Source organism: Myotis lucifugus, unplaced genomic scaffold, assembly GCF_000147115.1.
Source record: "Myotis lucifugus unplaced genomic scaffold, Myoluc2.0 scaffold_39, whole genome shotgun sequence".
Classification (NCBI taxonomy): domain Eukaryota; kingdom Metazoa; phylum Chordata; class Mammalia; order Chiroptera; family Vespertilionidae; genus Myotis; species Myotis lucifugus.
The window spans coordinates 2,312,613-2,375,718 of record NW_005871087.1 but is presented as its reverse complement, the minus strand read 5'-3'; the positions used below and the strand labels follow the sequence as shown (position 1 = coordinate 2,375,718).

General features: G+C 38.8%; 1 pseudogene; it reads right to left on the bottom strand.

Moving 5' to 3' along the window:
* Nucleotides 1-12,854: 12,854 nt before the first annotated feature.
* LOC102420642 lies at nucleotides 12,855-13,478 on the bottom strand (annotated as a pseudogene).
* Nucleotides 13,479-63,106: the final 49,628 nt, after the last annotated feature.

Sequence of the window (63,106 nt, the reverse complement as noted above, 5' to 3'; positions counted from 1 at the left end):
GTGAGGCAAGTGCCGGGGTTAGGGAAGGCCAGGGGTAGGTCAATGGGGAAAAAAAAGAAGACATATGTACTACTATTTGTAATATCTTAAACAATAAATAAATAAATAATTTTTTTAAAAAAATATATTTTATTGATTTTTTATAGAGAGGAAGGGAAGAGGGATAGAGATTTAGAAACATCGATGAGAGAGAAACATCGATCAGCTGCCTCCTGCACACTCCCTACTGGAGATGTGCCTGCAACCAAGGTACGTGCCCTTGACCGGAATCGAACCTGGGACCCTTCAGTCTGCAGGCCGACGCTCTATCCACTGAAACAATAAATAAATAAATAATTTTTTTAAAAAAGAGTGATGCACAGATCTTTTCTTGAACAATTGAAGAGATAATCTTTTGGATTCCTTCCAACTTTGAGTTTCTATGTCACTGAACAAGATAGCAAAATCTTGGTAGCAAAAATTGTGGTAGTAAAAATTGAATATATAAACATCTTATAGCCCTAAAAAGGGGATAATAAATCAGAGAAAAGAGTTATAAAATTATTTATTTATTTACTGACTTCTTACTGAAGAAATTTCAGGACTGATGCAATATAGAAGGGCATAGAGTCCTGAGGAAGGATGGCATCTAAAACAAGAAAACCTGAATAAGGATTTTCTCTCTCCACTTATAAGTTTGAGGTTGGAGTAGACAGACATCAGTAGACTATAAGGCAAGATGACAATCACATTCTTATATGATTTGAGGAGGAATTTAAAGAAATAATGATGTAAATTTCCTACTACATAATAGTTTTAAAGTAAATGTTAGTTTTCAAATCTGCTAATTTGTAAAGACCTTTGGGCAGAAAGGTTCTATTTTAAATAATAAAGCAAAACTATAAATACAATGAGGAAGTGTACAGTATCGTTTCTTTTATAAATCAGTTCTATCGGAATAGCTTTAGTTAAAACTAGAAATGATATGCAGTAGGAACTTGAGACTATGTCAAATGAAAAATATGTGACTATTTTCAATAGCTTGCAAAATACAGCAAGCTCAGTCTATCATACTCTCTTAGCGTCTCAATGATGAAAAACCTACTTAGCTTCTTCACCTGGTTTAGAGTTGAAATCTACCAGTTGACTCAGGTAATTAAGACTTCCAATGTTTGCTAAGAAAAAAGGCCTACTGTACTTCTGCTCTTGACATTCCAACCAGTAATGATTTGGCTTTTTCTAAGTTTCAAGAAAAACAATTTTTATTTTAATGCATACATTTGGAAAACTCAGAAAAATATGCCTGAGCTAAAGCATAAGTACAGGAAAATGTAACAAAGTTTTATTTTCCAGTTTTCCCAGAAATACAAAATAAAAAAACAAACCTCATCAAGTAAGCAAGCAATCAAACAAACAAGTTTTTTTTTAAAAAAGTAATATAACTGGAGAAAGCAAAATTCAAGTTTCCCATAGTCTAATTCTAAGATTTTATTGCCAATACTGTTCCTGAAATTTTAATACAATACTTTTTGTTTTGAACAATCCTGAATTAACCAAAGAAAAGGAGATACTCCATTTGCTACTGCTGTATAAGAAAATCACCCCAGAACTTAGTAGACTTAGTAGCTTAAAACAGTAACAATCACTTATTTTGATTATGAATCCACACTATTGATAGGGCTTTGTGGGATCACATGGCATTGTCTAGGAGAACTTGAATGGAGGGTGGAGAATGTGAAGAAGCTGGGGAGTGGAGTGCAGATAGTAGAGTACTAAACTTTACATAAAGGGAAAAGCCAACAGTATTCACCGGGTGAAAGAGGATGAGTAGTCATTGGGAGCACAGGCTTTCTAGTCAGAGAGACTTAGGTTCAACTTCCAGCCCTAGTGGCAATGTGATGTTGAATGAAACTCTCTGAGCCTCAGTCTTCTCATCTATAAAATGGGATGACAACATTTCCTATATTGAGCAAAGTAAGCATGTGCACACACCATTAACACCATGCCATTTATTGCAGCAGTGGAATATCAGAGCACATAGCCCTCAGTGCAGAGGCCCTGGTTGGATGCCCCATGGTGAGTGCTCCACTGAAAGGACTCTGTCCCTACAGTGCTCTGCATGTCAACAGAGCAGGGGCATGTGTCGGGAAGATGACCTAGTTAGAAAGGAGGAGCCAAAAGAGCTCACCCTCTGTTTGTTATGATGAGCCAGTTCCATGTTAAGCTACTGAATAACAGACAGAAACAGGAGTCCCAGGTCCTCTATATTTGTCTCCATTCAACCTACTTCACAAGATTGCTGTAAAGATGAATGTAAAATGTTCAGCAGAGCACCTGACATGTGTTAAACTCTCAATAAATGTTAACTATTATTGCATTATTATTGGGTTCCTCCTACTTTCTTAGGGATCCTCCTTCAAATAGAAAGTGATGGGATTCATAGAAGAAATGCTCTCTATAACCATGTTATTGTTGTAAACATTATGTGAACGTATTTTTGTTCTGAGGGCTGTATTAATGATTGGTAAAATCAGCAGCCATTTATCCTCCTGGATCTGTGGACTATTTGGGGGTCAGCAGAGAGGGAGCAGGCAGATCTAGGTTGGGCTCAACTTAGCTCTACACCATATGTTTCTAACCCCTTTCTGGAAGTAACAGTAAGCCATGGCATGCTCATCTCAGGGTGATGAAGATGCAATGGGAAACAAGCAGAAATGTACAAGAACTCGAGTTTTAGACTCAACACTGGCACACTGTCACTTCCACAATATTCTAGTGGGCTAAGCAAATATGCCATTTGGCCATATCTGAAGTCATCAGGAGGAAAAATAAACTTCACCTCTTTAGGAAAAAGAAATACAAAGTCACAGAGGGAATAGATGAGTCCATTATTGCAATCTACCACAATGATAGACTTGGAAGATTAGTTTGTAAGCCACAAAAGGGTAGATAGGTTATAAGAGATCTTTGTGCAACTTCTAAAAAGATCAGAGAGCATGGAACCCAAAGCCCCTTGCCCTGCCTGCACTGGGTTGAATAGTGCCCCCCCCCCCCCCCCCAAAAAAAAAATCATGTCCACCTGGAACCTATGATTGTCACCTTATTTGGAAATAGGGTTTTTGCAGATGTAATTGTTGAGATGAAGTCATGTCAGATTCGTGTGGGTCCTAATCCAATGGCTGGTATTCTTATACAAGGGAAATGTGGGCATCATTACACACACAAAGGAGAATGGCATGTGAAGGCACAGGGGACAAAGCAGGGGGAAGACAGCAGCAGAGATTGGAGTGATGTGTCCAAAAGCCAAGGGACTCCAATGACTGCTGGCAACCACTAGGAGCTAGAGCAGCCGTGGGCAAACTATGGTCCGTTTGAAATGAATAAAACTAAAAAAAAAAAAGACCGTACCCTTTTATGTAATGATGTTTACTTTGAATTTATATTAGTTCACACAAACACTCCATCCATGCTTTTGTTCCGGCCCTCCGGTCCAGTTTAAGAACCCATTGTGGCCCTCGAGTCAAAAAGTTTGCCCACCCCTGAGCTAGAGGCATGGAACATTCTCACTCAGAATCTACAGAAGAAACCAACCCTCCCAACACCTTGATTCCATTTCAGAGTTCTAGATTCCATACCTGGGCTTAAATAACAGAAATGTATTCTCTCACAGAAAAGCTTGCTGCCTCCTGTCTTTGCTGAGTAATTTTGGGCTCTATAGAAGGCCAGGCAGTAGATTGATCCGAGAAGAGCTCATTTCCATAATATCCCAAGATCACACTTCCTCAGAGCCAATAAAATAAAGCAATCAACATTTCTCATAGACACACATACCTCTTTCATCAATAATTCCAGGGAGAATCAAGTGCGGTGCTGATGTCTTCAACTTATAGTGAATCTTAAACTTCGTCTCAAATTACTTCCAAGAGATTTGGCCCATAATTCTGGGTTGGAAGTCTGTTTCCAACATCCCTACTGTCAAGTTTTAATTACTTCCTGCGGGGGATCCTTCTCTTCTTAGTCCCCGAGATTATTCAGAAGAGAGACATCTGCTTGCTGCTAAACTGAAACGCTACTTCCAGCTACAAAGATTTTTTTCTTCCTTTTAAAAAGTTCCCTCCAACTAGTGAAGAATAAAGTCTGTTTTCTTCTAGAGGAAAAAAAGGCACCTGCTTTGCTATCGGAACTATAAAAGCCTCTTACCTATCTTCACTAATCCCCAAGAGGACTCTCCTTGCTATTTTCTTAGAAAACGGGGGGTTTAACCTACATATAATGGCCAAGGTTAATTAATTAAACCCCACCACCAGATTTCCCTGAAAAGCTGACAAAATGGTATCTTTCACAACCTGGATCAGTTAAAGAAGTAAAGTGATGGACTAATGCAACAGAATAGCTAATTAAACTGGAAATACACTAACTACTTCTACCCTAACGTTGCATGCAGACATGACAAAGTTCTAAATAGCTATGCACAGGCAATTAGGAAACAGAACACTATATAAAATGTTCATTATTTCAAAGTATAATTACTGCAAGAAAATTAGAGGAGGAGAGGTGGGCACAGGACAGTCCTAAAGCTGGAATCCACAGAGCATGGGGGGAAGGGACTATCGGTGTTGGAAATGGCTTTGACATTTCCTGGCTGGTAACCGTGGGCAATTCATTGAAAATCCAGTGCCTCAGTTTCCTTATATAAAGCCCTTAGCACACTATCTGCACAAACACTCAAAAATTAATAGTTGCTGTTATTCCATGTGTTCTGTTGTCTTTTCTTTCCTGCCATGGGGATGGAAATCTTTTGCTGTCCACTAGGTGGAGAAAGCAAGCCTTTTACAGTAATTGAATTAAGGCCAAATCGTCCTGACCTAAATAAATACAGACATTTAAGGGGAGAATTCTCTTTTTCTTCTTCTCCTTCAGAACTTCAGACAGCATGAACAGGGAATCCGGGGAGATGTTTGGGAAACTTTTGTGCAGTTCACATGAAAGTGTTTGATTGTTGAGAGCGCTCCCGCCCTGAGGCACTAGAATCCACTCAGGGAGGGTCCTAGGCAAATTATGAAGTTCACAAAGCCAGCTTTCCCACACTTTCTCGGCCTCCATGCCCTAATCTCTTCTCGCATGCATGTCAAACAGGAACCTGCCCAGTATTTTCTTTCTTTCTGAGGTATTATATAGCTGCTGATTCCCAGGGGCGTTTGCATTTGAAAATGAACTCCCTGGATAAATTGCCTTTCTTTAATCTGCAATAAAGTAGTAAGAAGAACCCCTTAGACCTACATCATAGAGTTCTTGTGAGGATCATTTAGTTGATACACGTGCAATCACTTGGGAACTCAAATTTTATACAAATAAAAATGTCTATTTGGATGGAAGATATAAATTTCATTCTTTAGGGAAAAAAGATGAGAAGGCCAAAAGACTCTTGAGGAAGAATCCAGGTTGCAAGGGCGGAGGTGATATAAAAGGACATGGTTGAAGCTTTGCTGTTAAACAGCTCTAGGTGTGGGTGGTAAGAGGAGAGGGGTCTGTGTTTATGGAGTTGTGCATGCATTTCAAACAAAATGTTCCTGAAGATGAATCCATATCACCACTATGTTTCTGCCCAGTGACATTCTAGGTAAAGCTATTACAGCTCTTTCCAGCGTAAGTTCAGGTAGCTCCAAGCTCCATATTTCCTTGCCTTATGCTACCTTTCTTTCTCACCTTGTTGGCAAAGTCTCTTTTTATTTGCTTTCATACTTATTTTTATCCTCCTATCATTGACCCTTCAGGGGCCTAAATATAACATGTAAGTGTAAATTCCATATTTTTCCTTACAAAAGTTTCTGATTCTCAATTTAAAGTATCAATTTGCAATTACTCTGTTCCATGTGCATAAGACATTTGGATGTGATATTATATGTCTTCTAAAGGGCTTTCTTTCTCTGTTGACTCTGAGACAAAGACTTGAGTGCAAGCAGTTTACCTGGAAGTACAAGTAACATGGGTAGGTGTGGAGCAAAGAGATGCAGTGAGAAAATAATGGGATATTATAAAGCTGGCTTCCCCAAGGACAACTAGAACTTCATCCTGTAGAGAAACTCTGGGAATGACGCAAAATACTATTTTTTTTCTAGAGATAATCAAGATTATTGTAAATTTATATTGTGGAAAAGCACAAGTCCCTACAATAGCTAAAATAATCTTGACAAAGAAGGATAAAGTGGGAGGAATCACTCTGACTAATGCTAAGGCTTATGGTACAGCTACAGTAATCAAGAGTGTGTGGTATTCTTGGAGGGACAGAGACATAGATCAATAAAACAGAATAGAGGACCCATAAACAGAAACAAACAAAAATGCCCAACTGATTTTTAGACAAAAGCAAAAGAGAAATTAACTGGAAGGGGACGAATTGCCTTTTCAATAAATGGCACAGAAACAACCAGACATTGACAGGCAAGAGGAAGAGAGAGAGAGAGAGAGAGAGAGAGAGATCATGAACTTAAAGGCAAAATGTAACACTATAAATAGTTAGGAAAATCAAAATCTTTCCTCTATTTTATGTTGTGTAACTAAAGTATGTCACCTCTGTAACATAACAACATTTTATTTAATTCCATTATTTTGGAGAGTTATAGCTAAGAGTGCAGACTGTGAAGTTCAAGTACTTGGGTTTGCATCATAGCTTTTCTACTCATCACTCTGTGACTCTGAGCATATTCCATAAATCCTCTATCCTTCTGATTGTGTCTTATTTATTTATTTTTTCAGCTGTGAATGGGAATAATAATAACAGCCTCTATGTCAAAGGGAAGTCAGAAGGATTAAGTCAGTTAGCATGGAAGCCTGTAGAATAGTACACTAAACACCATAAGAACTCTGCAAGTATTAGCTGTTTCCTCATATTTAATTTTGAATATTTACATACATTATTCATTACGAGGGTGTTTTCCAAACCCATTGTCAAAGGCCTATTGATTGAAAGAAATAAGAACCTTGCCTTTTGATCACTTGCATACACAGAGAGGTGATGTAACATAGTTGGATGCTTTTTCTTTTCTTCTTTTTTAAGGGAAGCTGTTTCCAATCTTATTTTGCCAATGAAATAACATATTTGGGTTATTAAAAGAAGACAATAGACACCCATATGAGATCTCAGCTTCATACAAAGATTGCAAATGGTTTGGAACAGCAATCAAAGTGAAGGTATAAAATGAGGGGAAGATTAAATATAGATGAGGGAATTATGCACTAGAATGAAAACAGTGCCAACAACAATGATGCTTCAAAATACAGATTCCCCCCTCCCCCCAATGTTAGAATTAATTTCTAGAGCTTATAATGCAAGACCCGTGGGCCCCAAATTAAATATTATTTTCCTGGTTTTGAGAAAACCTGTTCTTTTCAATATTCACTAAAATGTATGAGAAAATGTAATATATTCTTATCATATGGTCACTTTCAAATGTCTGTTCTGTCAATGCATTTAGGGGTTTTATTTCATATTTTCTTTGGCATCTATCCAGTCAAAATGTGTGCCTTGATTTCATGCATATTCTGAAAGTTAAATCCAGTTTCTATTTGTATTTTGCATAACCAACCTAATTCTTAATCCTTGGTGGTTTTTTTTTTTTACATTTGCATGGTATTTCTAAAATGCTAATCAATTTCAAAATTATCTGTGAATCTTCCTTCTAAAACTTTTGTTCTACTTACCTATACTGTTATCATTGCTAGGTAAAAACAAGACCATTTGGCCCTAACCGGTTTGGCTCAGTGGATAGAGCGTTGGCCTGCAGACTGCAAGGTCCCAGGTTCGATTCCGGTCAAGGGCATGTACCTTGGTTGCAAGCACATCCCCAGTGGGGGGTGTGAAGGAGGCAGCTGATCGATGTTTCTCTCTCATCGATGTTTCTAAGTCTATATCCCTCTCCCTTCCTCTCTGTAAAAAATCAATAAAAAAAGACCATTTGTCTGTTTATTGTTGTTGTTTGTTCTGTATGTGAATTACTTTGGTTTCTTTCAAACATTTTAGAATTGGCATTATGTTAACAGAAATTGACTATTTTCTTGAGTCTTACTCCTATTATAATCCCCAAACTAAACTAGATTATCTGTTGTCAATTTGGTACCACCACATATAATGCCTAGGCTAGGCATATTACATGTAGTGTTTCATTTTATTCTCACAAACAGCTTGACAATTTAGATACTACAGTTATCCCTGTTTTAAAAAAAAATCATTTTTAGGTACTATTTTGAAATCCCATCCTGGTGCTATTATTGGTGGAGTTTAAAGAGACCTTCTATAAAGGATAGAAATGTCCCTCCAGGTTGGTCTGCTCCAGTGAGCTGTGGAGCAGACCAACCTGGAGGGACATTTCTTAATTCCATTCCAGGAGTGGGGCTGATGGGAGCCCCTTTACAAAACTTGGGACAAAGAGAGCAACAGGATATCAGGGATACTTAGAGAAAGAGGAGGGCGGAAATGAGAGGGGACCCAAGATCATTTGTTAGTATCATTTATGAAAATCAGTGCCAATTACTATAGAACTTCTTTCCGAAAGAAAGAAAATAAAAACTACTAGAGGTAAGGTGTTATGAAAAAATACTTTTTGTAATGTTCAAATTCCCTCTTTCTTAAAACTTCTCTAATATTTCACCTCTCTCTACCTCAAACTTTATCGAATCTTTGCTTATTATCACCCTCTTCCCACTCGTCCCTCTAGTGAATAAATTTTCTTTTTTCTTCTAAAGTTAAATCAATGCTCTTGTTTTCATTGTATCGGGTACCTACTTTTTCTTTCTCTTATATTTAATGTTTTGTTTTTAACCTATAATTTATTCCATTCTCTTCCACAATAGAAAGACTATTTCCTTAACCCCTCTCAATGTCATCCCATAATCCTCAGCTAAGAGATAATTTCTGTTACTATTTAGGCATCCTCATTTGACAATTATTTATTGATCACCATTTTCCAGACACTGTCCTTGGCACTAGAAATGCAGAGACAAAGACACAACCGTACTGCCGTCTTATCTGCAGTTTTGCTTTTCATGATTTCAGTTACCTATGATCAACCAAGTTCTGAAAGTATTAAATAGAAAATTATAGAAATAAACAATTCATGATTTCTAAATTGAGTACCCTTATAAGTAGCATAATAAAATATTGCACTGCCCTACTCCATCCTGCCCAGAACATGAATCATATCTTTGTCCGGCGTCTCCATGCTGTACACACTCCCCACCCTTTAGGCACTTAGGAGCCACCTTGGTTATTAGATTGACTGTCACCGTATTGCAGTGCGTGTGCTCAAGTAACCCTTATTTTACTTATAATGGCCCCAAAGTGCAAGAGTAGTAATGCTGGCAATTTGAATTTGCCAAAAAGAAGTTGTAAAATGCTTCTTTTAATTGAAAGATATGTGTGCATGGGGGGAAAAAAACCCTAACAGTATATATTGGGTTCGGTACTCTGTGCTTTAAGACATCCAATGGGTGACATGGAACTATCTCCCATGGATAAAGAGGGATGACTCTATAAATTTTAAAAAATGAATGGGATAATATTAGAAAGTGATAAATGCTTTGAATAATCAAGGTAATGTCATGATGAATGACAGGCAGAGTGGTAGAGTTACTTTAGATGAGATGGTTGGGGAAAGGTCTTCTCAGGAGATGACAATACCTGCGTGATGAGAAGGAGTCAGTCGTGTGGCTATCTGGAGGAAGAATGCTCCAAGCAAAACATGTCCATATACATATACAGAAACATGTCTATACACACACACACACACACACACACACACACACAAACACAAACACGTATACCCGCATATACATATACACATATACAAATAGAAAGATATAACTTTTCATTTTGACCTTTAGTTTCCAGCATTACCTATTAAAGGACTTCCTTTTCAGTGTCCATTGCCTGGGTACTGTGTTTCTATGTTAATTTAAGACAGAGACAAGTCTGGCTAATATCATCTTCTAACTTGTCTGAAATTATGTTGTTCTAGGGGAGCCTATGGGAGTTGGGGTAATGCATGTCCCTGGCCAGCCTGCAAATGTCCCTGAGCATTCTAGACAAGGTCATATAGGAAATATAATATCCCCCCTCCCTGAGCATTCTAGACAAGGTCATATAGGAAATATAATATCCCCCCTGACCCCCAAATTTACAATCTCTTGCCAACTTCATTCTTCCCCAACCCCTCACTAACATGCAAACTTTTATTATGGGGTAGGAACATAGAGGCCTTTAAGAGAAAAATCAACCGGACATTCTAAAGTTGCTCTTAATGCTGTTATCCCTGGACGAGTCCCTTCTGGTCTACCTTTTTGAGCCTTTGCATGTTGTGCTATGTGCCCTAGAAGCACTGAAAGATGCAAGCTGTTTCATCAGCTTGGCAGGAACAGTATTCCTTGGATCTTCCACCTCCTGTCCAGCTCCAATAGATCTGGTGTTATTTTAAAGAGCATTGGTTTTACCTTTCAACCAAGAGAAAGGTGAGGTCAATTATTCTAAGACAAAAAAAAGTGTTGCAAGAAAATGCAGGAGACCAGGGCATCAGTTGCCAAGAAATATGAACTAAAATAGCTTGAACTTTTGATCTCTGCCTGCTGATTAAGCTGAAAGCCCAAAATAGACTCTTTTAATGCCATCTGTGACCTCTTCAATCTCTTAGCTTTTTTCTTTTATTCAGGCCATGCTACTCAAATTTTCTCTTTGAATGTCGCTAGTGACAAATGACCTTTCAGTTAACAATGTCCAATGGTCATTTAACAATCTCATCTTCAACCTTTCAGCGATATTTGATGTTGCCAACCACCCTTAGCTACTTGCAGTTCTGCGTCTCCTCCCACAGCAAAAGGGATTGTTCTGTATGTCTTTTATCTCCCAGGATCCTTTTTTTTGAGTCTCACTCACTGTCTTCTACTATAACACCCCATTAATTTGATGGTGCTTTTTTTCTATCCGTGTCTCACCATTAGTGACGTCAAGTATCACTTCAATGAGAAGGTCTCCAAAGTCTAAATCTATAAACTTAACCACTCTAAAGACTGAGCTCTTGCCTGGCCAGTGTGCCTCAGTGGTTGAGCGTCTACCTAGGAACCAGGAACTCATGGTTCAATTCCCAATCAGGGCACATGCCAAGATTGCGGGGATTGGTACCAGGTGTGGGGTGGGCAGAAGGCAGCCAACCAATGATTCTCTCTCATCATTAATATTTCTATCTCTCAGTCCCTCTTCCTTCCTCTCTGAAATCGATAAAAATATATTAAGAAAAGACTGAGCTCTTAATTTCCTCCAAGATATTTCTGCTGGCAGCATGTATTGTCAGCAAACAGCATTCCCAAACAATACTTGCTTATTTAGAGTACGGGAATGTTATGGACTGAATTATGCCCTTCACCCTTCCCACCCTCCAAATTCATATATTGAAACTCTAATGCCAAGGACCTAAGAATATGACTATATTTGGAGATAGGGCCTTTAAAGAGGTAACTAAGTTAAAATGAGGTGGTTAGGGTGAATCTTAATTGAGTCTGATTTGTGTCTTTATACGAAGAGATTAGGACACACACAGAAAGAGAGACACCAAGGATGGGTATGCACAGGGAGAGGCCAAGTGAGGACACAGCAAAATGTTGCCATCTGCAGACCAAGGAGAGAACCTTCAGAAAAATACCAAACTTGCCAACACCTTGACCTTAGACTTCCAGACTCCAGGATTATGAGAAATAAATATTTGTTGTTTAAGCCACCCATTGTGTGGTATTTTTAAATGGCAGCCCTAGCAAAGTAATACCGGGTTTAAAAAGAAAAGTGATATGTGTAATTTAACAAATAGATCTGATGCTCCTCTTTGTGTAGAAAAGTCATTCTAAAATGAAGGCAATTTTGCTCCCCTTCGGGGACATTGGGTAATGCCTGGAGATATTTTGCTTGTCACATTTCTGGGGGGTGGGGGGGAGGGAGGGCACGAAAGAGGGTGGAGTTACCTACTGACATATAGTGAGTAGAAGGTATGGACGGTGCTAAATATTCTACAATGTATGGAACATTTCCCTTCCCCCATAACAAAGAATTATCCAACCCAAGATGTCAATAGTGCTGAGGTTGAACAATCCTGCTGTAATGGCATGAATTTGCCTAACAGGTTTGTGATTTGGGGATGAGGCGCTTTAACATTTTTCTTGGTGGTTGAGCCTGCAAAGTCATAGCTGCAATAGCTCATTATCTTGTGCCAGACACTTTGAGCAGTTAGCTAGACGATGCTTTCACTAATGATCTCCATCAGGCCAGCTGGCCCTACCTGTGATGAACATTCTGGACCGGGGAACACTTTACTTTACAATTAGCAGAATGGAAACATTTCCGAGGTTTGGTTTTCACAAAACACAGAAGGCAGAAACTAATTCCATATGTCAGCTATATCTCCCTTTAAAGATAAAGCAACAGACAGACCCATTCTTTTTGCCCACAATGTACTGGACATGAATTTATTTAAACTAATTTATTTTTTTTTTAATTTAAAAAAATTCTTTATTTCTGCTCCTTCCGTACACCTTCTTGCTCAGGAAACAGTCTTACATACACATCTGAAATAACGTGCTGTCATACACTCTGTTTAAAGGCAAAGCACCACGGGTAAAACTGGTCAGGTGTCCAGAGTTTGAAGCTGATGGGATCTTACTTCCTGGTTTTACACTCATTTCTGAAAGTCAGAAATGTCATCTCCAAAATAATGTTCAGATGGTTGTAAAAAAAATAATCACTCTACTCAGTGTTATAGTTGTAGAAATGGAGTATATTTTCTTTAAAATTAAAAACCGAGAAGAAAATGCCACTTAACATCATTGGTATGTCAGTGTAGGTCAGCAGGAAAACACACCGTATAAGCTTGTCTCTTTGATACCAAGAAGATCTTGTGATCCGAGCTTTAATATGTTTCCATGTTTCCTACTAGATGCTTCTTTTCTGCTGCTTTTCATTCTTTTCCATATTTCATATCAGAGGTTTGGTTCAGCCTTTAAAACTTCATTAACTGGAACAAATCCAGTGTCCACAGATTTCTTCTCAAAAGGCACGCTAACCCATCAGATAGCCTGGCAATTTCATTCTCATGGATACTCTAGCCAGGAAAGAAACTCAATAGGACACAGAAGAACCCAATGAATAGAAGAAGAAATCTATGGAGTTTTGGAATGTTTGGAGCATTGGATCGGTCTAGGATTATGAAACCTAAACCTCCATTGTAAACAGGAAGCCGGATGCGAGTCCTTCCATAATATACTGGTATTGTCCATTTACCCTGTAGGCCATGTTCACCAGTCATAGAGCCAACACTTGGAGGTTCAACAATAACATCATAAAGTAAGACACCACCACCAGAGCATACACTGTCATGGCCGAGGGCATGTGCACGTAGGCCAGCTTCTTCAGCTTCAGGTTGGGGGCATTTCTGTTCTAAGAATGGGACTGGGTACAAAGTCTCCATGTTGGTGGTGGCAAGAGGAGCTCTCCATCTCAAGACCCATATGCCACCCAGAAAACTAAACCAATTTATTATTAAAGCAAATTTAAATATGCTCTATTTAGTGACTCGGGTTAGTAAAGCTAAGTTCAAACAGGTTTTTTAAGACAATGACTATGCAGTCACTTGAAGACAGCCCAGCACCAGTCAACACTGAAGCTGCCATGTCTTATCCGTTTCCAGTTTACCAAATTGGATTGTAACTGGGGTCATGGAAGCTGTTTTGCCATCCCCTCTCTGGAAGGCAGCGTAACAAAGTGTAAACCCTAAAACGCTTGAGGCTGGGGATGACCACTCACTGATTTAGTAGTGGGGATGAGGGCTATCAGGGATGCTTGCTCCAGGCTCCATTTTTATTCCTACAGTTATGATACTGTTTTAAGAAGGTGAGGATTTAAAGGTTATAATTAAGAAAGATTGTTCTAAATTTGAAGTTGGTAGAAAGATGTGAGATAATATGATTTACTATTTTCTGAGAAATAATTGGTATTCCAAATAAAATATTGAGAACACATTTGACAAATCTTCAGTTATACCACCTTAAAAAAAGATACTCAACTACTAAAATTAAAAATGAAACACATAATTTACATCATCTTGGACACTACTATTGTTTTTATAGAAGTAAAAAGGATGATAAATACTATGAACAACTGTATGTCCTGACCATTGTTTTGAGACACTTTTCCAAAAACCTGGTAAAATCTTACAGCGAAATACTACAAATATTCCTGATTTTGGTGGAATAGTGCAATGTCAGGTAGAGACAATTCTTTGGTCTTCCTTTTGCTCCACAAGGGATATTTTATTGAGATTATTTATCATTCAAGAAACTGAAAGAAAGCTTTCTTAGATTACTTTGAAAGGTTTTTGCAGCACTCCCAACCCCAAAACAAAGACAATTATGTTGGTGTATAAGAATGTGCATCTGAAATCTGAAAAAGCCACTCTTGCTACACTCTAGTGACTTTAGCCCTTGCCAAATTACCTTCAGGGTTGACTAAATGTCAATTTGTCAGCCCTTGGTTTAGGACCCAGCCCTACAAAACCACTGCCTGCTCCAATTCTTTCTCCACAACTAAACCTAATTATGTCATCCCCACACTTCCATCTTCCCTACTTTAGACACTATAGTAGATTTACATTATTCTTTGGCTAAGGAAACTTAATATGTTCTATAAGCCTGAAAACAGTGAGAAAGAAAAGTAAATATTTCTTGAGTGAATAAATAAATGAATAAAAAGCATCTAGAGTTTAGCAATATGTTTTGAAGTTGGAGCTTTGTGTTATTATTTTGCAAGAACCAACATCCAACTGGGAGACCATTGTAATTTAGTTGCATTTATGAGCCATTGTGATGATTTGGGGCCAGAATGAGCATGCAATTTTTTTAATGCTTGGGAGCAAACAAGAAAGATGGAGAAGACCTGGCTGGATTGATCCATCAGAATTCTGCAGTGTAGGATTAAAAAAAAAATTGTCCTTTGGGATCACAGCATCTCATAGCAATGGAAGACTCAGTGAATGCTATAAACACGGTAATTACCGTTGGCCTCCTATTCCTGACTTTGACTTGGTTAGGCTTACTTAGTTTATTTCAGTGATGAGAGATCTTGCAGATCAGTAACTCTGCTTGTCCTGTGCTTCTTCCTCTCATCAAAGTGCTTGCCTAAATCATAACTTTAAGATTCACAATTCATCGAGATGATGCTGTGAGTGCATCATAAACTGGGAAGATTAGATTTTGTGTATCTTTAGCTCCACAAATCATCATTTATGAATTTCACTATTGGATGCAGAGTGATAAGAGAAATATGAGGAAATATGGGGACCATGGTGAGATAATCTCATTTGAATTAGACAAATGAGGCCCTGCTGGAAAAGAATACCCAGTGTTTCTGGACAAATTTATGAAGTCAAAACAAAAAATAATTACAGTGCAGAAATAGCTGGTGCTGGATGAACCTGCTTCATTCCTAATGTTGGTTGGCAGCTCTTCATCCTGATTATTCCATCTGGAGATAATTGTGTGATATCATCCATAAAATTAAATCATAAATCAACCCAACTAGTGAACAGGCCAGCAAGCTGCTGAGAAAGTCACATGTAGGGGAGGTGAGACTTCTCATCTTAATAAGAAATATGGGAATGAAATTAAGAGAAGACAACATGTAGAGGGTGACCCTTGGCATGTCCACAGGCTCACTTGCTGACAGCTGTCACCGCAGTCTTTGCCTCAATAGTATCAGGACAGCCAACATGTTACCTGCATTATCCACTCAATGATAAGAAGAGAATGTCTGTCATGAAAGGCACCGTGCATTGCTTTTTAAGGATTTCTGGTTTAAGTTGCAGATGTCCAAAATGAAAGCACTGATTTTCTTCCTGGATGAAATATTAACAGTGATAGAAAGTCCATAAATGCACTAAAAGTCTTATACAAGAGCATTTGGTCAAACATTTTCTCTAGACTTAGTTTTTTAATATTCAAAGAGAGCACTGGGGTCTTTGACTTTGCTAGTAAGTGAGCTGTAGTCAAATTTGTAGGTTTTATTTGGTAAAGGTTTTTCAGAGGACAAGGTATTTTTTTTAAATGGCTGAGACAAATCAAAGCAAGCATAACATTTTGTGACATGTGAAAATTATATGAAATTCAAATTGCTTTCACCCTACAAGGGCAGAAGGTATGGTTTTAAAGCAGTTGATTATGATGAATAAAAGAGTAATTAAGATAAAGACAGAGGCATTGCTTAAATGGCTATTGTTGATTTCCACAAGTGCATTTGCTCCAGTCAGCAAGTCGGAGGGGGGGTCAAAAGTCAAAGGTCATCCCAGACTCCCTAATAGCTCAGGCTGGAGCAAATGGCTTAGAGGCATATACTTCTTTCAGTTGAATTATTTGAGATGATGAATCCCATTGGCTTTGGAGATTCCATTTGTGACCATAATAACTGCAAAGTCCAGCTGTACATCCAGTCTCTGGATTTTCAAATGGACAAGATTAACAGATGTTGAGATACTGACGGCTGTGAGCATCTGTGGGAGGAAGGTCACTATGCCACCCAGCAAAGTTGCAAGTAGAAAAACAGTAATGAAGATAAATTCCTTCTTGTTTGTTTTTCCCCCCTTCTGAATAATATCAGGACCAGCAGAGCGAGAAAAGTTGCCAGCTCTGAAAAATGCATACTATTTTGTTTCATTCTCAATTGTGTTGAGTACATATGTATAGGCAGTTAGACAGGCATGAGCAGAGTAGGAACGAAGCTGAAGGTCACCGGACAGAAAGCTCTCGTGCCTAGTAACAGACAACTGTAGGGCAGGACCTCACCCCCAGGGTGACCCCTAGCATGTCACTGGTCATGGAGCTTATGCCTCTGACCTTTCATATTTTTGGTCATGAGGTTTAGACCCTCCCCTGACCTTTATACCCCCTGCATGTCATTAGTCATGTGGTAGACTCCCTTAGAGGAGGACTGAGGGAGCCAGAGAATAGCCTCTCTCCCTCTCCTTTTCCCAGGCGAGTTCTCTCTGCCTTTCTTTTTCCTAAGCTCCAAGAGTCCTTATTTTATTTTATTTTATTTTATTTTATTTTATTTTATTATTTTATTTTATTTTTGCCTCCAGCCCAACTGGTTAACTTTGTCTACTTCTTTAACTTTCTAAATAAACTTTTTCTTATAATTTGAGTTCCTTGACTCTGAATTCTTTCTTTGCCAAATTCAAATACCATAGTTACTGAACTGAAGTCTGGTAACATTCTGGTGCCATTCTGCCACACATATAATGCATATATATCAAACCCTGTATATTTGCAAGTATAGGTAGCTAGTTGGTTTTAGACAGTTGTAAAGTATAAGCAAATTAAAAAACAAAACAAAATACCTTCATAGGGGATAAATAATATTTATCTGTCTTTAATTATTTTCTTCCCCCAATCTTTTACCCCACAAGATTTCAGCTCTGTATTTTGGCCAAACTCAATCAAAAGCAAGAAAAACTACATATATCAATTTTATGATCATGAACAACACTAGAATTCCATGCTTCAGGTTTATTGTATTGGTCAGGAGTCTTTTAGTTGCAAACCTCAGAAAGCCAATTCGAACTAGTCTGGGTAAAGAAAAGAAATTTATCTGCTTCAGGCCTGGCTACATCCAAATTTCAAATAATCCAGTCAGCCCTCCTAATCTCTCTGTCCCTCTCCCCTTTAGGCCCTTATCTCAACTTCATCTTACTCACTTGATTCTACTTTCCCCCTTGGTTTTATATTCAGACAGGCACTCATTCCATAAAAACAAAAAACTCCAAGTGGCTTCAGGCCTATATATTCCTTGAGATCCATGATTTCGCAGAGGAAGAGAGTATATCTTTCTCAATGATTCCAGAAAATGTACAAAGTGGCCGTGGTGTGTGTGAGGGCGCAAAATATAATTTTTCTCCCACCTTCTAAGTTCTTCCAGGCTTATAACCAAATTAGCAGGAGCCAGGTTAATAGGAGAAAAATGTCCAAGTTTAATATGTATGTACATGCAGCGGTTCTGTAAGAATATAAGACCCAAGGACACATTGGGTAGTTGAGGTTTATATGTCATTAAGGAGAAGAGGGAGAGAATGTGGTTTGGGTCTTCAAAGGACAGGAAGGGAATTCACATGGAGATAGAAAAGCAAATGTTCGGTGAAGAAATGCTTTGCTTGCTGGGCCATCTTTAACAAAGAGGACTTGGATCAAAAGGACCTTGCTGGGCTCAGGCATCGTGGCTCAGTGGTTGAGCATAAACCTATGAGCCAGGAGGTCACAGTTCAATTTCTGGTCAGGGCACCTGCCCAGGTTGTAGGCTTGATCCCCAGTGAGGGACGAGCAGGAGGCAGCTGATCAGTGATTCTCTCTCACCATTGATGTTTCTATCTCTTTCTCTCCCTCTCCCTTCCACTCTGAAATCAATAAAAAAAATAAAATAAAGGGCCTTCTTATCATACCTGGTTGGTATTAAACTATAGTGTCTGTGATGATAGCTCTCTTCCTGGGACAAGTCCTCTATCTAGATTTCTTTTAGGCGGTTTAGAATAAGGTCAAAGGCTCTTCCTGATTCTTTTGTTTCTTAACAATAACCAGCATAGAATAATCAATATCCCAAAAGGCTTATTTCAGGGTAGCAAACTCTGCTCTCTCTCATGTGAAGAAGTTAACTTGTGGAGGATAAAGCTAGGCAGTCTAACTAGAGATAGGAAGCTTTCTTGAGATTTAAAGCTATCAAGTGAAATGACTAGGTCTTTGTTTTAGAAGGATTACCCTGGTAGGAAGGTGCAGAATGAATTGAAGTTGGAGGAATCTAGACCCTGGAAAAGACCTTGCAGGCAGTGGAAGGTGAGGGTTTAGTGGCAAAAAAGATTAAAAAGGATAAAAAGCAGATTCAAAAGGTCTTTGAAGAATAAAATTGAAATGGCTTAACAACCAATGTGGAGAAATATAAATAGAAAAAATTAAAGATGGCATCTATATTTCTGCTTGGATGATTGAATGGATTTTAAGGTCATTCACTGATATGTTGAGACATCTCATAGTACTGAGTTAGAATGCATTTTTCTTTGTAGATATTTGAAAGTGATTTTTCTATCCCCTAGGTAGAAATACCAATAAATCCTATACCTTTTGCCTTCCACTAACAGCAGAAAAATTGTGGAACAGATTTTAGGCAATATTTAAGATGAAAACTAGGGTAATATGTTTATCAATGGGGCCATTTGTTGAATTATTTAGGCTAACTCCATTGAAAGACATCAAAACTGTAATTCTTCCTTCTCAGCTTTTAACAATTCAGAGTATTGATGTTATAAAGATTTGATTTTTCTCCAAAATCTGTATGTTATGATTTTAAAAAAAGTTAGTTTATTGAAGGTTGATTTAATAATTACCTGGCAGAGGACATTCAGGAAGTGTCTGATAGAACCCACAGGTGCTGCAGTGTGCAGAGCCCAACAGGGTAGAATAGGAAGAATATTGGGACCAATAAAACTTTACTTACAAAAACATATGGCAAATCATAGTTTGCCAATTTAATATTTAAGTATTGAATTAGATTATTGCATGTCTTGATTACTGAGTGCTTTGGTACCTCTCTAGATTTTTTTGCACAAGGATAGTACCTCACCCTAGTTTCAATTTTGTTGCTACCAAGCCATAAGGAGATTGTTACCAGACATAAGCTCAGGACACTGTATTCAGGAGGGAAGTTATAGGGATGAAGACCAAGAGCCAAAAGAGTTTATCCAACAGGTCCTTAGTCTAGATGCCCAGACTAATGGAGCCCAACTCACTGTCAGAGAGTAGAAAGCAGCACAGACCTATTTTGAAATAGTTTCTTTCAAACAGAGCCAGCCTAACCACAATGGTATGAAAATGAGTAGTTTGGTAGCTTTCTCTAGGCCAGAAATTAGCTCTTAAATTTTCTAAAATATGTTAAGCAGGAGGAAATAATTTATAAAATGTGATATTTGATTCTGAGCCTTGCTACTAAAAACGTAGTTGATGGATCAGCAACATCAGCATCACCTTGTTAAAAATGCTAGTTCCAGGTCACATTCCTGGCCTACTGGATCAAAATATGTATTTTAACAAATAAGTTATATACACATGAAAGTGTAAGAAAAGGCCTCCAAAGTGGAGTGCATAATTAAAATAATCGAACTTTTATTTATTCTCTTTTACCTATACTCTTACCATTTTAATATTATGTATGTTACACAAGATATATCTATTAATATTGGGGATATGTTCACAAACTTGGGGTTTTTATTCAATCAACAGAAATACATGAGCAAACATTTTTAGAGACCACTCCTTGGAAGATTTCAACTCTGACATGCAAGTTCTTGGAGAGAGAAATAAAAGAGGGAAAGAACAAAGCTGATGGCATTCTAATCTTCTGGAGTGACCTTCAGGGTTAGGCTGTTATGCCAAGGTCATGATGACTAATTATTGCATCTATAAATTAATTAAAATACACAGAGCCATCTAGGAAACTTCTATACCTAAGTCATCCCCAAGTGATTTATTATTTCCCTTTAATACCCAGTCCTGGAACACGGAAGCAAGTTGGATTCACAAATCAATGCTTAGAAAAGTACCAAGTGATAAAGAACAAAGCAAATTTAGAATTTTGAACAATCCTTTCCTAGACTGATAAAGGGAGCCATAGCTATCCATCTTAAGTTCCTTTTATTGCACTATTTTTTTTCCTGGTTAAAACAATGAAGTGCAAGTAACTAATGACCTGATAAATGTCCCATCTTCTTCAACAGGGAAATAGATGCTAAGGTACATCCCATTTCTGTGATATTATCCTCCCAGGAATAAGTAATGCTTTGACTCAACCACTTAGTACCAAAGTCCATTTCTTGTTTTCATTCTTGCCTCCTCTATCGCTCTTCTCTCTTTCTTCTCTGTCCTATTTGCCACACATTTCAGGTTATAGATGATGTACATTAATAAAGGAAATAAAGGAAAATCAGTCAATGACTTCTGGAAAGATATTAATAAGAGTATTTAACTGGAGAACTACCTGAAGATTAGATAAGTAGACTTTTTCAAGTAATATTTAAATTTATTACTTTAATATATCTGAATGTGACTTTGGGGGAAAATTCAAATGCCAAGTCCTAGGCCAAACAATTTTCTTTTCAGCCTTTGTACTCAAGCTGCCTGACAGTGCATTTTTATGGTGCGAAGAAACCGCATTTAGAAGATTGCCTCTGTTTTCTCTTCAAATTTACCATATTGAGCTTTACTCTTAGAGGAGTCCTTCTGGGTTCACACATAAATCTTGTTTATGAATGCTTCCCTTTGGCTTTTCAGCCACTGTTAGTAAGTCCCTTTGGCAGGCATCCAGAATTACCCCAACTCATATTCAATTCCAGTTTTTAGTGAGTTATATTACAGCGATCGTTGTAAGCACTTGAATGCCACAATTATGGCTAATTTCTCCAAGAAAATATGCAAATGAGAAGGAAAAAGTAATTGGTCTTTGAAAGCTAAAATATGAGAGGCAGAGTGACACACAGGAAAAACACAGGATTTAGAGTAAACACTGGTTGTTCAATAACCTTGGACAAGTTCATCTCTTTCACCTTCATCTATGGGAACTTATTTATGTACTTTATAGGGCTGTAGTGATTCTTAAATGAGATACATATTAAAAGTACTTCTTATGGAGCTAGGAACATAGAAGCTACCCACATGGTAACTGTTGATACTGTAATTAAAATCAACACATTCATTGTGAGCCAGATATATGAAGTCTTTCTGAATAAGCCTGGACCACTTGTCAACTAACTGAATGGATCAGCAACAGCTAAGAAAAAGGCTATGTCAGGTAGAAGGGTGTTCATCAGATAATGGGAATATAGAAGAATGAGAGTATAAAAAAAACAACAACAACAAAAAACTCTGGTAGTGAATTTCCTTACATGGTGGAAAAGAAAAGAGAGCCTTAACCAAACTCACCTATTTTTGATCCCCAAATTGATCTGGATGCATTAAGGCAGTGGTTCTCAACCTTGGCTGCACATTAGAATCACCCGGGAATCTTTTAAAAATCCTGATTTCTGGGCCTCATCCTCTGGAAATTCTGTTTCTTTGTTACTAATGTTGTGGCCCCACCCCATAACAAAGAAACAGAATTTCCGTACCGATCTCAGCAGGCCAGGACGAGGGGCCCCACCTGCCGAAGGTCCCTTAGATCATTATAATGCCAGAATAAATGATACTGGTCCCTTAGATCATTATAATTCTTATAGTAAGTTAATAAATCAACATTTTGTGGCCTTAGTTTCCTATCTCCTATTTCACCAGTCAATTTCTGGAGGCCTGATTACTTCTAATAATAAAAAATCTTTCCAGTTTACTTCCTCTTCCTTTTTTGTTTTGTTTTGTTTGTTTGTTTGTTTTGTTCCTTCCTGAATAATTTAGTTTAAAAACCATTAGGAGCAAACAGAGGAAGTTGGCATCTTTGTGTGTGGGGGAGCCACAAGCGCCCAAAGCAGGATGTTGTAGGCCACGCATGGTGAAGAGAATATTCACATACAGTGAGGAGTGGGAGATGGCCCAGAGGATATATGAGAGCCCAGGTAGAGTGAGGAGGAAGTTCACATGGGCAGGGGGTGCTAACAGTTGTGTTGAAATTAGACGGTAACAGTGTAGGAGTCATATGGATCACTGATGATTCTACTCTCCAGGTAATCTGGGGAATGCTTCAACAATGCTTGAGGAACTTAATAATCTAGTCTGTGGATAGAAGAAAATGCTAAAATAATATCAATATGAAATATTTTTTTAGCTCTAAAAAGAGCTGCTCCGCCAATGCTTTCCTTACATCTGTATCCCAACCCATGAAGTGAGTGAGAGTATCTATTCATCCAGTCTGCTTTTATTAAGCACTAATTATGTCATAAATTCTGTATTAGACTCTGGCTATACAGATTAACAAGACTCAATTCCTTGTATCCACCCCCTTAGCCAATGATCTTTTTCCCAGACCTCTATGGTCCAGCACCTCCCCCTGCGCCATTTTGACTTTATTGCGCATGTTCTTAGTCCTCATCTCCTCCTGTTCCCCACCCCTCCACAATCTGGTACAGGAGGGGACAAGGGAAAAGTGTTAATCCTTTTGGAGGGACAATGCTATGTTCCCTCGGGTGGGTGTGAAGCTGTAGCTTCCTGGTGAAGCAAACAGTCTCAGTGTCCCCAGCTGACCATACTCAACAATGTCTGGCTTCCCTTCTGTTTCCTTTCCCATCAATCATTATCTAACTACGGTAACACATCTACCTCATTTCTAGCTAAACTGCCCACACTGTGAAAGGTAAACATGGAAACTGACGAGCTGGAATGTGCTAAATTGGCAGCTCAAGGAGAGTCTCCCAGCCTACACCTCAAGGTATGAGGAAGGTTTCTCAGAAGAACACCCAAGTGAGTGCTTTAGGTCTGTTAAGGAGAAAACCACAGGCCCAAAATGGTGCCACTTATGCTAAAGCCCATGACACCACAGCTAGATTTAATACCTGACCTAACTGCTCTTTCAACCTCTTTCAGAAACATAATCTTAATCAACTAGTCTGAAATTTTCTGGTCAGCACCAGTAAAGTCATCTCTCAGGGGGGCTCTCTCCATCCACCACTGGGCCATAGAAAAAGAGGCAATCTGCATGATCAAAACCTTTGTTCTTTCCTTTCCTCCTCCCCACAAGCCCTGAAGATGTCCTGGTCTAAAAATAGTCCTTTCTTTTCTTTTGTTAATAGCTCTCCTGCCCCGCCCCCACCCAATTTTTCTATAAAATCCTTCCCTTTTGTACAACCCCTGGAGCACCCTTCTACTTGCTTCTTGGGGTGCTGGCCCATTCATGACTTGCTAAATAAAGCCAATCTGATCTTCAAATTTACTAAGCTGACTTTTGCTTTTTAACAGGCTCCACAGCACCAGGATGTGGGAGAAACTGGTCACCTCTCCAGTATGCCAAACTGCTTTGGAGAAAAACATCTACAAAGACACTTGTTTTTAGGACAGCATTATGTTGCCTAAAAATGAAACCCTGGTAGGTTACAATTAAACATAGGATCACTATTGGCTTCCTTTTCTAAGAGGACAATGTTTCAGCCTGCACAAAACTGATTTAATGACCTGTCTATTCTCAAGATAGGGAGCAATTCTTTTGCTGTTCTGGTAAGTAGGTAAATAGTATATGCGCTTTCATGTTGATATTCTCTGAGTCCCTGCTTAATTCAAGAAGGTATCATGTTCCGAAAATTGAAGATAGAGAAGGGGAAACAGAAAAATAGCATTATCCTCTGGCTCTTCGTCTGAATATGACGGCTTTGTTAACCACTGCTGTCTTGAACTAAAATTCTTACCCCTGATATACCCAATTTTCCTGGCAGTTTCCACTTAATAAATTTGTAGTGTTTTGGATTTCTTGACTCTAAGTGAACTTTTCATTAAAGTATAGCATAAAGAGAAGTGCACGAATCATTTTAGCTTCACTACTTTTCACCCATCACACACACACACACACACACACACACACACACACACACACACATCCAGATGTTATATAACCAACATCCAGCTCAATTAACAGAACATAGCCAACACCCCACAATCTTCTGTGCTCACATCTAGGGCACTATCTTTTCCAAGGCAACTCCTATCCTGATTTATTTTATTTTTTTATAATATATTTTTATTGATTTCAGAGAGGAAGGGAGAAGGAAAGAGAGATTTATTGATTGGCTGCCTCCTGCACACCCCACACTGGGGATTGAGCCCGAAACCCAGGCATGTGCCCTGACCAGGAATTGAACCATGACTCCTAGATCATAGGTCGACCGACACACAACCACTGAGCCAGGCTGGTGGGCTCATCTTGATTTCTAACCATAAATGAGCACCCCCTGCTTTAAGCACTACATAGATGAGATCACACCATATGTGATCATTGGGGTCTCACTTCTTTTGCTCAGCATTAATTTAGCGAGATTCATCTGTTTTGTGCGTAGTTGTTGGACTGTTTGGTTTTCACTGCCATTTATTACATTTTTATTTCACTAGAAAAACACCAGAGGCTCATGGTTATCATCTGACATCTGACATTCTGCTTCCAACTGATGAAAGCCTTTATTACAAAGAGAAAGAAAAAAAAACTTTCTGAAACGCTCTGTATTACAGTTAGTATTTCCTCCGGAAGTTTGGCAAGGGCGTAGGAAGGGAGGGATTAGTCATTCGGAGGATTTTGTCCTCAGATGTCCTCATTTTGTAGTTGAACAATTCCCATTGTAAGTTTGGATTAATGCTGTTATGCAGCTCTGTGTAGGACCCTATATTAGAAATATAAAAGCTAGAGTTTAAATTCAAAGTATCACTAGTGATGGTTATTTGCTGGCATTATCGTTTGAATTCATCATCTCTGTTAAGGCTGGAAATTTGGGGCCAAGGAAGACAGAGAAAGCTCCTTTCTAGTATAAAACATGTCGGTGCCTCTTTAAAAAAAAATCGATGCAGAAAGATAACCTTCATTTGGTGATTTTATTAGGAAGTTCTACCATTCTGGTAAAACTGCAGAACCTTCCTCTTCCTTGCAAAGAAAATACTAGTAGCGACATGCTGGGTTGAGCCTGACTACCAGGGAAATAAGCTATTTTGAAATGTGCAGACAATTACAATCACAAAGGCAATCGGGTAGTGGACTTCCTCTGGAGAAGTGGGCAACCATCTGCTAAAGAGGCGCAAGCAAGACTTTAGTTTAATCACCAGCTGGGTAAGAGCACAGGCCTAGTAGTTCTGGCCACGTTTCATTGACTCCCTACATTTCTAAATTCTTCTGTGTAAGGAAACCCCAGTTAACTGCAACCTCTGCATGTATCTAAAGTATAGTATGATGTTCTGAAAAGCCAGAGTGCTTGGGCTGGTTCCTGAAGGGAGCTAGAAAGCAAGGAGTGCATTGAATTGCTCCTTTTTATAGTAATCAAACTGTCCCTGGTATACTGTGTTTAATCTGTGGTGCCCTATTGAAACTCAGCTACTACCCAAATTGAGTAGCTTTATGAGGGATCAACCACAATAGTGACAGGTCTTGCCGAAACTGGTTTGGCTCAGTGGATAGAGCATCGGCCTGCGGACTGAAAGGTCCCAGGTTCGATTCCGGTCAAGGGCATGTACCTTGGTTGCAGGCACATCCTCAGTAGGAGATGTGCAGGAGGGGGCTGATCAATGTTTCTCTCTTCGATGTTTCTAACTCTCTATCTCTCTCCCTTCCTCTCTGTAAAAAATCAATAAAATATATTTTAAAAAAGAAAGAAAAGGATCTCCATTGATTTAAAAAAAAATAATGACAGGTCTTGAGATGCCCAATAATGATCACTAATATTTATTAGGCACTTATGACATGCCAGACCTTCTCCATGGATCATGGTATTTAAACCTTTCAATATTCCCTGAAGTTATTATTATTACTATGCTTATGTTTTCATACACAAGAAACTTGGACTTGAGAAACTCACCCAAGGTCATAGAGCTGAAAGAGCTGGCTTTGAGTCTTAAGTGGTCTGACTCACAAGCACCATGCCACATGCCCTGCAGCTGAAGGACTCCATGACTTGTACCAGCATCATTGGATTCCTGGGCTATTTAAATGAGATGACCCAGGTAAAATGCTGACCAGTTTTTGGTAGATGTTGGCTGCTCTTATTATTGGCAGAATAATGGTGAGAGAATGATTAATCTGGAGAATATCATGGGGACATGGCAGTGGGCTTGAAAATGACATTCCTGTAGGTTACTACGTGTTAGATGGCAGATGGCCTGGTATGGTGGGAAGGGCCTTTCTTTAGAACCAGAGCACCGCTCTTTCTTTTTATAGCTGACTTTGGCCAACCACTTAATCACCTTGAACCTCTTTCTGCATCTCTATGATGGAGAAAATAATTGCTGCCTTTCAGAATGTGTATGAAGCATATGTAAACAGCGCCCTAAAAATGTCTGGCACATAATGGAAACTTTGCAGAGGTTAATTTCCTTCTCAACAACCTCTGTGACTGTGGAGTAGGGGATGTTGTGATCAACTGGAGGAAGTTTAGATTTGGTCCAAAAACCATTATCAGAATGAGCTTCCTCAAGAGAAAGTGCTGGTTCCTAATGGAAGATGACTAAGCGCTATTTCAGATGAACATTGGGCTGGGTGAATTATTGCATCTTTAGTCTTTTAACTATTATGGAACCAAGAAAATACTCTCCCAGTCTTTCAGAAAGTTCCCTCAAAAACATTCCAGCCACAGCAGTTTTTAGTAAATCTCAGATTCCGTCAGTCCTGTGTCCAGTAAACAACGGTGACAGGGAAGACCCACCAAAGACTCGCGGGTGGTAGGCACTGTGGGCTTCCGCCATCCTTTTGGCCAAGCCTTGTTTCCGCTGTCATTTGAGGTGATGCTGGTCTGTGTTGGTTTTCTTAGTGACAGGATCCAAGATGACGCTTTATTAAAACACGTCTTAAAACATTCTCATCATTCTATAATTTTCTTTTCTCCTATTCAAATCAGGAGTCAACACCTTTTCATCTCCTCTCCCTAGACTTTTTTTAAAAATTTATTTTTAAATTTATTTCAGAGAGGAAGGGAGAGGGAGAAAGAGAGAGATAGAAACATCAATGATGAGAGAGAATGCACTCCCCACACTGGGGATTGAGCTGCAACCCAGGCATATGCCCTCACCAGAATCAAACCGTGACCTTCTGGTTCATAGGTCAATGCTCAACCACTGAGCAACACCAGCTGGGCCCTTTCCCTAGACTTTTGATAAGCAAAAGGTAATGTGAAGAAGGAAGGGAAATGGTGAAAGGACTTTGAAGTTAATAAAAGAAAGAACTAAGATTTCTCCAAATCGAGGAAGGGTTTAGAAGGCATCCATCCTGCGAGCAGAAGGACTTACCACCCCATCTGCTGGGAGAGTCCCAGGGAGACAATGAAACCGCAGAGTGGAGCTGCCGAGTGGATGTGGAGAACCTGAGCAACTGAGGTATGCGAAATCAGCCGCTATTACCATGAACGGAAGCAGCAAGCAGTGACTTTGGAGAAACTGAACAAATTCTGCCAGTGCGCCTCTCCCTGGGAATCGGTGAGAACCACTGACTTAGACAGTGACTGGCAGGTTGCTTGGCATTGCTTAGAACCCTGGGAATTCCTGAATTCTGATGTGGGGGGCCACATCCATAAGGGCTGAGAGCACATCTTCCATCAGCCTGGTGAGACTCAGATTCAGTTGATCATTAAAAAAAAAGAATTGTGATTTTTTTCCCTACCACACCTGATTTTGTAGTGCAAATGTATACCTTTCACAAATATAAACCTGTTTGAGGGTTTTCAGTCGAAGGTCATAGTATGTGGGTGTCTTGTCATGATTAGAAAGTGTTGCCACATTAACCCAGTCGAAGGTGAAGACAGAAAGACCCTCAGAGACATTAAGTGATTGATCCAGCCTCAGCACCACCGTCAGTGGGGAACAGGTGAGTGAAATCTGGAATTCTAGATTTCCCAGCTCCTAACTGCCCCCTCTCCAAGGTTTGAAAAATGCTGTTTCAATATGATACCCATTGCTTCAAGCGATATTTTATTTCTGCTCTTGATATTTATGGAAACCTGGTGGATGATGGAAATGCAGCAGAGCCCCCCTGGTGCCTTTGAGAGCCCCATGCCTGCCCTTCCTTGCACGGCAGCCACATTGCCTCTGCCTGGCTCTGAGAGCAGGGGGCTTAGAGAAAGTATTAATGATTGAAAAGGACTTTAGAATCCTGCGATGAAAGGGCTTGGTGAGCCTGAAGTGCCACTCCTTGAAGGATTACCTCTGTGTATGATTTGGCTGCCACTTGGTTGTGTTTAAGGGAAAGGCTGATTTCAGAAATTGATCCCTTTATCCTTTGAGGGAGCCAAAGTGGGCAGAATTAAAAGGGATTTGAGGCGACTGCTGGCAGCTTTGCAGTGGAGGCCTGTTATCACCCCTGCATGGGGACAGTCTCCCAGGCTCCTGGAGAGTCACCTTAGTCTCGGTCCTGTTTGCACGCTTGAAAGTGGGTGAGAGAGATGAGCTCCGGAGAAGGGAAGAAAGGGGCAATGACCCAGCTGCCCGTCGTCAGCCCCCTTGGCCCTGCGTTTGAATGGGCTGTGTTCAAGCCTGTGACATTCAGGCAGTGGGTGCTCACACTGCGGGGCTCTGATGAGGTGGCAAATGGCCTGGGTTGGTGGGGGGCAGAGAGAGGCAATGGGAGGGAGAAATGGACTCTAGGAAGATGCTCATGATCTCTGGTCACTGCAGGGTGAAGGGCTTGCCTGGTATCCCCATGAGCTGCGACACCCAAAAAAACCATCTACCTGCTTTTCTTCATCTGCCGCCCTTCATCTCACACTGACTTCCTTCTCTTAGATAGCCTTTCTTTTCTTATAAGTTTTATTTCTTCTTCCTGGTGTCTCAGTGGAAGTAGAGATTGTGAGAGCGATTTCAGCAATAATCTATTCAAATTTCTCACTTGATAGAAGGGGAAACCTGATAGGAGTGTGAGTGACTACTCAAGCTGATGACAGACCCAGGAATACAAATTTGATGTTCTGACTTCTCTCTGGGGATCTTTATAGGATGTTCCACTGTCTCCTCTCCTGTCCTGTCCTGTCGTCTCCTCTCCTTGCCTCCCCTCCCCTTTCATCTCATTCTCACTCAACCTCTCCCCTCTCTCCCCCCCCACCATATAATAATAGTGTCAGAAAATAGAAAATTAGAGTTCTTGTCCTAATTGTCACTAAACTGCCATGTGACTTATTGAAAGTCACCCTGTCTCAGACCTTCAGCTTGCCCATCTGTAAACTAAAGGATTGGACTTAAGGGTCTCAGAAACAGTGACAAACAATTCCATGTGTTCATCAAATCCAGGTAATTTTCCTCCTGGGCATATGAGAAGCCTACATTTCTCAGCCTCTGCTCTGATCTTTGGACCAGATGACTGAATTGGGGCCAGTAGAAAGGCTGGAAGTGATGCTTCTCACTCCAAGACTTGGTCAGACTCCATCATCCTCACTCCTCTTCCCCTTCGCTGGTGACCTTGGAGGCCAGATATGGAGGTCGATAGCATTGCAAGATGGAGAATGAGTGTGTAGAGCACTAGGCTCTCCCCACCACCACCTGTCCCTTCCTCACATCTACTCCGTTGGACCATGACATGAAAGCACTAAACCTTTCTTACATGACTAAGAACTAGGGATTGTTAGTTAGAGCAGTAGGTGTACCCTGGCTAAGAAAACCTTTTGATCCCTTTCGACCATAATGTGTGAAGATTTTTGCTAATCATTGTTAGTTTATTTTATTCTCCTTCATTCAACATGTATTAAGTACCTGCAATGTACCAGAAATTGTATTAAAATGCAATGTCTCACTTCTGTCAGGAGACTTGTTGCCCCACATCTAATGAAAATGCAGTTAGATGAGGTATAACCTGCCTTTGATTTCTCAGGCATTCTTCCCATCTCTGTGCTAAAGAGGACACTAGGAGAAATGGCTTTCAATGGGCATTATCCACTACCATTTTAAGAAAGTCTCAAAGCAATTATTAAGTACCAATAGGCCAAGTTACAAAGGAATAAGAGAGGTAGAGGTGTTTCAAATTATGGGGCTAATGGGGGTCTACTTGAAATGATTCAACCCTATCCACTCCAGGGGACTGGACTATGTCAGCCCACTTAGAAATCCCCATATTGGCCCCTTTGGATTCTTTTGAAACCATCTTTCTATCAGGTCCATGGAGCAGCACTATCCATCCTCATTAGAACTGTCGGTTCCTGACTGGCGGCCACGTCCACTCCCACTCTCAGATTCTTGAGGTACATTTCTCTTCCCAGCCTTGCAGCTGAGCACATCCATCTGGCCAGTGAAAGAATATAACGGGGCATATTTTCAGCATGACCAATTAGATGTGCAGCTCCCATTAACAATAGCAGGACTTACGCTCCAGATTCTTCCTCCATAAATCCGGCCTTTCCCCTTATGAGCAACAGATGGGTTTTCCACAATGGCTCATTACCTCCTGGCTCGGCTCTGCTGCCAGAGTGAAATATAAAGTTATTTATGGATGGAGAAAGATGCATAAGTCACTGTGGATTATTTTCCGCCATCCTTTTTTGTTGTTGTTGTTGCTTACTTAGAATTTTTTCTTTTTTTTTTTTATTGCTCAAGATGAACAAGTTAGAGAAGCTGGTGGTGTCCCCACTGGGAATAGAGATGGATGTCCCTTCAGCTCGGTTACTTCTCTTGATGGCCACAGATCTCTGGGGCGATGCTGCGTTTCCCGCAAGAAATGGTAATTGGGAGATTTCCATAGAGAAGATATCCATTCCTCAAAGATCCTCTAGCCTCTGACAGGCCATCTCTGTAAAGTTTGGTCAGTGGGGGCACAAATCAGACCATTTAACTGCATGTGATACATTCAAGAAAAGAAAACAAACTACTTCTTCAAGGAATGCCAATATTTTTCAGCACCTGACATCTCTGGCAGATAAAGATTATTCCTCCGTCAATTGGGGGAGAAGGACAGGGAAGCAGGCAAAGAGACTGACATGCTAGATGTTATATGGGAGAATATGCAGTAAACGGATAAATATCCATGAAGGAAAGGGAGAGGAGAGATGGGAAGATTGAGAAAATAGCACTGAGTATAATGTTGTCAGTCTGTGAATACGAAGAGGCAGGCTGTTCTATGTGAATATATACCTATTCTGTCTAGTTCTTTTCTATGCAATTCCTTAAATACTCTGTGCCTCAGTTTTCCCATTTGTAAAATGAAAATAATTGGATATCATATGACTATATGAGGATTATCAGTTCATATTTGCAGAGCACTTACAACTGTACCTATCCTATAAAAAGTTCTATAACTTTTTTTAATAAAGAAACTCAAAGCAGCAGTGACTGTTAATTGCTTTACCTTTCCATGTGGTTCAATGAGGTTACCAATTGTAGGAACTTTCTTGCCCCTCTGGCCACAGGAGTGGCTACCTTGTCCAATCCATGTTCTTTCTTAGGATTTTTGAATGGGTACAGAGGAAAGATGGTCAGTCCCTCTCTTAAGGGTAAGGCTACAAGTCATAAATGCAAATGCTTCCAGAAGCCATGGGACCTACTCTGTGGACAACGCTGATAATCAGAAGATTCCAGCACAGAGGGAGGCAGAGACAAGAGATGGAAAGTCCCAAGCAGTGTTCCACGTCCTCGTTTCATTGATTTCTAAACCAGCCATAACCATGCCCTTTCTGAAGTTTGTTTACATTAATCAAGAGGCTCCTTTTCTGGGACAGGAGCATGGGCATAATTAGTCCAAACTGGGTTTCTGTCACGCACAAGAACAAATTAACTGGGAAAAACCAACATTTACTCCTATGCTCCTGTCCTCCATTTCTTCAGTTTATGTCAGAGAATATAGAGATACAGATGGAGATGAAGACAGACAGATGGAGATGGAGATGGAGATGGAGATGGAGATGAGGATGGAAATTAGAGATGGAGATGGAGATGGAGATGGAGATGGAGATGGAGATGGAGATGGAGATGGAGATGGAGATGAGGATGGAAATTAGAGATGGAGATGAGGATGGAGATTAGAGATGGAGATGGAGAGATGGAGATGGAGATGGAGATAGAGATGGAGTTGGAGATAAAAAGACAGGGAGATAGAGAGATATGAAGTATGGGGAAGGTGGAGAGTTGTTTTAAAAAGACACCCAAGGAGAAGTAATCTTAAGGTTATTTCTACTAGTATAGCCCTAACACGCAAATGACAGAATCACAGAGCCCCAGAGCTGAGAATTACCTTCCAGTTTCCATTCAGAAGATGAGATTTCAGACTTTCCCTAGACATTACTGAACATAGCAAAGTCTTTCCTTCTGAGGGTGTCAATGGCTCTAACAATGTTATTCCTCATATTGAAGTAAATATGACTCAGCAAAGCATCCTTCATCATTCCTAGTGTTTCCTTTTCAAAAATTATGTTTTCTTCCTATTCATATGAGAGGATCACAATATTTGAACACAACTTTTACTCCCCTGTAAATCTTTTCTTCCTTGGGACAAACATCCTACCAGTTTGTCCATTGAGTATTCTCAGAGAGAAACTTTAGGTTACTTGAGAGTTGGTAGAAAGAATGTTTGCTTAATGTCAGACCAATACCATATTAAAATGTAGCAGACTGATTGGAAACTACTATGTGAAAACAAACAAACAAACAACCATCAGCCTGGGACAGTTGTAGTTACAGATACTGGTGACCTGAATTTTGCAACTACTAAACCAGAAACTAATTGGTAACATATACTAGGTAAATCTCATTTCATTTATTTTCCTAGGTTGATTTCCTTTAGAATTGACAAGAATTAAAACAGATATTATGCCAAATGATATCCTATGGTTGGTAATTAGATTTTTCCATTTAAAACATACATGCTGCAGGGAGTCTATTGAAACACTGCCTGCCTTACCTTTACAACAGCTTTAAATAAAAAGAACACATTGTTGACACCTCATTTCCCTGAAATTGTGAAAAAGAAATTGAACACTAAAACATAGAAGGCTTCTCCCCACTTCAGGTTTCATGCCTCCAGTCCTGGAGGTTTGATTCTAGCTGAGATTTTATTTCTGTTTAGAAAGCAGAAGTAATAAAACAACTCTTTAAAAAAATACATTCTGTGAAATAGACCTTAAAAACAAAACAGGGGGGAAAAAAGAAAGAACAAAAACCTATAATAGTTATGGCATTTCAAAGGACTGACACATGTCTCCATAATATTGGAGGCTACGGAAATACCACTGGACATTCCGGAAGTCCTAACAATTAGAGCATAGTTTAACTTTTGCCATTTTTATTTCAATTTCAGGAGTAACGATGAAGTTCAGAGCACCAGGAAACATTGCCCCTGGATCATATCAGCTTAATTATTTGTGTCACTTAAACATTCCACAAAAATGTTGCCCAAATTATAATTAGATACCATCGCACATCTACTTAAGTGACTAAAATCATAAAATCTGACAATGTCAGATCCTGGTAAGGATGTGGAGTAACTGGAACTCTTGCACAATCTTAGAGGTGATGCAAAATGGGAAATAGTTTGGCAATTTCTTACAAACACATATTTCCACATGACCCAGTGATCTCACTCCTACGTATTTACTCCAAGTTAAGTGAAAACATGTGTGTGTCTGTATCAAAATCTGTATATGACTGTTTGTTCATAATCACCAAATCCGGAAACAACTCAAGGTTCATCATCTGTGGAATGGATAAACTGTGGTGCAGCCACACACTGGGAAACTACTCGGTAATGAAAGGACAAATTACTGATTCACGCAACGACATGATAGATCCCAAATGCTCTCTGCTAAGAAGAGGCTGACACAAAAATACTCCATATTCCATCATTCTATTTATATGGCAATCTGGAAAAGGCAAAATTATAGAGACAGACAGATCAATGATTAATAGGGGCTGAGTGTGGTGGAGGGGAATGCCTGCCAAGAGGAATAAAGGAAATTTGGGGGGTGATAAAAATGTTTTATGTCTTGATTGTGGTGGTGACTTCATGCCTGTATCATTTTTTTTTTTAGAATTTATAGAATGGCATACATAAACAGGGTGAATTATATTGTCTAGAAACTGTATATTAATAAACCTCTCCAAAATTGAGAGGCTTATTGTCATACCAATTATTGTCACAGCCCTGTGTGTTGGCAGTGTGGTGGTGGACAGTTGACTTGGCTGGACACAATGTAGCAGCTGTTCTTCTCGTTGAAAGTCTACAGATCTGGGTCTGCCCTGTAAGTCTGTCATCCTCCTTGAACTTGTAGGATGGCTGGGGGCTGTTCTCAGGCTGATAGTAGGAGCAGAACAGAACAAGTCCAACAGTAGGAGAATATTTAAACTATCTGTTTGCATTCAATCTGCTAAAATCTTTTTGGTAAAAGGAAGTCCCAAGATTTAGTCCAAATTCCAGGGCTTAAGAAGGAAACAATTCTAGTTGGAAGAACTGCATGGCAAAGGTGGAAACGAAGTGTTAGAACCATAATCCAATCTGATAGAAGGCTCTTTTCTGAATTACAATTTAATACAATACCCCTACGTTTATTTAAAGATGGCAAGAAGAAATGGTTATATGAAGATCACTTTTGCTTTTCCTGCATTATTGCTGTTTTATTTAATTTTACATAGGGTTCCAATTATGAGGATCCTACTATAAATTCTTCTTAGAATTTAGACCAGACATTCATACTCTGTTTTTTGAAAAACAGTAGATTTTCTCAGACAATTAGATATCGATGATTCATCTTGATTGCTTTTCCTGTTGGTAACCACAGAGCTCAAAGTCAACTGCATTGTTCAGTTGAGATTCCAAGTCCCATGATATTTCAGGTTCCTCGAAGGTTGCTCCTCATCTGCAGGATTATAGGCTCTTTTAAATCTTTTATGTATTTGCCTTATTTTCTTTGTGTTTTTATTGCAAAATTTACAAATACCTGTTTTTGAAAATAGGCAGAGAGACTGAAGGAGAAATGTCATATAATGCAGAGAATAATGGATGAGGAGGTATATAATATTTATGCTCTGATCAAGTCTTTGAATGTATCATCTGAACTTTGCAAATCTCTTGATCTCTTTATCAAATCTCTCTCTTGTTTTGTTAATCATCTTATAAAGTTAATCAAGTCTCTCATTACTTACTTTTTAGCATAATAGAGAAAACATGTGAAACCACAATACGTTTTTGGAGCACAATTGACTCTGGTTCTAAGCCCTTTCAGTAATCGAATACACAGGTGTGACTTCAGTCCTAGAGGAAGCCCAGACTGTTCTATAAATGGCACAATAGGCTTGCCTTGATTTTTTGCAGCGGCTTTGCCTGCGAGTGGTTTTAGGAGATTTGTAATAAGCAGAAGGCACAAAACTTCAGCTCACTTGCGGTTTCCAACTTGTACAGAAGGATGACAGTTTTTCAGTTGCTGACAGTTGTGAAATGAGCCGGTGGGTCTCAGGATGATTTTAAGAGGAAAGCTTGCCACAATCTCAGGAAGATCTTCTGGAATTTACTGTGTCAAAACCAAGGTTGAATGAAGTGCAGGAATAAAGGTACTTGCCTGGCCACAGAGGGGTAGCGTCAGGTCCGTGAACCATTGAAATGATATAATGACAATCATTGGGTGAGAAGGTAGTGAGGGAACTCTTGAATGAGTATAATTAGTTCTCTGACCTATGTGTACCCTCCCAGGATCAACAGCATAACACTAGGCCAATGGCACAACTTCTGAGCATCTTTTTTTTTTTTAGCATAAAACATGACTTACATAGACAATTATTTAGAATGCATAAAGAAATTTGAGCCATAAGATTTGTAATCAACAAGAGCTCAGAAGACATGTTTGAGTTTATCAAAGTTTTAAGACTCATGTGCTCCAAGAAGCCCTGAATTGGTGTAAAATTGCACGTTGAGGCTCTGTTTCTCAAAGTGCAGGGCAGGCAGGCAAGTATCATTTTATCTCTGTCTGATAATTTGAGTGTTAATCAACTAGAAGTCTCCCTCTGCAGAGAGACATATGTAAAAACATAAACCTGCATCAGAATCACTTAAATTTCATATTAAAAGTACTGATTGGCCCAGCCAGTGTTGTGGGCTCAATCCCCAGTAGGAGGTGTGCAGGAGGTAGCAGATCAAAGATTTTCTCTCATCAGTGATGTTTCTCTCTCTCCCTCTCCATTCCTCTTGAAATCAATAAAAATATATATTTTTTTAAAGGCATCTTGAACACAATTGGAAACTATTTTTCCCAGAAGTCAGCTTTCACTCATATGAACCACTATTTGCTTTCCCTCTCTGGATGTCAGTTTTCTAATCTGTAAACTGGTGATCATATATCACAGGATTGTAGTGAGGATTAAATGGTGTGACTGATTCGTGTATTTTCTCATGAAGTCTTGTACTAGTTAATTCAACAAATAGGGAATGGCACCCATTGTGTGACACTGTGCAAAGCCTTGGGGTTACAAAGTCCATATATCAAGTCCCTGCACTCATGTTCAAGGTATATCTAATTTGCCCTGACCCATGTGGCTCAGTTGGTTGAGTGTCTTCTCATGCACCAAAAGGTCTTCAGTTTGATTCCCAGTCAGGGCACATGCTCAGGTTATACCTTGATCCTCAGTTTCACTCTCACATTGATGTTTCTCTCTCTTTCCCCCCCTCCCTTCCTCTCTCTAAAATCTATAAAACATTTAAATATATAAAATTTTCTTTAAAATATTTCAGCATTAAAAGATGATAATCTGAACGTTGGTTGGATAAAGCTACAACCAAGGTACAGATTGCATTCTACTCAAGAATGCTCAGTGCAGGGTCGCTCAGCCAGCAGTCTAATCTGATAACCTATTATCAGAAGCCATTATGGTAAGTGTATCTGTTATCCTTACCTCAACTAACACTAAACATTTTTAAATTAGCATGTTAACTCTCAGAAATTGTTTCTATTTGTGAAATTAGTATCTTGGTACCATGATGAATGTGCGGAATAGGTTTGCATTGGTGAAACACATTCAGGATCTATGGATTGGGTGTTTAAAGCAACTCTCCAGTCTTGCAAGAACAGACTGTAGGAACACAGTGAGGTGTGCAGCCTTTGCCCTGAGAGATAATGCCAAGAGTTAACCTTTAAATGGTTCTGTGAAATTGGGAGGATTCTAGTTGCCAGATGCCTGCTGAAAGAGTAACAGCGCCCTGCGTCTGGCATGCTGGCAGGGCTGCCTCCACTGAGTTTTTGCCCACGCAAGGCATTGGTGGGAAAACCTACAAAGACTAAAAGTGAGATTTCATTGAGCCTTTGGAAGGATTTCTGTGGATTGTTCTTGTGATTACTTATTTATCAGCAGATGTCTAGTTAATAAATCTTATGACTGAGAATGGGAAATATGATGTAGTTAAATCACACCCATTTCAGACTTTTAGATGTCTACTTTTATTCAACCAAAAAGTACCTAGATATTTGCATCTATGAAATTGGCATGTGCCCTGACCGGGAATCAAACCGTGACCTCCTGGTTCATAGTTCGACACTCAACCACTGAGCCAGGCTGGCCGGGCCAAGATGCCTTTTTTATTAATTTATGTGACCCTGTGTTGAATGCTCAGGGCCCCAGCCTTCACAGCTCTGGGTTGAGTAGCCACCAAGAGAGGCACATACCTCTTTTGGATGTTAAAAAAATATAATTTTCAAAATGTTTTTAAAAACCCACACATTTGTACGACAGTGAGCATACATCAAAATTTTAATGAGGGATCCAGCAGGATGACAAAGGCGGTTCAAATGCAGATAAGAGGAAATGAATGTGTATTCATGTGTTACTTCAAAAGAGAAAAATCAATGTATAGTGATTGAATGAAACACATGCTCAAGTAATATTTATATATTAAATACAAAACTGATTAATGTACCACAACACAATAAAACAGCCTCTGTGGTTATCTTCTCTGATAGACAAGAGTCATTTGCATTGCCATCAAGAAAAAAACACACCTCTTTTGCATACCAATGAGAGAGAAATAATTTGCTTTCATTTACTAAAATGAACATCATTATAGAATTATCACTTCTACAGATTTATAATATGTATATGCCCTAGTTAATAGCAGTAGTGAGCTACATTCCTGTGGCCAATCAGATGATCCTTAGTCAAGTATGATGTCCTAGGATAACATCACATGTCACAATAATCTTTTAGTTTTATTTTTCAAACTCTGGCTAATTTTTCTTCATGGGCCACACGTTGCTTTGCCTACCTATCATTCACAATTTTCTGGGGAGTCCCCCTTCCCCCTAATTCCATGCACAGAATTTCAGCACAGGCCACCTTGTTAGTGAAAGGCAGCTCTGTCCCCAGTGTGCCCTCCATCCAAGGCTGCAGAAAAGCCTCAGGAGAGGGCTAGAGGCTAAGGGATTACTACTCTTCCACTTCTCTCACTTAGTCCAGAATTGGCCAAATTGAATGAAATCATGCTAGGTGTGTTGTTTTCAGTTTGTCAATTTACAATTTGTGAAGCTGAATTTTTGGGAGTGATTGTCATAGAAATAGATTACATAAATAAATTGGATAGTCAAGCTCTACTTCATTTTATACTGTCAAATATGAACATACAATCGACAAGTTATTCCCAAAAAAATTCTATAAAATGTAAATCATAGCATAAATTTTTATGTTGAAATTGTTTTGTCTTCAGGTTTCATTAACATATCTTTGTTTCTGGTTTTTATATGAAGGTACAGGCTACTCAATAATCTTTTAAGAAGATTCACCTTCATTCCAAGATGATGTCTTCTTTTTTTCATGTGAAATTGCATTTTGTGTGTGTGTACAATGATGGGGATAGAGAATATAGAAGTTTTTGTTTTATTTTGTCCTAATATTTTTACCAAGAAAAATAAAAGTGGGCAACCCTATGTCTGTTCCTCATTTGCTTCCTTTTTTGTTCACTTGCTTATGGATTAGCTTTCTTAGGAAAGCCAAGTCTGGAACTCATTCTAGAAAACCCGTGAGAGCAAAAACCTATGTTAATGCTCACATTGTTCTGAGTCTAACTCCCAACCCTGTAATTTTAGAAACCAGAATTGTTTCTTCCTCATTCCAAGTATAGGTTAGTTCACTGTGGGTAGACTTCTATTAACCAAGATGAACATAGAAAACGTAACAGAACAAAAATATCACCTGGTTAAATTAAAAATTGGATTCTAACTGCAGAGAGAACGAGACAATTAAGTTCAAAACTTCTCCCTGAACTTATACTTCTCCAAGTGCCAAATTACAAACAGGGAGTGGCTAGTAAGCAAGTAATTAGAACAGGGACGGCTCCTTCCAGGATTAAAGGACTTGAAGGGTTGATAGCGTCAGACCGGCCATTGGGTGTAAGATGAATGTGCCAGGGAATCCTCTCTCCTGGGCAACGCATGGGTGGACATAATTGTAAACACTTGTGTCTATGCATCTTTTATTGGCCACCAGGCTAAGAAAACCTCTTTTTTAACCACACATTTTTCTTTTCCAATGGATGTAATACCTACATCTCCAGGGTTCTACGGGGCAGGTAACTATTTGACCTCCTTAATAAATCTTTACACGCTTCTACTCTGACCCATAGGAAGTTAATGCTTGATTCTAAGATGAGGATCTTAATTCTTTCTTTGATATGTTTGTGTGTGTGTGTGTGTGTGTGTGTGTGTTTAGGAAACATCATCACTCCTGTCCACCCCCACTGGATACAATAGTCAGGATTCTCTTTAAAAGTTCCAAAGATTAATTGAGGCCTTATTTGATATACAAATATATTATTCCTCTATGGACATTCAGTCCCTGTATATATCAAACCAAAAATACTGCTGTGGACTGAATGTTTGTGCCCCCCAAGTCCCAAATATTGAAACCCTAATCCCAAATGCAGTGCTATTTGGAGGTTTAGATTAGGTCAGGGGAGAGGAGCAGAGCCCCCATGACAGAATTGATGCCCTAATAAGGGATTGGTTTCCTACCAATATTTCCCTAACCCACAGACCAAAATCCTGAGCATAATGGTCACATTAGGTCAATCATTGGGTTGCTATCCATTTCTACCTGGAACAGGTAGGTCTCATGTGACTAGTGTGGCTCATCAAAAAGAAAGAACACTTATCTATCTATCTATCTATCTATCTATCTATCTATCTATCTATCTACCATCTATTACCTAGTATAAGTTTACTGATAAAAAGGAAGAGTAGCATACAATGTTTGAATAATAAATACACAATACTCTATTGTAAGTTCTATACAGCCAATTGATTTCCATGGATTACTTTCTTAGATTTTGGCTGAACTCTTGTATTCATAGCCAGCCTACAGTGGTTAATTGACAAATACATGTAGTTCTGATCTGAATATTGGTTGATCTTTTTATTTCTGTTAGCCACTGAGATGGAAGTAAAACAACAAAGACCATGGGAACTTCACTTATTCATCAATAATGTGAGTGACTTCTTTGCCATGTTGGATAACAGCTTTCAAGCACTCGAAGAACATGTACTCAGTTTCTGCGTTGATAAATGTAATGGCTAGACACAGCATACTTTTAAGTTCAGTCTGCATTATTAACATTTTATTCATTACTCTCTTAAGTTTAGAGCAGAGATTGAAAACTATGGCCCTTTGCCAAATCTCCCTCAACCCATTTAGTAAGCAGACTTATTGGAATAAAGCCAAGCCCATTCATTTACATATTATCTGCTTTTGCTTTTAGACTACCTCAGAGTTAAGTAGCTGTGACTGAAGTCATAAGACCCACGAAGTTGAAAATATTTACTCTCTGGCTATCTACAGAAAAAGTTTGCCAACCCCTGGCCTAAGTTAAGGACAGAGAGCAAAAAACAAATGGAAGATTGGGGCATGTATATTTAGTGAAAGAAAACAGGACTATCACAAAGATGAGACAGAAGATCTTAGAACACCTTAGGAACAACAGCAAAGGTGGATGAAATGCCTTTGGTTGATCAATTCTAAGACATGTAGCCAACAATTTATTCTAGCAGAAGATATTCATTATTTTTTTTCCTAAATGCTGATTTAAAGGAAATTCTTGATAGAAAGAGATATGGAAGAGGAAGTAAGCTGACCCTGAATAGATACAAGTGATCTCCCTGCCTATAATTCCATTATACTAACTCTTGAATTTCATAGCATGAAACTAACTGAACAACTGTGGGAAACAGAAGCATGAAACAATTGCCAGAGCGTGTCCTTCCTAAAAATTCACCCTGTCTCTTCTGAAGCACAAAGGCCTTAAGTTTCAAAGATAGCTGCAGGTCTATCATATTTTCGCAGTTTTTTCCAATGTTTATAATACCCAGAAAGGAAGAAAATAAAAGATCACAAGAGCAAATGAGGGCATGTGTGGGTTGTAAAATAGCAGATACATTAAAAAAATAGATGGTGTTATAGGGGAAAATTGACAAGGTAATTGTTGAAATGCAAGTCCTTACTTCTTTATTTCTTTTCTGGGTATCTAATGCAATTATCTCTGGAGTCAGGAACAGAAAATTCTTCATGGTGTATTTAATACTATTACTACATGGCATATTTAATATCAAGAAAGTCATGTTTATGCTGCCAAAAACTATTCAAAGGTGATGCACCAAAATGAGAAGATCCCACCAAATCTCCTCTCAGGGTAGATACTGTACACTTTGTTACAAAGCAGGTATTCTGAGGTTAGCATCATCTACTGTCTTATAATGTTGTAATTCTCTGACCATTTTTCTGTTTTGGAAATTCTGCTAAAATTTAATTGGTTTCGATCCCAAAGTATCATGCAATCTTGATATAGGCCTGGACTAATAGACACATGAAAACAGACGCTTCACTTTTGTGACAAGATTTCATTATAAGATGGTCATATACATAATTTAGAATATGTACATTTTTTAATGATTATTTTAAAGAAACATAAAATAAAAAAATCTTACAGGGAACCCCCAGAGCTCTGAGGTTACTAGTATGTCCAAGGATTCTGAGGAATCCATTTAAAAAGAGTTTGTAGTCAATATTTTCCTGATGCATTTGACTTTAAAACCAGGGATTTGTGGCACCTCGGGGAAACATTTTAGAAAATAGCGTATTCATGAAAGAGTTAAATTTTGTTCATGGTGCCTCTTCCCTGTGATAGACAACTGGAGAAATAGCTGAGCCTAGGGTTCATTTTCTCAAGGTTCTGGGGAAAGCCAGTTTAATCTGAAGTTAAACCATCACCTTCACACAGCTCAAAACATTTTTAAGCTTGGAAAATAAGAAACAGATCCCTGTACTCTCTGGGTCCTGAGAGGACCGAAAGCTCAAGCACCAAGCGCCAACCTGCTGTAAAAGGAGAAGCTGTTTTGGTGATCTCTGACCTGATGGAAATTGACAGTTCGCAGTGCTCTCAGGAGAGAGCCCGTTCTTGAGAAACTCGGAGACCAATTTCGCAGCCTTGGTAAGTGTGGTTAAAGTCAAGTCCCTTTCAGACTCTTTAGGGCTTTATCATGATTATATCTTTACATTACAGACCATTTGTTCTCAAAAGGTCTGCAGTCATTTTTATCAACTATGATTGAGAGAGAGAGAGAATGAGCTTTTGTAAAAAGAGTTTTTTGTATGAGCCTCTTGGAGTCCCATAACAAAATACCACAAACTGGGTGGCTTAAACAATAGAAATCCTTTGCTCATGGTTCTGGAGTCTGGAAGTCTGTGATCAAGGTGCCAGTAGGGTTAGCTTCTCCTGGGGCCTCTTGCGGATGTCTGCCTTCTTGCTGTGTCCACACATTTCCTCTGTCTGCACCCACTCCTGGTATCTCTTCCTGTTCTTATAGGACATCAGTCTTATGGATTAGGCTCATTCTTATGACTTCATTTAACCTTAATTACTCCTTTAAAAGCTAGATCTTCAAATACAACCACATTGTGGGTTAGGGCTTCAACCTAAGAAATTTTGGGAGAACAGTTCAGTCCAAAATAATGCATGATCATTAGAGGGCATCCTAACAAAATATCAACGTTTGAAATAGAATAAATGTTAAAAAATCATCTTTCTACCACTTAGAAATAACAACTTTAGCCTTAGGTGAAGGTCTTTCCACAATCTCTCCAACCATTTGGATGAGTCATTAGATTGATGAATTGCAAATGAGGTGAACAGATTCTAATCTATGTAAATAAATTCATAGTATATAAATTACTTTTTAATTAAATAATGTGAATTTGTAGTGGCGTGATATTTTACCATGCAGTTGATTCTAAAACCAGGGCATAAAGTTACTATTTTTCCTAAGGATTTGTTTTTAATCACCCATACTGTAGGGTATACTTGTTTTCATGTATAATTGCTGTTCACTAATTCTTATAAACATTATACTTAAGACCCTCTTTGCTAGACTACAGGAAAGGGAAAAAAAGGAAAATCTCTGTGTATATGTCTAATCATTTAAACCATTCAACACAGGTAAGTAAAGGGTTATTAAGTGCTCCTGCTTTTGTTGTGTTTTTTTTTTATTACAAGGGTTACTTATGTTTTTAAAATATAGTCTATAAGTTTATAAGTTGGTTTATTTTTTGGTTATTAAACTGAACAACATATAAGACAGAATCTAGAGAGAACCATAATAGCTGTTCATAGTGGATGCTCAATAAATACTTGTTGAATTAGAATCTACATATTACTTAATCAGTGCCACGAGTATTCTGTGTTATTTTTTTTAAAATGTGGAAAAGAATAGCTACCTGTCTTCCCAATTTGGCATTTTGTATCAGAGTCCTATTGAACGACTACCACTCTTATGCCTCTAGGCATTGGCCTAATGGAGAGGAATTTTACAAAGATAGTAAGGTGTATAGTCATCCATAAATTAAATGATGCAATCATACTATACTTAATGTAGCAGAAAAAAACTTAAATGCAATAAAACTCATTTAAAACTTAGGACATTTCTTAAACTCAACACATATTATTTCTAAAAGATTTCTTAAGCCTCAGGAAAAAGAGATTATGAAAGCAATTAAGATTTCTGTGTCTTTTTGTATTTTTAAATCAAGTGTTTCTATTTTAGATTCCTTGCAATAAATGATGATGATATTAGGCTCTTATAAACCCTATTAATTCCTCTTCTTTGCACTTAATTTTTGTTAAGTACATATGGGTACACAGACTCATGTATTCGCACAGTAAGAATTATATATGTATTCTATTTTGTGGTCATAATTCCAATTGTTACTTAATTTCGTTTCTCTATGAATTTAATGTTCAACCATCCTTATTCTTCATTATCTGCATTTCCAAGTTCATTAAAAATTTCTTTAGTTATTGAGAACTCACAAAGTATTTTTATTCCATAAATAATCTGTGAGTATGGCTATGAGTTCTTGCATGTTTAAGAATGCATACAGCCATGGCTGGTTTGGCTCAGTGGATAGAGCGTCGGCCTGCGGACTTAGGGGTCCTGGGTTCGATTCCGGTGAGGGGCATGTACCTTGGTTGTGGGCAAATCCCCAGTGGGAAGTGTGCAGGAGGCAGCTGATGGATGTTTCTCTCTCATCAATGTTTCTAACTCTCTATATCTCTCCCTTCCTCTCTGTAAAAAAATCAATAAAATATATTTAAAAAAAGAATGCATACAAAGAACTTATATACTTACTAGAGGCCCAGTGCATGAAATTCATGCGGGGGGAGGGAGTGTCCCTCAGCCTGGCCTGTACCCTTTCTAATCCGGGATTCCTCTCACAATCGGGAACCACTGGCTCCTAACTGCTCACCTGCCTGCCTGCCTGATCACCCCTAACCCCTCTACCTGCCTTCCTGATTGCCCCTAACCCCTCTGCCTGCCTGCCTTATCACCCCTAACCCCTCTGCCTGCCTGCCTGATTGCCCCAACCCCTCTGCCTGCCTGATTGCCCCTAATCCCTCTGCCTGCCTGCCTGCCTGATTACCCCTAACTGCCTCTGCCTGCCGGCCTGATTGCCTCTAACTTGCCCCCGCTGCAGGCCTGATTGCCCCTAACTTGCTCCCCTGCCAGCCTGATCGCCCCTAACTACCTCTGCCTCGGACTCCAGCCTAAGCCGCAGTCTGGCCTCCCTCTGCGGAGGTGACCTGGCAGATCAGGGGCAGGCGCTGCCCCCATTATCCCACTGCTGCTGTCACTGCCCACCTAAACCTGTGCCCTTCGCGGCCACTGCGGCTTTGTCCAGAAGGACATCCAGAAGGTTGTCCAGAAGATGTCTGCTCTAATTAGCATATTACCCTTTTATTAGTATAGATATGCATAGCTCATGGACATGAGCAATAGGGTGGTGAAGACCTGGGTGGGAAGGGTAAGGGCTGGGAGGAGGGTTGTAAAAGGGGTGGGGGTACTGGAGACATCTGTAATACTATCAACAATAAAGATATTTTTTTAAAAGAATGTATATGACCTTTATCCTGTAATGACAACTTGATTGGGCATAGTACTCATGGGTCATTTTCTCTCCCTCTAGACATTGTATAGACTTTGCTCCTGTATTCTAGCTTTGAACATTGATGCAAAAAAAGTTTAAAGTCAGACTAACATCTCCCTATTTTACTGTCTAAATTCCTTATGAATTATTTTTCAATAAATCTTAAAAGCTTAGCTAGTTTTAGCTTGTTTTTACATAAGAACTTGGATTTTCTTGGACCTCCTTAACTCCCACCTTATTTAAGACAGGTTTCTCTTCCCCTCTAATCTACAGCTGGAGGGTGGGGTTTAGTTTTGAAGACATGGGGGTAAGAAGTAAGATCAACTGGAACTAGTTTCCTTTCATGAAAAGTTATCAATTTTCTACCTAGTAGTAGTGGTAGTGGAAGTATTTTCCAAAGTTGATAGTTTAAGATCTAGATTATTCTACCAATTGATCATGGAATTCCTAAATCCACTGGGATTATTTGTCTTCATCCAGTAGGCATTGCCATTTCCTCTGTCATTCCTCATACTATAATGGGAAAAATGCATGAATATTACCAAATACCCTCTTTGTTTCCAATTTTGGGGCAATAACAACATTTTAAAGATTTGTCTGGCTCACTAGTCCTATTTCAAGTAAAGTTTAGGAACAATGCTGCATCATTTCAGAATCTTCTCTTTTCTTCCTTGCTGAAACCCTTTATACTTACAATATGAGGCTGTGATCATGGTTGAATTTTTGCTCTTTTCACTTTCTTAAAAAATTTATTTTTACTTTAATTTATTTCATTAGATAATTTGGGGTGGGAGGAATCTCTAATCTGATCTCAACCTGCCATAATTACCTATAAACTCTCATCAATTTTAAAAGCTTAGCTAGTTTTGTCCAATCAATTTAATTTAATTTCTCGAGTGATTAATGTGTTGTCTTCATCACACTTCCTGAAATACAGGGTTTCACCAACTAATAAGGGAACTTATTTTTAACAAAACTATGCATGTCTATATGCAGCTGGAAAAAAAACACACCTATAAGAACCAATTATTTGTTGCTATAACTCCTAACGCACGCAGGACTTTGGGACTCTAAGATGATTCTATTTATTGTTATAGCAACAGAAATACTGGTGATTTAAGAGTTTCAAAGGGTTTCAGAAGCACTGTCAGTGAGCATTGCCCTTTTCTGAAAATAGGAAAGCAGATGCACAATTGCTGTCTCTTGCTCAAGGTCAAATAGCTATGGAGGCAGCATTTGAGCTTCTGTTAGCACTAGGACTGTATCTTTTAAATGTTCCTTAGGCAAGAAATATTAAACTACAATCACTACCCTTACCTCCTGACTGTGCAGAACCTGAGGCAGGGGACCAGGGGGTGAGGCATTGCAAAGGCCCACCACGGACCCAGGCTGTGCATTTCCAACATGGAGTAATCAGTCTCCCATGGATGAACAAACACTGGTGTGCGCAGAGGTGTGGGCATTTCCCCTCCATTTCTGTAGGTTAATACATTCCCGTCTTTCACTGTGGAATTATACTGGCTTAGAAACTGCCAAGTGTGTCTCTCTTAAAAAATGCAGCACATACTTTCAACTATAAAAGCAGAAACCCAGCCGATTCCTGTCCAAGTGAGTTTTAAGAGCTGATTGAAAATATCCAAAGAAATAGCTCTCAATGTTCAGCTTACTGCACAGGGGTGGAGAAAGGCAAGGGAGGGGGGGGATGTCAGGGACCTTCAAGGTAGGAAGAAGACAAAGGAGTCCTGTCCTTTGTTTACTCTGAGCTAGGAAATGCAGCAAATTTAATGGATGCCTGTAGACATCCCTTTCCCTCTGCATCCTCTCCTCAAAGTCATGACCCCAAACCAACTGCTTACCAGAATGCTGCTGCCTCCATGTATCCCAATACATTTTCTTTAATCACATCGATTGTTTTACTAATGAGAATTCACATAATCTTCAGCCAGCATCCCTTCACTGGGCTCAGTAGAATAGGAACTTAAGAAAGAATGGTGTGGTAGTCAGAATAACACCCCCTCCTAATCCCTAGATGCTCATGTCCTAATCTCTAGGACCTGTGACTACTTTACTAATATGGCAAAGAGGACTTTACAGATATTGGTAAGAACGTTGAGATGGGGTGATTATCTTAGATTATCCAGGTGCATCCAAAGTAATTACAAGGGTCCCTATAGGGAAAGAGGAAAGCAGGAAGGTCAGTCAGAGATGTGATGACAGAAGCAGAGGTCAGAGAGGTTTTGAGATGCTACAGTGCTGGCTCTAAAACACAGGAAGGGGCAGTGAGCCAAGGAATATACATAGTCTCTAGGAGCTGGAAAAGAGAAGAAAACAGATGCTCCCCTAGAGCCTTCAAAAGAATGCAATTACTTTTGTAGTAATTTGTTACGACAGCAATAGGAAACTAATATGAATGCATAAGTTCCTGATTAAATTATTGACGTGCTGATTCAGAGTAATAAAACAAGGCTACTGTAGGAACTCTGATGTAAATAGTGGATCTGGTGCCTTACAAAAAAAAAAAAAACCACAACAGTGTCTGTAGAAGCCATCAGAAGGAGGCCCTCACATATAACCATGAAAAATATTTCTGGAGGGATAAAGACCTTTTTTTCTTCAGGTGCCTCCACTATTTTCACTATTTTTAGGAACTGGTAGAAACAATTTTAAGGGATGCAGGAATTATTAATAACCATTTCCTGCTGAACTGTTCAGACATGCTTCTACTTAAGCCACCACTGTGTCCATTACTGCACGAGCAAGTGCCCACTGAGCTTTGAAAGCTTTTGACTAAAGCATGACCCCAACAGAAAGCTTCTGTTTTTTATGCTTGTGTTTTCCCCACTCCGAAAGGAAGGCTGTTTTCAAATATAGAGTGACTATCCATAAGCTAGAGACAATGTGATTTCATCATGCCAAAGAGAAATGAAGGGTCTTTGTTTTCTCGGAGAGACTTCTAATGGCCTTTGTGAAGAATCTATACATTTAGCTTCCGTCCTTCTCCTTTAAAAAAAAAAAAGCAAGATTAAAGACCACTGTTTGGATGTTGCTGATTCTGACACCAGCCTCTCCATCCAGTTGTCTCCTTGACTTGACCTGTCTGAGGTGCCCATCATACTGACCTCATTGGACATTCCAATGGTTCCTTCCCTCCTGCATCAAACTCCTGTGCCTGGCTTAGATGTTTCTTCATAAACAGCCCTATGTGGGCAACCTAATCACCCACCACAGAGACTTCCCTACCTATACAGTTGTTCAGCCAATAGGCAACTCAAATTTCATTTTCTCATAGAAATGATATTTTACAAGGTGCTGAGATGACAAAACCAGCCTGCAAGAAGCCAATTAACCTCTAATGTATTAATACTGCTCCTACTCTATCCAAATCATAGTCCCCTGCCCCTGACCCCAAAGGGAATACATGTCAGCAAGAGTTCTCACTTGGGTTGCTAAGTATATTCCTTACTTACTAGGATTACTTCTTGGGGGGCTGGATGTAAGATGAAAAGCAATGTTATGAATTAATTCCAAATTCTCTAACTAAAAAGGAAATTGCAAAAAATACACCCCCATCAACAGGTGGCCATCATGCTCCTGGGAGGTTAAAGCATGGATTTGACTTGGGTTTAGATGAGGTAAGGCAGGGGCCTTTCCTAGGCACTGTAACTTAATATTGCACCAAAACACACAAATAAGAACATTCTTCTATAACTTCATGGCTGAAAAAAGAAAGGTGTCATTTGAATCTAATCATTTACTGTGTGATTAAGAAATAAAGAACTGTTTATTTGAATTTCCCCTCACCCCCAACCTCTGTCGGGGAGTGTGTGTGACTGTTTTCATGTGGAGGAATTAGCCAGTAGTAACAACTATTCCTGTCAAGTTCTCTCCCAGGTTCCATCCTTTCTTTCCCTTTGGTTATGATGCTTAATCATTCTAAGTCACAGCACATGTAGTTTTAGATCTGCCAGAGAGCCTCTTTTTGTACAATTCTAAATTCTCTGCATTCTTTAAAGCCTGTCCCAGTCTTCCCTAAGTCTTTCCCTCTCTTCTCTAGCTGTGGTTGACAATTATTCTACAGACCCACCACTCTTCTCTTTCCATAGGAACAACATTCTCCTTCTGGGGAATTCCTTGTTTTCCCACCTCTTGCCTCCCCTCCCCCCCCACTGTGTTATCAGCAGGAATTAGTAAAATTCCATTTCCATGACCATACATAGTGAATGAACTTTATTCAACTGAAAACCTGCAGAGTTTCCACACACTCATCACAGAGATTAGCCAGCACGCCAGGCTCTCCTAAAAACTGAACTGAAGCTGCTGTGATGAGCCTTTTTCCTTCCTGTTCACAAACTGTGTGGAACAATCCTCCTATGCCAGAGACTGGCCGGATTAAGTCAATCTGCTTAGTGGAGAAAACCAACCTGCAGTAGAAGAGAACAGAGCTGAGAAACAGAGAGGGGAGATAAGCTAGAGAAGACAGTCATTCTAAAGGTCAACTTTACTCTGACCTTCCAGTAGTTTACCTACAGAAACCATTTTCCTCAGGAAATTAGGGTTGAGTGTTTGTGACTTACCAAGACAAGTCCTGGCTTCCACCAGCCCCTTTCCACAAACCTCAATTTTTACAAGGCCTGTACCATTAGTTAGTACTTTATGGCCACACTATCCCTTTACAAACTCATGGCTTCTCTCATAGACTTTGTTCCCTAATTGGATTGTGTGTGTGACTTGAGAGCGGGTAGCCTAGCTTAAATTTAGCAGAAATGCTTATCATCAGGGGAGGAAGCTCAGGAAATATTTAGTGGTTGATTAGTAGAAGAACTTCCTGAACAGATGTGTTGCATGTTTATCGACATTATCAGATAGCATTAGCTCAGTTGGATACATGCAAAAAGAACTCAAGAGTCAGTAGATTCAAATTTTGTCTCTTCTTCCATCTTGTTGGCATTGTTTAAGTTGCTTCATCTTTCTGACCTTCAGTTTCCTCTTTATATATTAGATAGGAATAATAATGTATTAGTCATGATATTTTCAGTTGCAAGGCACATAAATGCTATTTACTTTGGATTAAGCAGAAAAGAACTTTTTATTCTTATCTAATTTAATGAGTAGCACAGTAAGCAGACCTTCAGGTATAGCTGGATATGGGTAAACAAATAATATCAAATTATTCCTCTCTTAGCTCTAATTTTCTTTCCCTTGCCGTGCCTTATTAGTAGGTAGAAGTCCTCAACTGGCAAAAGCCACATGTCATTTACCATAAAAATCTGTTCTTGCAAGATCAGATACCTCCAAAAGTGCTTTGTGTACACAAATGACCATCTGAATATTAGTAATTATTAAAATGTCGAATCAGAAATGACACCAGTCACTGTCTGAAACATCTTTTAATATTATAATCATTCAAATAAAATCACACATATTGTACCAAAATTCCTTAAAACAGATTTACTATAATCAGGATTTTGAACTCTCATCATAACTTGGATGCATAGCCCCTTTGAATTTAAAAATACTCCTTTAGGGCCTAGAAGCTTAGTATCCTTAGTAACAATACATCTGTGAGGGTCTTGTCAATCCCCATTTAGTAACTGAAGGATATCAAGATGTAGCTAATTCAATAATGACACACAGACAACCGGAGCCAAGACAGGACAAGGATTAAGGATTTTCTGTTTTCCAGACAGCTCAGGGCAGTGAGAAGGCCAATGTAACAAAAACAAGTTGACAAAGAGTAGAGAATTTCCTCCTAGGAGACAAGAGCATCAGGTCTACGGGATTTCTTTCACCAATAGATAATGTCTCCCTTGAGTTTGATACCAAAATCGTGACCCTGTAATTTCTGGAGAAAATACTCAAACTCAATACAACTCCCATCTTCATTCTTTCATGCCATTGAATCTTTGATAGCCACCTAATAATCATTAAAGTATACTATTTTTCATAATTACTGTGATTTTTAGAATCCTCACTTCAGGAATCATCTTTTGACTGACTTCCTCTTCCCAACCGAAGCACACACATAGGAATTTATTTGTTCTTTTCAGGGGTGAGAATGGTACATGAGTCATGTTTAGCCTTTTGGGAAGTGTGGAAAAGGATGAGGTGTTTCCGCTTGCTTCATTACTACACCGATTTCCATTTTTTTGAGAAATTTATGAATCTCTGGCTTTTCTGAAGAAATATATATCTGGTATTGTTATTGCTGGTGCAGTGAGAGGATGGAGAGGGTATTGAGGAGAATGGGATTAACCTGCTTAAAATAGACTTATTCCTTGAATGTCAGCCAGCCTACGCACCAATATGAAACAAATGATTTATTGTTCTCAAGAAAGCCCTGGGTCTTTTCTTCCTCTGAAATGCTGTGCTTCTTACCACTGTGATCCACTTACCTTCACAACTCTGTTAAACATTCTACTTCTCAATCAAAAGATTTCTGAAATTCTAAACGTGAAAGTTTTCCTTTCTTAGTAGCCTCTGGGAGCTACAATCCAGCCATTACTAAGAGATGTCCAACTGGTTGGAGAGTGGGCATGATTTAATTTTTATCAAACATATCTTTTTGTTGATTTGTACTTGAAAAATCCTTCCACGTATCTATGACAAAGAAAATGTTTGTTTTGAAACTTTAAACACTAGGAAAGCTCTGAGGTTTTCCCAGGCCACTTCTTATCAAATCCATCTTAGCCTTACTTGATTATAATGGGCATACAAATGCACAATGCTATTACTAGCACCATTGAAAGTAATCCCTGTTACTAAGCACGCATCACATCTGCCTTCCTAACTTTCCCATAACAACAGATATCAATATCACTCAATAATAGGGTCTTCTCACACAAAGAACAACCATCATAAGTATTTGTCTTTGCCATTAATTTCTTATGCATTTCAATGCTTCCATTAGTTCTTTTTGTCAGATGAATGATATAGATCTCTTTTTTTGCCCCAGATCTAGAATTCATATCTGAATCCACAGATAATTGTGTCTTTCTAATTGTACCCTTTCCTGTTGGGGACATTGGCCAGATGACTCAGAAGATTGGCCGGGAATGACTGTTGCTGGTATAAAAAAAATAGACTGGAACACTGTTAAAGCTTGTCCTTGCTCAAATGCCCACAAACCTAGAGCTGAGTGAGGTGCTCCCCTTTCTCTAAAGCACTGTTTCTTATACCTTGTGGAATATTGGAGAAGCCAACAAACAACAATAACAATAAAAACAATAAAACCCTGCCTAGGTGACAGCCCAGATCAGTTAAGTTGGAATCTTACGACCACTGAAAATCACTGTTCTACAGTTTTAAGCAGTCACATTGCCCCAGGACTCACTGCATTTTCAAAATCTGAGTTATTTATTGTTTGAATGAGCAGAGCAAATCTGAAAAATGCTAGCATGCCATACTAAAACAGTGGTTTTCTAACAGGGATGCTTTTGCTTACACAACTAGCTTAACTTTTTGTGATCACATGTGGTTCACAATAATTTTTAATAATTATTTTTTTTAATGTTTGTCAAATCTATTCCATGCTCACAAAGAAGTTTCAGATTTGGTTTGGCAAATATTACAAACCCTTTGCCGATCGTCAATTACTAAATTGTCTTCGTGAACAAGTTAAGTGTGAATTAGCTCCTCAAAGATAAATCTACTGTCTATTTCTTAACATACTGAACTTCTAAGTCTGAAAGAGCCAGAGACCAAAGTATGGGAAATTCATCACTGGAAAAGACCCTACCCTTTCAGTACCTGGTGGTGAAATAGTCTTTCATCTGATACGTGGACTTTGCTAAACTACTTAAATCTCAACTTCAATGATGTCCTTTTCTTCACATACGCTCATATCTAATAAATCACTATGAATGAATGAAGAAGTAAAAAGCTAAGTAACTTTGACATGTCCTTAAAGACCATCTTGGGATGTAGAGCTACAAACTCCGTTTTCCAGACCCTAGTTATTTTTGTGAACCAGTCAAATCTTTTCATAATCAGACATATGTTTTTGTGAGAAGAGGCACCATTCTTTATGTTGGCTGTCCTCTATTAATGCAGAATATTTGTCATATAAACTCACCAAGGAACTCCAGGCCAAGTGTTTTCGATTTATGAAGTCTTAGATGTGGTCTACAATAGGTTAATTACTCTTGGGAGCAAACTGCTTGCGTATAGATGAAAGCAATGCTAAAGATTTATTGGCACTAGTGGAATAACTCAGAATAATGTAAGGTAATTTCTTCTAAGGCTGTGGTCTCTCAGAGTTGAGAAATAATCCCTTTTCTTGGGGAAAGGATATAAATTGGTGACATCTTGAGAAATAAAATTTCTTAAAGCAAGAATTATTTTGAAGTATCAGAACAGTCTGGATGAAAAACAGGAAGATAAGGGGAAGAAATGTAGGATGACTAGTCCAACCAGAAATAAAAACTTAATCTAAATGAGGACAACTTAATATTGGTGCAAAGATGGATAAATAGACTAAACAAACAGAGTCCCCAAATAGACTAGTACATATAAGTATACTGAATATATGACAGAACTTTCTCTGTGGATACTGGAGAAAGGATAAAATATTAAATAATTATAAGACAATGGGTGATCCAAAACAAGCAAACAAAAAAGAAATTGGGTTCATATCTCACACAATTAATTAATTGACACCCCAAAATTAATTCTAAATAGGTTAACAACTTAAAAGTGAAAGGAAAACTTCAAACTTATAGACAAAAATGTATGTGAAAAAGTTCATGGCTTCAAGGTAGAGAAGGATTTCATTAAAAAGATGCAAAATAAACCCCAAAGTTTAAGAGAAAAGCTTAATAAATTTAACAACATTGAAATTGACACCTTAAAAAATACACACACAAGCCACAAAATGAGAAAAGATATTTGCAACAAATATAATTGACAAAGCTTTATAATTAAAAATATGTTAAGAACCTCTAAAATCAATAATAAAAAGACAAACAACTTACTATAAAATGGGCAAAAGACAGGAACACACATATCAAAGGAAAGATAACATAAATGACCAATTACATAAGAAGGTGCTGAATTTTATTACTAATAAGAAAATGCAAAATTAAAATACAGCAAATTAAACCACGGATTGGCAAAGTCTGATTATACCAAATATTGAGAAGACAGTGAGTCAATGGGAAATACTGTCCATTGACTGTAGGAATGTAAATGAGGAAATCACTTTGGAGAATGATTTAAATAATCTAGCTGGCTTGCATGGCTCCGTTGAGCTTCATCCTATGAACCAGGAGGTCATGGTTCAATTCCCAGTCAGGGCACATGCCCAGGTTGCTAGCTTAATCCCCAGTAGGGGGTTGTGTAGGAGGCAGTTGATCAATGATTCTCTCTCATCATTGATGTTTTATCTCTCTCTCCCTCTCCCTTCCTCTCAAGTCAATAAAAATATATTGAAAAAAATAATCTAATAAATTTCAACATGTATAGATTCTATAACCCCAGCAATTCTATCTCTAGAGACAAACTTATCATACTGTATACAAAGACATGTAAAAATATGCATAATGGAATTGTTTATAACAAAAAATAAATAAAACCAACTTAAATCTCTATAGACTTTAGTTCTAATAGATACATTGTAGCTATGGACTATTATATAGCAGTTGAAATAAAGGAGCTATAGCTGTACATATCAATACAAATAAATCCCAAATACCTAATACTCTATGAAAAAAGGCAAGGAATAATATGGTCACTTTGATGGCATACCCTTTAAAATCTTAAAAACAGGTAAAATGAAATGATGTATTATTTACTGGTATTTACATAAATAGAACACTATGAAGAAAAACAGGAGCATGATTAATGACATTCAGGATATTAATTATCTCTAGAAAGAGAGAGTAGGAGGAACCAATCAGCTACATACACCCAGGGAGATTTAAGGCTATGTTGTCTTAGGCTGGGTGATTGGTACAGTGTTCATTTTATCTCTATCTTTTAAATTATACATACATGGTTTCTGTACTCTTATCAAAATGATATATTTTAAAGTACAAAAAACAAAGACTATAGATATCATGCTATCTCATGGCAGGTTTCACATCCTAACTTTCTGATGTCTTTGTAAACTAGGAAACTGGACTGGATTGATTAAGTTTCATTTCCCGAGTGACATTCAGAATGAACTGCCCTGTGTTAATAGATGAGGAGGTTGGTTCCTGTTACTCAGGCTATAAATAGACAAGTAAAGGTTATTTTGAGAGGACAACAATGCCCAAGATTGAAAATATTTATTTTAAAAAGGTTTCCTTTGGGGTTTGTTCTTTTAGCATAACCTTGTCCTCAACATTCCCCAGAGGATAAGGCCCCCATACAGGCCCTTCCCAACATTCTACGAGTTTGTCTATGTCACCTTGCACCTTACTGGGCATCATGACCATCCTGGTTTCCCATGGCTGGCCTTCAACTTACTGTTTAGTTGTTATCATCACTATCCTTATATTCTTTTCCTTTATCAGACAGAATCAAAATTGAACATTCAATTATGAAACAAAGACTTTCTAAAGCAACACCCATAATTCTGCTCTAATTAAGGAATTAAGTATGACACCAAATCTTTTTCTGAGGGACCACATTTGATGGGACCGCATGAAACAATAAAAAATCTTAAGAAAGTACTGAACTGTGGGGAAAATTCAAGGGCAAAAAATGGTAATTTTTTAATAACTTTATTGATGATAATTGATGTACAATAACTTATACCTATTTAATGTATAATTGGAAGTATTTTGACATTTGTATACATCCTTGGGAGCAATACCACAATCAAAATAATCATTTTATCATCCTGAAAGATATCCTTATGCCTCTTTGTGATCCATACCTCCCCTACCCTTCCAGGATTTGCTTAATTTTCATCTGTCAAATTTTCTGGAATTTATATATTAGTTTGCATTTAAAAAAATTTATATAGATGGAATCATATAGTGTACATTCTTTGGGGAGGGGGAGTCTGGCTTATTGATTTATCAGCATAATGATTTTGAAATCCAGTTGTGTTGTGTTTGTATCAGTAACTTCTTCCTTTTCTATTCATGAATAGTATTCTCCTATGTGGGTATATAAAAATTTGCTTATCTTTTCAGAAAGGATATAATAATAATCCAATTTCCCAGGCTTCAAAGTTTTAGAATAGAGGGGTTCCTGTCAACATAATTACACAGGTGTATCTGGCTTTTGCCCTCAGTGACTCATACAGTGATTTCAAACCCTTTACCCCTCTCCTCATAATCTATTTCTGGTTGTCTTCAGAGGGTGCTTTGCATAAGCTCATCAAAGTTTGATTTTTGTTAAGCATCTTCCACAACTCTACCGGGCATTCATAGTGTGGCACAGGGCAGCTGCCCAGCACAGGTGAAGCCCCGGAGACCTAAAGATGCCCATTTCCATGAAATTCCACTGAAACCAGCAAAATATTATAGTCTGTTTTGAAATCAATGTCTAATTGAGCTTCCATTTCACCTACTGGAACTTAAAGTCGTCAATTCAGTGCATTCACAGTTAGATGTTTTGTTCCACTCATCCCTGCCCTTTGTATAAACCTAGGTTTGATCTAATTTCCATAGGGTTTCCAGTCTCTCCTCTGCTCTCAAATCCCCATATTATCTGGGAGCATTACTCTCTCCTGGGACAAAGTCTAAGGAGTAGGTTATCAGAGGCTCAGGGGTTCTTCTCGGAGACTTGGACTTTTTCTCCTCCTCTGCTGATGAAAGCTTCAGTACTGTGTCACATCTGTCATGCAAAGCTCCTTCCTCCCCTACTGTTAATTCTAGGAAAAAGCTCCTTGGTTTCTATGGCCTTCTGGTATACAGCCCTTCCCAGATTGTCACATATACTCAGATACATAAAATTCCAGTGTTGAGTTCCTCAAAATATTATCAGAAATATATGAATACAGTAAAAATACGCTTATTTGAATTTGCTGCAGTTGGAGGGAATACCACCTTGGTAGGATTTTAGAAGCGGCTCAGAGGAGAAGCTAGAAATGAGAGATATTCATAGCACTTTGGGGCCTGGGCTTAAGCAGTCTAAGGGATGTCTTTCAAGGTAAGTAACTGACTAGAATTGGGCAAAATTCATTCTATAATAGTTTAGAATTAGTTGTCAGTCAGGCAAGACCCTTGAACGTGCTGATAGACACATTTTTGTTTGCTAAGCAAGCTGTTTGCCCAGAAGACTGCTGTCTCTGATAAATTGATCTGTAGGAATTTCCTCCAGCAAACAGTGAAGTTATTTATTAGTTTACAGTTTTATCTTTCCTGGACAACGTTTTCCTGAAAAAACACCACTAAGTCATGTTGACATAGGTGATTAAAAGTCTTATGCAAGTTATATCGACATAGAAGTACTCAGATCTCACTTGCTTAGACCCAAACTTGATCTCACACTTAATAAAAATGACTCCTTGTTAGTTCTACCCCCTAAACACCTTAGAAATGCCAGGGAGTATCTTTGTGTAATAGGGTATCAGAGAATAATTTTCAGAGCAATTGATAACCTAAAGTGAGCCTTGAAAATGGACAGGCTGTAGAAAAATGAAGAAAAGCACAACGGCAATTAGGGAGAGAAGGAGAGTATGAATGGTGGCATTTGTAAAAACAGAGAAGAGAAAAAAGTTTATAAGTATGCATTTCTTAGTTTTGGTGAGATTAAAGCCATATTGTGATGGGCTTGGCATGCATAATTAAGAATCACTATTATCTCTATTTACATACTTATCAGTAGGGCTTCCCAAGAACCTCAAAGTGTACTGTAGCCTATCACTTATATAGTGTCAAACATACCTCAGATCACAATGAGACAGAGCCATGTTGTGGGCGGTGGAATGACTCTAATAGTAAATTAAGATAAGTGGTAAATTAAGCACTTAATATCTTGCATGTAGCAGGTATTAAATAATTAATGGTTGATACTATTATTACTAGATTGTGCTAAGAGTTAAGAAGATATTTTGGTGGTACAGTATTGTAATCAGGCATGCAGGGATGGTTGAATCCCGTGGACACAAAGAACAACAGTGAAGCACATATCTCACAATTTTATTAATAGCTGCATATGCCTTAGTGGACCAATACAGAGTTTTATGTGTAAAAGTATATTTGGAGCATGAACTTTAGGCCATTCTATGAAAAGAAAAAAAGAAGGAGTGGGGGGGTTAGTGAAAAGAATTACATGTATTGACCCACTTGGATATATAGTATCAGAGGAGAGAATTCTAGTTTGAAAAACCTCTGCTGGGAATCCTCACTGACATTTTAATTTTCCTACCTAAGAAGAAACTGAACAAAAGCAACATGAAACCTGTTTTGTTGTTTGTTTGTAAGAGCACAGTGACTACCCACTGGCAACTGTGAGCCAATCAATGTCTTAAAACTGATGAACTGTTCCCATGCTCTGGGGAAGAGCTAAGAAAGTGGTAGAAGCATGCAAAGGAGACAGGATACTGCTAAGTTTTCTGACCTCTATATTTTCCTATTTTTGTCATCTGTACAAATTTACTTTGGGTAAGAATGTGGGTTTGGGGCTATATTAATGATATTTTTCAAGAGACCTAGGAAACCCTAATCTTGCCCTGTGTATTAGCTTTCTTTCCATGGGATTCCCAAAGGAGCTATATCCACAATGACTATTACATGGAAGGGACCAGGTTTACTATATTAATAACTGTGTAAGAATCTAATACTTATAGTGGAAAACTCTACATTAAAAGCTGTATTGGCACATACAGTTTAGAATGAAGATTTCCTATCTCATGCAAAGTCTATATCCTGAGAGTCTGTTGTGGATGGTTATACAGAGGAAAGAGATTAAATATATGGCGAGAACAATATGGCCATGTCTACATGAAATAGCTGGCTGGAGATTTCCCACACAGACATTGTACTAGGTGGAGTGAGCAGAAAAGAGGAACCTGAGTGTCATTTGCAGGACCGATTAAAAAAAATATTTTCCCACTAGAAATCATGACTCCTTAACATTCCAAGTTCTGAACCATTATACTAGTAATTGTTCTCCCATTGCAAATAACTAGGAAAGAAGTGAGCAGTGGAGCCAGGAAAGGGGTTGAAATGTATTTCTCCCTCCGAGTTTCAGGAAGAAGGAGAACGATGAGGAAGAGGGTTGCTTCTTGCTTCATTATACTTACACCGTTCTTCCTTGTACTCTACCAGACCAGCCTGAGGCTACTGGTCTCATTACACCAGCTGGCCAACCAATTAAGACTTAGGTGGAGGGACATCCTGGTAGTAGAGTTTAACCTTTTCATCAGCCAACTATACCTGTAATTTCCAGTGGATAACAGAATGCTTAATCAGTCTTTGTTGAATGAAATGCATCAATGTCAACATGCATGTTCCTTAGGAATACTGAACTGGGAATCATGTGTAGCTGCTCTCATTTGTAGGCATATATCACCTGAGTCATCTCTCACAGGGAGGGAAGTGTGGTGGACTTTCTAACAGCACCTTTTCCCTTGCCACCTTTCACTGAGATGCCATAAACGCTAAAATCTTACTTCCCAAAACTACTTTGCCCATAGGGGTGGCCATGAGACTCAGCGCTGGCCAACAAGATATAAGCAGAATCTCAAAAAGGTTTGACTCCTAAGAAAGAGGACAGATTTCCATCATGCTTCCCCTTCCTCTTTTTGCTGCCTTGAGTGTAGACATTGGCCTAACGCTTGGACAGCCATCTCATGCCCAAATCTGAAGGCAAGGCTGAGAGAGTCACAAATGTCAGCACTGACACCTCCAAGCCAATCCCAGCCACCGCCTACATCTAACTTTACCACAGCTTGAGGAAAACTAAGCCCCAAGGAACTGAAGCTAATAGGAGTTTACAATTCCGTGTGGCCATTAACATTCTTGACTGTCCCAGAATTCATCTGGTAAGGAAACAGGAAAGTCTTGAAACTAAATCACCTGGATGGAAATTCACAGCTGAGTTGAAAATAATCACCATTTTTCTTTTTGCAATACAAACATTTACAACCTGCATCTTCCTGACACTTTCCCCAGGTGCATGAGACAAGGAAGATGGAAAGTAAGGCTGCTCTGGTTTTGTACTTGTAAGTTCAGAAACAACTGTAGAAAAATGATTCTTCATACCGAAGAAAAAACCAAGATTCATATTTCAAATGCTTGACTTTCCTCTGTACCCAGTACCCCAAGCCTTGAAGCTGGACTCGCCACTCAGATTTCATAGGCCCATGTGTCTGTTTCAAAAGCTGCTTTGTATTGTTGCAACAATGAGGCTATGCACTGTATTTCTTTTATATATTTAACTTGTTATATATATCTCCATTAAGAACAAAACAGGTTTACAAAAAAAGTAATACCTTAATAAAAGAATACATCCTAAGGAGTTACAGTTTAGTCTAAGACAGCTGAGCTTAGCATTACAATTTTTCATATTCTTCTAGCTCATTATGCTTCCAGGCTACGGTTATATATTGGAGTCCATTTACAAGCAAAGAACTCTAGCAGTGGAGTCAAGCAAACTTGAAACTGAATCCTGGTTCTACTTTGTATAATGGTATGAGCTACCTACAGCTAGCCCACTGGTTACTTTAATAGATTATAACTTTGGACAAGTAATTAGTCTATCTGAATCTAATTTCTCTCAGCTAGAAAAGAAATGACTAATATCTGTCATCAAGGTGGTGGTAAGAAGTGGTGAGATCAACCTGATAGCAGCAGCTATTATCATTATTAATTAGCATTTGGCAGATAAATATCCTTTTTTTCTGCGTTACATTTTGCAGGAACTTACCACAGGGTCTCCCCGCCCTTTACTCCCCCCAGGATGACACAGGAGAGGGATGATAAACTAAACTACTACTTAGGCCTCCAGTCCGTGCCCTCAACATTTCTGGGCAGCTGTTTAAGCCATTTGACCACGAGCAATTTAGAAAACAGATTCATCTGGGTGTAGATGGCCTTTGTTATCCTCTCTCTAGGGTCCAAGGGGTTGTAAGGCTCAAAGTCAAAAGTGGAAGGGAGGTCATAACCAGTCCCTTTTGGAAATTGGGCTACAGACCCTTCAGAAGAAGTCAGAGCCTATAGGAGTTCCCTAAAGAAGCCCTCTCTTCTTAAAGACAGAGAGGAAAAACAGATGCTGACTCACCCTCCCCTGCACGGCTAGCTCCCCTGCTCTTCTGTAGATTAAACAGCTGCACTCTTTGCTGGTTTACTGATCTTAAGTAAAGGGATTTTAGACAAGTTCTTTATCGGTACAACTTGTCCAAGCTGTCTAGTGTATATCATAAAAGGCTGCCTGCCAGATTGTTTCACTGAATTATAAACCAAGCTGATTTCTTATCCTAACAACCAGAGAATAACAATTTCCAACACTTGTAAGTCACCCTAGTGAATATGAAATGCAAGAGTAGGATAAATTACAAAGATAGGTAGATAGAGAGATAGAGATAGAGACACACACACAGAGAGAGATTTCAATAAATCGGGAAATTGAGGTGGGGGATTTGCCTGCATCTAGAACTTACCTTGAATGAGCTAATGTTCTCCAGAGGCCACAGGGACTTGGGCCAGACCTCAATTATAATTTAGGACCTGCTATTAAGCAGTCATAGTTTCCTGGAGGTCGTTCAGCATTTCTAGGTCTTTGCTACCCCATCTGTAACATGAGTTCATTTGGATTCAGTTATCACCAAGGACACTATCAAATCTAAATGCTATGATTTTTTAATGAAAAATGGTTAGCATTGCAAATTGGGCTGAATGGTGATGCCTGAATAGTTGTAAAACCTTTCTGGGTCTCCATCATGACATGTGTGGAATCACACTGGATGGTCCAGGGCTGGAATATGGCCCCTTGGACACAGATTTCCACTTTCTATTTACACAGCAACTCTAAGAGGCAAACTTTTCTGGTAGTACATTTTTATGGGGGTGGTAGCGTGGGGAGTGTCTCCTATACAACAGGCACATTCATTTGCAAGCAGCTAACA